The sequence below is a fragment of the Trachypithecus francoisi genome, unplaced genomic scaffold (genome assembly GCF_009764315.1).
Source record: "Trachypithecus francoisi isolate TF-2019V2 unplaced genomic scaffold, Tfra_2.0 Lachesis_group21, whole genome shotgun sequence".
In the NCBI taxonomy this organism is placed as follows: domain Eukaryota; kingdom Metazoa; phylum Chordata; class Mammalia; order Primates; family Cercopithecidae; genus Trachypithecus; species Trachypithecus francoisi.
The window spans coordinates 49480666-49552754 of NW_022681467.1; positions in this window are offsets into that span (position 1 = coordinate 49480666).

Consider the following 72089-nt stretch of genomic DNA (forward strand, 5'->3'; position numbering starts at 1 on the left):
CTTCATGCCCTGCCAGGATCTGAGGTCATAGAAACACAAGGAGACTATTAGCATATCAATGGAGGAGTCTCTTTGGAATCCAGAATTTGGAATGATATTTGCATCTTGAGCTCAGAAGCCTTGCAGGCGAGCCTGCTTATTGATTGCCTTTAATTTCCCCTTAAAACAGTGTCTTTTTCTGAATAAAAGATTAATAGAGGAGGGCTCAGTTTGTCGCGTGATTTATGCTCAAGTCCTGCCTCCCTTGCATTCAGAAGTGCATTGCAAGCTCGTCCCCACCCCTGAGATGTTTGGATTCAGTTTCTCAAGAAAAATAGCTGCTGGTCACCAAAGCCTACAGCTTAATTGAATTTGTCTTTGTCCACTTAATCTTCATGCTTACACAAAGTGGGGGTGGGAGGATTTATACAGAAGAGATGTACCTAAAATATACACGCGATCATTAGGAGGGTGGGCTGAAGAAAGAGATATAAAATGAAAACGAGGGTGCCACTTAGAATTTCTGTGCTGCACTTCTCTTTGCTTAAGACATTGATAAATACACTGGTATCTCCCCAGTATAAACGTGAGAACCTAAAAAGTAAATTGTATTGTACCTGCTCTGAGCTGTGCATCATTTTTGTTTTGGCTATAAATTTGTTGTTTTTCTTTGAGGGAAGGAAAAGACACAAGAGGAAAGTGAAGATTTCTGTTTTGTATAAAGTTTGGGACCTCTTTCTACAAATAAATAGCTGGCTATATGTTGTGTCACTAATTATCATTACATTCATAGTAGCAATCAATTTATCAAGCACTTTTTTTTTTCAGCCATTGTACTGAATGCTTTGTATTCTTTATCTTATTTAACCTTGACTCCAACTTTCTTTTTTGAGACAGAGTCTCACTCAGTCCCCCAGGCTGGAGTGCAGTGGTGCGATGTCAACTCATTACAACCTCTGCCTCCTGGGTTCAAGCAATTCTCTTGCCTCAGCCTCCTGAGTAGCTGAGATTACAGGCACCCACCACCACACCCAGTTAATTTCTGTATCTTTTTTTAGTAGAGACAGGGTCTCACCATGTTGGCTAGGCTGGTCTCGAACTCCTGACTTCAGGTGATCCCCCACCTCAGCCTCCCAAAGTGCTGGAATTACAGGCATTAGCCACCACACCTGGCTTTTTTTTTTTTTTGCTTTTTTTTTTTCTTGAGAGACAGGGTCTCATTCTGTCACCCAGGCTGGAGTGTAGTGGTGCAATCTTGGCTCACTGCATCCTCCACCTCCCGGCTTAAGTGATTCTCCCACATTAGCCTCCTGAGTAGCTGGGATTACAGGTTCTCACCACCACACCCAGCTAACTTTTGTATTTTTAGCAGAGACAGGTTTCACCATGTTGGCCGGGCTAGTCTCGAACTCTGACCTCAAGTGATCTGCCCGTATTGGCCTCCCAAAGTGCTGGGATTTCAGGTGTGAGCCACCGTGCCCAGTTGAGTCCAGCATTCTGAAAGAGGCCCTATTATGTTATTCCCACACACACAAGGCTCAGAGAAGTAAAGGAAGCTGCCAAAGTTTGTCACATGGCAGACCCGGATTTTGAAGCTGGGTGTATTTGACTTGAGAATTGAAGGCTGCAACCCTACTAAGAGAAGGACATTCATTCGGGTTTGCTTCTGTCTACATTTATTTCTCCAGCATGGTGGATAGAGGAGGCGTGAACTTTCCAGTTAGTTACTCAGCCTTGAGCTTCTTGTCTTTTTTTTTTTTTTTTTTTTTTTTAAATTTTTTTGAGACGGAGTCTCGCTCTGCCACCCAGGCTGGAGTGCAGTGGCCGGATCTCAGCTCACTGCAAGCTCCGCCTCCCGGGTTCACGCCATTCTCCCGCCTCAGCCTCCCGAGTAGCTGGGACTACAGGCGCCTGCCACCTTGCCCAGCTAGTTTTTTGTATTTTTTAGTAGAGACGGGGTTTCACCATGTTAGCCAGGATGGTCTCGATCTCCTGACCTTGTGATCCACCCGTCTCAGCCTCCCAAAGTGCTGGGATTACAGGCTTGAGCCACCGCGTCCAGCCGAGCTTCTTGTCTTAAGTCTCCAAGACTTAACCAAGACTTAACCAGCGAGCCGTATCATCTACCATGGCCAAGTAAGATTACTGTAGACAGTGTTCTTCAAATCTGTAGCCTTTCGTTATTCTACACGGTCACTTTTAGTCTGACTTAAGATGCTTGAGTGACACAAGGAGCAGAGAGGGAAGCTAGGTCGGTAAGAATCTAAGTGTGACCCCGATGCACCATAAGATCCCCCTCATGCCAGCCAACAAGATTAATATCCAAGGTACTAATAAAGGGAACGGCACCCCCCAAGGTGTCACTCCTTGAGAAGTTAACGATTATATTTTTATCCTAAATAAACCCAATGATGCCAGGCATGGTGGCTCACACCTGTAACCCCAGCACTTTGGGAGGCTGAGGTGGGCAGATCACGAGGTCAGGAGTTTGAGACCAGCCTGGCCAACATAGTGAAACCTCGTCTCTACTAAAAATAGAAAAAATTAGCCGGGTGTGGTGGTGGGCGCCTGTAATCCCAGCTACTCAGGAGGCTGAGGCAGGAGAATTGCTTGAACCCAGGAGGTGGAGGTTGCAGTGAGCCAAGATTGCGCCATTGCACTCTAGTCCAGGCGAGAGTGTGAAACGCTGTCTCAAAAAAATAAATAAATAAAATAAAATAAACCCAATGATGCTGAAGGTTGGAATCTGAGTGTGTGGGAAGTAGTCATTTGACTGTTTCCGAGTTTCCTTCTTTGATGGTGGGCATAGCGATGGACTGAATGTTTGTTTTGCCTCCAAATTCATCTGTTGAACTCCTAACCCCTCATGGGTTGGTATTTGAAGGTGGGAATCTTTGGGAGATGATGATGTCACGAGAGTGGAGCCCTCATGCATGGGATTAGTGCCTTTATAAAGACAATCCCAGGAACTTTCCCTTTCTGCCACATTGGCAGTCTACAGCCTGGAAGCCCGCTGTCACCAGAGCCTGATGGCAGTACCCAGAGGTCAGTGGAAGTCACAGATCAGGATACCAGATGCTGACATTCTGATCTCTGACTTCCAGCTTCTAGAACTGGGAGAAATCAATGTCTGTTGCTCTAAGCTACCCAGTCTATGGTATGTTGTCATGGCAGCCCAAAGGGACTAAGACAGACATGTAGAATGATTTCTGGCCTAGTGATCAAAATTGTGCTAGGATTACGTTTCTGGAAGAAAGAATGAGATCAAAAAAAATTTTTTTAAACTTTCTTTTCTTTTTTGGGGGTTGGCAGGGGGAATGGAGTCTCGATCTGTCGCCCAGGCTGGAGTGCAGTGGCCGGATCTCAGCTCACTGCAAGCTCCGCCTCCCAGGTTCATGCCATTCTCCTGCCTCAGCCCGCTGAGTAGCTGGGACTACAGGTGCCTGCTACCACACCCGGCTAATTTTTTGTATTTTTAGTAGAGACGGGGTTTCACCGTGGTAACCAGGATGGTCTCGATCTCCTGACCTCATGATCCACCCACCTCGGCCTCCCAAAGTCCTGGGATTACAGGCGTGAGCCACTGTGTTGCGCCTGGCTATTTATTTATTTATGTATTATTTTGAGATGGAGTCTCACTCTGTTGCCCAGGCTGTAGTACAATGGTACGCTCTCGGCTCACTGCACCCTCTGCGTCTCGGATTCAGGCAATTGTCCCAGCTCAGCCTCCCAAGTAGCTGGGCTCATAGGTGTATGCCACCACACCTAGTTAATTTTTTTTTTTTTTTTTTTTCAGATAGAGTCTTGCTTTGTCACCCAGGCTGGAGTGCAGTGGTGCCATCTCAGTTCATTGCAACCTCCGCCTCCTGGGTTCAAGCGATTCTCCTGCCTCAGCCTCCCGAGTAGCTGGGACTACCGGCACATGCCACCATGACTGGCTAATTTTTTGTATTTTTAGTAGAGATGGGGTTTCACCGTGTTAGCCAGGGTGGTCTCAATCTCCTGACCTCGTGATCCGCTCGCCTTGGCCTCCCAAAGTGCTGAGATTACAGGCGGGAGCCCCGGCGCCCGGCCGAGATCAAATTTTAGAAGAAAGAAGTGAAAGTGCTTGCTTCCTGGTTTGGAATAATGATTTCGGATTCCCTAGTCCTATGGCTCTTTGCACTTCTCCTACATCTTTCCAATGATTGCTTCATATACTCAAACCAAACCAAAACAAGCCCCAAGTCCCCCAAACCTGTTAAAACATACCAGTGGAGCATTGGCTATGTGCAGGCTCTGTGACAGGCACCGGGAGTGAGATACCAAGACAGATAATCAAATGGAAGCACACATCAAAGAAATAATTTCACAGGTAATACTTTAATTATCATTTTTTCCCCACAAAACATTTTATTACTATAATTGATATTTTACTTACAATTTTTGACAACATTAGTCAAATAATAAATTTCATCTGAAAGAACAAGTCAGCAAAATAGACAAGGAAATTCACAAAGGGTAATAACAAAATAGTAATCTTGACATATTCAATACATCTGTAAGCAAAACAAAGTGACATTGCGTTAAAATATATAGAGGTATCAATAGAAAAACAGAGAAAGCTCCTGAAAGGGTTCAACTCATTATATTAATTTTCATTTGGTTGCAGTTTCATTACCATTTTTAACTTGCTGTGAAAAGAAACATACACGGGATGCTATGAGACTATGTCTGAGTTGCACCCAAACTTCTAACCTACCCCGTCTACCTGTGATTCCTTTTCCATTCGCCTCACTGCAGTGTGTTGGCTAAACATGTAGACGGGTAGATCTGACTACAGGGTTTCAGATCTGGTTTTGGCCTTTCCTGGATGTGTAACCTTGGCTAAGTTACTGAACCTATCTGAGCCCTAGGTTCCTCAGCCGTCGAGTGAGAATAATAGAAGTACCTACTCCTAGGCTTATCATGAAAATCAAATGAGATGATCTGAGTGAAAGCACTTAGCCTTGGAATGGGGCACACAGCAGGCACTCAGTTAAGGCTAGTTGTTATTATTAGTCTCTGAAAGTGATCTCCACACTGTTCTCTGCCCCATGCCGAGAGGTACTGAATTAACTTACTCAAGATGCGACAAGGAACATGGTTTGGAGACTGACTTAGCACTGACCTGCCACGGTCAGAGCCTGGACATTGTTCAATAGCTGTGTATCTCGGGGCAAGTCACGCAACCCCCCAGGGGACCCCATTGCCCTCATCTACAAAAGGAAGATGAGATATCCCTTTGACAATTGGAATTAATAAGTAGAAAACACTTGGCTCAGGAAATGGCAGCTGCGGATATTATTATTATTATTTTTTTAAATTTGTATTTTTTGTAATTTTATTGGAGCCTCTTTTTTTATTATACAGCTGCTGTTATTATTACATTGACATTATTTTTAGGCTCTGTACAAAACATAATAATTCCTGACTATGCCTTTTAATCCCACAGTTTTAGTGGTGTTTACGCATCAATTTGAAAGTGGAATTTCAAAGTCCACTGAAAGTCTTTCTCTGAGGAGTGAATTGTCTTTATCCCTTAGCGTCTCTCCTGAAAGCTCTTATTTGGTGAGTAAATTTACAAGACGGGTGCTAGACAAGGGATTCATGTGGAGTTTGTCCTTAAAACACTTCTTTAATCTCGGCAGTTGCTGTGGAATTTGTGTCATTTTTGCTTGGGTGATCAGATTACATTTCATAAACAATATCTCCTATGTTTAAAAATCTTTAAACAGCCACTTGGAAGTAGCTTGATGTGGACTACAGTTAATGCCTTGTTTAATGTGACTCTTCCGTGGTAGGCAGGGCTGACAATCAACTGTGTATGCCCACATCAGACTCCTAAGTAGATTCCTATATTTCACAGAATTTTTTTTCTTATTTGAACTAGTTTTTTGGTTTTCTAACATCCTCATATAGGATAATTTTGGTACAACGATGGTCCTTGTAAACTTCCAAAAATTGGAATTATTTTTATTGCTCTTTTTGCCCTTGTTAAACCTTGGTTTTCTTCATCCAGAACTTTCTTTCGAGATAGGGTCTCATTCTGTTGCCCAGGCTAGACTGTAGTCTTTGCTCACTGCAGCCTCAACCTCCCAGGCTCAAGCCATCCTCCCACCTCAGCCTCCTGAGTAGTTGGGATTACAGGTGTGTGCCACCAAACCAGGATAATTTATATTATATATATATATATATTCTTTTGAGGCAGAGTCTCTCTCTGTCGCCCAGGCTGGAGTGCAGTGGTGCACTCTAGGCTTGCTGCAACTTCCGCCTTCCAGGTTCAAGCAATTCTCCTGCCTCAGCCTCCCGAGTAGCTGGGATTACAGGCGTGCGTCACCATGCCCGGCTAATTTTTCTTTTTTTTTTTCTTTTTTTTTTTTTTTTTTTGAGACGGAGTCTGGCTCTGTCGCCCAGGCTGGAGTGCAGTGGCCGGATCTCAGCTCACTGCAAGCTCCGCCTCCTGGGTTCACGCCATTCTCCTGCCTCAGCCTCCCACGTAGCTGGGACTACAGGCGCCCACCACATCGCCTGGCTAGTTTTTTTGTAGTTTTTAGTAGAGACGGGGTTTCACCGTGTTAGCCAGGATGGACTCGATCTCCTGACCTCGTGATCCGCCGGTCTCGGCCTCCCAAAGTGCTGGGATTACAGGCTTGAGCCACCACGCCCAGCCATTTTTCTATTTTTAATAGAGACAAGGTTTCACCATGTTGGCCAGGCTGGTCTCAAACTCCTGACCTCAAGTGATCCACACGCCTGGGCCTCTCAAAGTGATGGGATTACAGGTGTGAGCCACCGTGTCTAGCTGTATTTTTTTAGAGACAAGGTTTCACCATGTTGGCCAGACTGGTCTCAAACTCTTCAGCTCAAGTGGTCTGCCCGCCTTGGCCTCTTAAAGTGCTGGGTTTACAGGTGTGAGCCACTGCGCCCAGCCAGAACTTTCAAACATCAAAATTGGCAGTTCACCCTGACCCTTCCCCACCTTCATCACTCTGGGGTAACTGAGGAGAACTGGATATTTTATTTTCTTAACATGGTAAAACCCCATCTCTGCTAAAAATACAAAACTTAGCTGGACGTGGTGGCGCACATACGTCTGCCTCTGTTCACTGCAAGTTGGCCTGACCTCAGGGCTTTTTGCCCTTGCTCTTCCCTGGGCCTCTACAATTCTGCTCCCAGAGCTTTGCCTGGCTCTTTTTTTTTTCTTTTTTTTTTTTTTTTGAGACGGAATCTTGCTCTGTTGCCAGGCTGGAGTGCAGTGGCGGGATCTCAGCTCACTGCAACCTCTGTCTCCTGGGTTCAAGTGATTCTCATGCCTCAACCTCCCGAATAGCTGGGACTACAGGTGCCCGCCACTACACCCATCTGATTTTTGTATTTTTAGTAGAGACAAGTTTTCACCATGTTGGTCAGGATGGTGTTAATCTCCTGACCTTGTGATCCACCTGCCTTGGACTCCCAAAGTGTTGGGATTACAGACGCCTGGCCTGCCTGGCTCTTTTCTAACTGTTCCTGTTCAGCAAAAATGTTGCCTCCTCCAGAAGCCTTCCCTGACGTCCCTTGCCCCGCTTCAGTGGCTTCCTAGCACTGAGCAGTATCGTAGCAATAGCAGTATCTATTTAATTCTAACATTGTTTTCCCCCTCCCCTTCTAGAACAGAGTAGAATAGGAGCTCTCAATCTCAACACTCTTGACAGTTGGGCCCAGGTAACTTTTTGTTTCAGGAGCCGTTCTGTGCCTGACAGGGTCTGTAGCATGTCCTCGGCCTTCACACACTGGATGCCACCAGCAGCTTCTCCTTGCCCCCCACCAGCTGGACAAAAAAAAATGTCTTCAGATATTACCAAATGTCTTTTGGGGCAAGGGGGCAAAATCGCACTGATCTAGAATTTAAGGTTTTTTTTTTTTTTTTTTTTTAAGAGACAGAGTCTTGCTCTGTTGTCCAGGCTAGAGTGCAGTGGCACGATCTTGGTTCACTGCAACCTCTGCCTCCTGGGTTCAAGCAATTCTTCTGTCTCAGCCTCCTGAGTAACTGGGATTACAGGCATGCACCATCGCGTCCGGGTAATTTTTTGTATTTTTAAAAGAGACAGGATTTCACCATGTTGGCCAGGCTGGTCTCGAACTCCTGACCTCAGGTGATCCGCCCACCTCAGCCTCCCAAAGTGCTGAGATTACAGGCATGAGCCACTGCGCCTGGCAATATCTGTCTGATTTTAGCTCCTGTTTTCTTAACCACTCTGCCATAGCACTTCTGTTAAAGCTATCAGGCAACAAATAAATCTTGTTTTAGCATTAAAAATACAAAAAAATATACTAAAAGATGGCCAGGGCTTCTGTTATTATGACCTATGCTTCCTTCTTCTGCCTTTAAAAACATTCCATTGTTGCTGTTTATATTTTCTCTATTTTAAAATTTTAAACCATCCCCGCACAGCTTGCCTTAAAACTGTTAACATTGAAACATATAGGTTAAATTCATACAAGCTGGCCTATTATAGTCTTTCCTGCAAAATGCACAGTGAATTGCAAATGTTTGCATTTCCCATTAACAAGAAAATTAGTGCCTCTAGGTATAGTAGTCTTCTCTGGGCCAGCATTAAATGTCTGTTTTGTTTTTTTCAAGTTGCTCGAGTTCATAATGGGGCTCTGGTCCTCATATATATATATTTTTTTGGATACGGAGTCCCGCTCTGTTGCCCAGGCTGGAGTGTGCAATGGCGCATTCTCAGCACATTGCAACCTCCGATTCCAGGGTTCAAGTGATTCTCCTGCCTTAGCCTCCCAAGTAGCTGGGACTACAGGTGACTGCCACCACATCCTGCTAATTTTTTTGTATTTTTAGTAGACATGGGGTTTTGCCATGTTGACCAGGCTGGTCTCTAACTCCTGACCTCAGGTGATCTGCCTGCCTGAGCCTCCCAAAGTGCTGGGATGACAGGCATGAGCCACCGCGCCCGGCCTGGTCCTGATATCTTTTTTTTTTTTTTTTTTGAGACGGAGTCTCGCTCTGTCGCCCAGGCTGGAGTGCAGTGGCGCGATCTCGGCTCACTGCAAGCTCCGCCTCCCGGGTTCCCGCCATTCTCCCGCCTCAGCCTCCGAGTAGCTGGGACTACAGGCGCCCGCCACTGCGCCCGGCTAGTTTTTTGTATTTTTTAGTAGAGACGGGATGGTCCTGATATCTTTCACTTACTCTTCACAATTGTGTGTGACTTCTTTCCTGGTTGCAGGATTGGTTACAAACTCCTCTGTTAAGCCTGAATTAATCTTTACTCTCTGCTTCCCGGACCACATCCTTGAATGCTTGCATCCTAACATCCAGTAAGACACCTCCGTACCGCCTGTTTTATCCTGGCAAATCACAAACTGATACTTCTAGCACTTTGGGAACAAAATTCTTCTACAGGACACAAATGCATTGCTGCTAGGAAGCTCTTAATGCCTGAAAACGTGTGCCAGGACTCGGAGCTCAGGTGTGTGTGTGCATTTGCGTGTGTTGGATTGTTATAAATTTATTAATTTATTTTGGGCAGTTTTTGGAAAAGATAGCAAAACAGCCTCACAGGAAATCACTACTGTTCAGGGAAGTATTAAATATGAAATGAGTGGGCCGGGCGCAGTGGCTCACGCCTATCATCCCAGCACTTTGGGAGGCCAAGGTGGGTGGATCACCTGAGGTCAGGAGTTTGAGACCAGCCTGGCTAACATGGTAAAACACCTTCTCTACCCAAACTACAAAAATTAGCCAGGTATGGTGTTGTATGCCTGTAATCCCAGCTACCCAAGAGGCTGAGGCATGAGAATCGCTTGAACTTGGGAGGCGAAGGCTTCAGTGAGCTGAGATTGTGCCACTGCACTCCAGCCTGGGTGACAGAGTGAGACTTTGTCTGAAAAAAAAAAAAAGAAAAAAAGAGAATGAGTGAATCTTTATGTATTTTGAAAGGTGTTGGCCAGGCGCAGTGGGTCATGCCTGTAATCCCAGCACTTTGGGAGGGCAAGGCGAGTGAATCACGAGGTCAAGAGATTGAGACCATCCTGGCCAACATGGTGAAACTCCGTATCCACTAAAAATAAAAAAATTAGCTGGGCGTGGTGGCGCACACCTGTAATCCCAGGTACTTGCGAGGCTGAGGCAGGAAAATTGCTTGAACCCGGGATGCGGAGGTTGCAGTGAGCCGAGATCGCAGCACTGCACTCTAGCCTGACAACAGAGCGAGACTCCGTCTCAAAAAAAAAAAAAAAGGTGTCTTTTGCTTGCTGACTCTGATTCGGATTTCCATTTAGCCTCACAGTTCTACAGTAAGATCCAAAGGAGGCATGCTGGGGTAGGGCAGAGGTCAGCCCACAGGTGAATCCAGGTTGCTGCCTAGTTTTGTAACTTAAAGATCATGTTTGAGCTGCATATTTGAGTAGGATTTTGCCATGCAGGTGGGGAAGCAAGAACATTCTAAGATGGCCTAGCAAACTCCAGTCTGGGGGCCAAACCTGTCATACTGCCTGTTTTTATAAATAAGAGTTTTTATTTGAACACAGCTACACTCATTATGTATTATCTCTGGTTGCTTTTACTCTACAATGGCAGAGACTGGATTGGCTCCAATGACTAAAAATATTTACTGTCTGGTCCTTTGGAGAAAAAAAAAGAAAAAAATTCCACCCCTGGTGTAAGGCTTAAACATTTAGGCTATGAATCAACAGCCTGTGTTCAAATTCCAGCTCCACCAATCGACTTCTGTGTAATAGTGTGTAACCTTGGTTACACACTTATAAAATGGAAATATGAATTCCTCTGGGTTGATGTGAGAAGTAAAATCAGTAATCCTAGTAAGTGCTTATTCAGTGATAGTTGTTATGATTTATCTAAATTAAAGAAGATTTTCAGAGGTTTCCCGTACTCCTAATGCCCTAGATTATGATCACACTAGATGTTTTCTGTCCTTGTAAAAATTAAACATCTAAGATATTTGAGGAATTTGGGCAGCCACCTTTCCTGTTCCAGGAATGAAAGGTTCATAAAATACTGGCAGTACATTTTCAGTATATTTGATGTTGATTAACAGAGTCATGGAAACGTAGAAGTTCTCCAGGGGTGTGCCCTGGGACCCTGTCTTTGATCTATCCTGGATATAATTTTGATTCAGGACTAAAGAATTAAGGTTTTCAGATGAAATTTCTAGGAGACAAAATATTGGTATTATAGGATCAAGATTCACAATGGTCTCCATAGCTTCACATGAAGGATTGGAAGAAATAAGAGAGCATTTACCAGGGATTGATGTGGATTCTGGCATCAATTACTCACGTCTGGGAATGGGGAGACTTGGCCAGACAGCAGCTCCTGGGAAGTAGTTCTGGGGCTTCTAGTTGGCCACAAGTTCAATTTGAGCCAGATGCATACAGCTGCCGACAAGCAAAGAATCTTAGGCTGCATTAATGGAGTCAGGATATGCCTTGTAGGCTCCAAAGACAATAAAGAAAGAAAACAATTTGAATGAGCTAGGCAACCCATGTTTGCAGAATGGAGGTTCGCTATGGAGACAAAGTACAATTTTTAATGAGGATCCTGCCAAAGTTTCAGAGGTTGAGGGGGCGGTGGGGGAGGAGGCCAGTTGATGAGTCATCTGCGAACTATGTCATTATGAGGAATGGCTGAAGGATTTAGGGATGTTTCCCAGGAAAAGACATGACCACAAGGGAAGAAAGCTTTGGGAAACCGCTGAAGGTCTTCCTTGTGGAAGAAGGTGCCTTATTATCTCTATTGCTTTTCGGCAAAACTCGGAGAAAATAAATGTGAGGTACTTATCTTTTGGGATATCAGCTCAGCTCACAATGGTTCTTGTATCCCTGCCCTAAGTTCACTGTCTCAGCTGAGGGGGGTCCCTGGAAGCCATATTTGTTCTTCATAACTCTGTTGATAGCTGATCCAACAAGAGGCAAATGCCTGCTGGAAATAAGAACAATCGAGTTCTCTCCCCGAAGGAACATGGCAGTTGCCTTGAGGACTGTCAGTCGGCCTCTTTGTATAGTTGGATCTGTAAAGTATAAATCTGAGCACAAAGGTAGACATTTTCCACCGTGACAATGCACCGGCAGAGAAAGTCAGTCTACAGTGAAAAGAATGAGGCCAAGATGCGGAGAGGCAGGAATGAAAAACAGAAGGCCAGGCTGGGCGAGGTGGCTCCCGCCTGTAATCCCAGCACTTTGGGAGGACGAGGCAGGTGAATCACAAGGTCAGGAGTTTGAGACCAGCCTGGCCAATATGGTGAAACCCTGTTTCTACTAAAAATACAAAAATTAGCCGGGCGTGGTGGCAGGCTGAGGCAGGAGAATCACTTGCACCCAGGAGGCAGAGGTTACAGTGAGCCGAGATGGAGCCACTACTGTGCTCCAGCCTGGGTGACAGAGCAAGACTCTGTCTCAAACAAACAAACAAACAAACAAACAAACAAAAAAGAAGTAAGGCTATTTCTGTTCCTGGGAGCACACAAGTAGAAATTGAATAACCCTAGATAACTGGGAGGCATAATGAAAAAGCTTGGGCTTGAACTTCAGAAAAACTTGGGATTAATTTTAAGCTCTACCACTTTCTGGCTGGCAATGGTCTTAACTTTTACTGAGCCTATTTCTCGTGCAAGATGGGGAGAATACGGCATACCTCATAGAATGGTTGTGAGGATGAAATAAGCTACTCTATTAGTTTCCTATTGCTACTGTAAGAGATTGCCATAAACTTAGTGGCTTAAATTCAGAGGCCAACGTGGTGGCTCACGCCTGTAATTTCCACACTTTGGGAGGCTGGGGTGGGCAGATTGTTTGAGCCCAGGAGTTCAAGACCAGCCTGGCAACATGGTGATACCCCGTTTCCACTTTTTTTTTTGAGACGGAGTCTCGCTCTGTCGCCCAGGCTGGAGTGCAGTGGCCGGATCTCAGCTCACTGCAAGCTCCGCTTCCCGGGTTTACGCCATTCTCCTGCCTCAGCCTCCCAAGTAGCTGGGACTACAGGCACCCGCCACCTCGCCCGGCTAGTTTTCTGTATTTTTTAGTAGAGACAGGGTTTCACCATGTTAGCCAGGATGGTCTCGATCTCCTGACCTCGTGATCCGCCCGACTTGGCCTCCCAAAGTGCTGGGATTACAGGCTTGAGCCACCGAGACCGGCCTTGTATTTTTTGTAATGCAAAAGATTAGCCATTTGTGGTGGCGCAACCTGTGGTCCTGTCTACTTGGGAGCCTGTGGTGGGAGGATCTCTTGAGCCTGGGAAGCAGAGGTTGCAGTGAGCTGAGACTGGCACCACTGCACTCCAGCCTGGATGACAGAGCGAGACTCTGTCTCAAACAAAACAAAAGGAAACAAAACAAAAATTTAGGCCAGGTGCGGTGGCTCACTCCTGTAATCTCAGCACTTTGGGAGGCTGAGACAGAAGGATCCTAGGCCAGGAGTTTGAGACCAGCCTGGGCAACACAGCCAGACTCCATCTCTATAAAAACTAAAATTAAAATAGCCAGGGATGGTGGTGCACACCTGTATTCCCAGCTACTCCGGAGACTGAGGTGGGAGGACTGCTTAAGCCTAGGAGTTAAAGGCTGCAATGAGCTATGATCATCACTGCACTCCAGCCTGGGTGACACAGTGCACAGTGAGATTTTGTCTCAAAAAGAAAGTATTTAATTCTTAAATTAGGAGGTTATTATTTATTTGTTTATTTATTTGAGACTGAGTCTCACTCTGTTACTCAGGCTGGAGTACAGTGGTGTGATCTCAGCTCACTGCAACCTCCACCTCCCGGGTTCAAGTGATTCTTGTGCTTCAGTCACCTGAATAGCTGGGATTACAGGCGTTTGCCACCGCGTCCAGCTAAGTTTTGTATTTTTAGTAGAGATGGGATTTCACCCTGTTGGCCAGGCTGGTTTTGAACTCCTGACCTCAGGTGGTCCACCCTCCTCGGCCTCCCAATGTGTTGGGATTACAGGCATGAGCCATCGAGCCTGGCCATTATTTTAAACAGGATTCTGTCTGGTGCATGGTGAGATTTCCATGAAGGGTCTTAAAGGACAAAGATTCAGTCAATCTTGGTTTCCAAACCTCACTTCATCATTTAACTGTGTGATAGTGGGTCAGGTTAATGCACCTTTCTGAAGCTATATCCGCGTCTGTAAAGTGTGTTCATAGTTTTTCTGGTAGGGTTTCTATGACAATATGATTGTAGGCAGAAGCACTTTCTACAGCACCATACAAGTATTACTTACAATTCATAGAAAATTCACCAAAAGATTAATCAACAGGTAAACAGCATAGAGACTGTGACCCTGTTGTGGACCAAAAGTTGAGATTAGATACAAAGTTTCCAACTCAGCTCACAATGGCACTTCTACCTCTGCCCTGAGTCCACTGTCTCAGCTGAGGGGAGTCCCTGGAAGAGATATTTGTTCTTCATAACCCTGTTGATAGCTGATCCAACAAGAGATGAATGCCTGCTGGAAGCTAGAACAATCGAGTTCTCTCCCCCAGGGAACATGAAAGTTGCCTTGAGGACTGTCAGTCGTCCTCAGCAGAGGCAAAGTTTCTAGCTAAAACTAGGCACCTGCCAGGTCTCTAGGCTGGAGCGAAGCCGCCATCGCACAATTTCAAATGTCCCAGAACAAAGATAGACATTGGCTGGCTGGGAAGCAGCTGTTGTTCTGCCTCGGGGTGACAGGCATCATTTTGTTGAGTTGCTAGCTCTTGGTAAAGGTCTGCTTTCTATAGAGGAGACCTAGATGTGCAAGTCACAGCAAGCCTGGGGCTTGGGGGATCGGAGTGCTAGCTGTGGTTTGATCACCCATCATCGATGGCCTTAGGACTTTTTTTTTTTTGAGATGGAGTCTCACTGTCACCAAGGCTGGCGCGTAGTGGCGTGATCTTGACTCACTGCAACCTCCGCCTCCTGGGTTCAAGCAATTCTCCTGCCTCAGCCTCCCTAGTGGCTGGGATTAGAGGCACTCACCACCACGCCCTGCTAGGTTTTTTATTTTTGGTAGAGATGTTCTCAAACTCCTGGCCTCAAGTGATCTGCCCACCTCGACCTCCCAAAGTGCTGGGATTACAAGAATGAGCTACCACGCCCAGCTGGGACATTTTCCTTTTCTGGAATCAGTTTTCCAACTTGGCAAAGGGGCAAATTGGATGAGATCATGTAATCTATGGTTTATGTAGTTATTTTAATAAATAGACCAAAAGGAGACAAGGGAATTCCTTGCTAACATGTAGAATTTTTTATATTTTCTTAAGTGATCCTGGAGGTATCTGAACACCAGAGTAAAATGTAAATGAAACTGTTTTATAATATTCAGATTTTAAAAGTTAAAATTTCAGGCTGGGCTACCATGGCTCACGCCTATAATTCCAGCACTTTGGGAGGCCGAGGTGGGTGATCATCTGAGGTCGGGAGTTTGAGACCAGTCTGACCAACATGGAGAAACCCCATCTCTACTAAAAATACAAAATTAGCCGGGCGTGGTGGCACATGCCTGTAATCCCAGCTACTCGGGACGTTGAGGCAGAAGAAGAACTTGAACCCGGGAGGCAGAGGTTGTGGTGAGCCAAGATTGTGCCATTGCACTCCTGCCTGGGGGATAAGAGCAAAACTCTGTCTCAAAAAAAAAAAAAAAGTTAAAATTTCAGACAAGTGAAAATAGTTTCCCTCTCTTTTTTTTGGTTGTGATCTCTTAGTTTTAATCTCCACAGACAAGCAGTTGCAGGATATCTTGCACAGGACAACTGCCCGTAGCAAAAAATTATCTGTTGCAAAATATCAACAGTGCTAAGGTTGAGAAACCTTGTTTTACACATATATTAGCAAATATAAGTGTGCATGCACAAACATAGGCACACACACCCTTTCATACACAAATCGTAGCTATCCTGCACGTATTTCTACATCCCGTCGTTTTTACCTAACCATGGAGATAGTTCTGTATCTGCACAGATAGACTCTTTCAGGCTGCAGAATACTGTATTCTCCTGTATAGATAGATCACTTATTTACTCAGCCCCCTATTGATGGGCATTCAGATTGTTGCCAGCGTCTACAAATAATATTGCTATAATTATTCTTGTTCATAGCTTTGTGTGCAAATCCCATATGCTATTGTATCTCTCTGATCATGCCTCTAAACAGAATAACCAGATCAGAAAGTATGCCGCTTTAAAATGTTGACAGACCTCACAAAAGTCCTCCAAAGATGACTGATTTATGTTCTTACCAACTATGTAGAGATAGATCTTGCTGACACCTTTATTAACAAAATAGAGCCTTCTGTCTCTAAGTTGACTTAGTTTCAACTAATTAGGTATTTGAAACCAACTGTAGTTTCCAACCACTCATTTTTCAACAAACATTTATCCTTTGTGTCAGGAGCTGGGATGAGAGGAATGAGGGGATACCCTCTAAAGTATCTCCGTTAGACTAGAGGCACGGAGACAGGCCAACACACAGTTTGTACTGCAGTGTGACAAAGGCTATGAATTAGGTAACATAACATAAAGGATATTTCATGTAGCTTTTTTTTTTTTTTTTTTTTGAGACGGAGTCTCGCTCTGTCGCCCAGGCTAGAGTGCAGTGGCCGGATCTCAGCTCACTGCAAGCTCCGCCTCCCGGGTTCAGGCCATTCTCCTGCCTCAGCCTCCCGAGTAGCTGGGACTACAGGCACCCGCCACCTCGCCCGGCTAGTTTTTTGTATTTTTTAGTAGAGACGGGGTTTCACCGTGTTAGCCAGGATGGTCTCGATCTCCTGACCTCGTGATCCGCCCGCCTCGGCTGGGATTTCGGGCATGCTCCACCATGCCTGGCTAACTTTTTATTTGTAGTAGAGATGGTGTTTCTCCATGTTGGTCAGGCTGGTCTTGACCTCTCGACCACAGGTGATCCACCCACTTCTGCCTCCCAGGCTTGAGCCACTGTGCCCGACGCTTGAGCCACTGTGCCTGGCAGAGTCCCAGTTTTCAATTCTTTTAGATATATGTATCTTGGAGTGGAATTGATGAATTATGTTCTAATTCTGTATTTACTTTTAAGATTTTTTAACTTTAAAAAATTTAATCTGTATTTACTGGAAAAACATAAAAAAAGAAAAATATCCCAGAGGAAAAATATGCAAATAAATTCTACCGATGGTTGATATACAGTTATTAATAATAAAACTAGTGTGAGTTTAGAGAGAATGTTTAGCAAACACAGATAAATGAAAATAAAAAAACTGGCCGGGCGTGGTGGCTCAAGCCTGTAATCCCAGCACTTTGGGAGGCCGAGACGGGTGGATCACGAGGTCAGGAGATCGAGACCATCCTGGTCTACACGGTGAAACCCCGTCTCTACTAAAAAATACAAAAAACTAGCCGGGCGAGGTGGCTGGTGCCTGTAGTCCCAGCTACTCGGGAGGCTGAGGCAGGAGAATGGCGTGAACCCGGGAGGCGGAGCTTGCAGTGAGCGGAGATCACGCCACTGCACTCCAGCCTGGGCGACAGAGCTAGACTCCGTCTCAAAAAAAAAAAAAAAAAAAACAAAAAACTACCAAAAACCCTGTTTCTGCAAAACAACCACTGTTAATAGTGATCTTTGTTTCAAAAAAAAAAAAAAAAAAGATTAATAGTGAAAATAAGGCCAACATTTAGAATGGTATATGTAGGCCGAGTGCGGTGGCTCAAGCCTGTAATCCCAGCACTTTGGGAGGCCGAGGCGGGAGGATCACGAGGTCAGGAGATCAAGACCATCCTGGCTAACACAGTGAAACCCCGTATCTACTAAAAAATACAAAAAATTAGCCAGGCGAGGTGGCGGGCGCCTGTAGTCCCAGCTACTCGGGAGGCTGAGGCAGGAGAGTGGCGTGAACCCGGGAGGTGGAGCTTGCAGTGAGCCGAGAGAGATCCGGCCACTGCACTCCAGCCTGGGCGACAGAGCGAGACTCTGTCTCAAAAAAAAAAAAAAAAAAAAAAAAGGTATATGTAAAATCATTACTTAAAAACAAACGAGGCTGGGCGTGGTGGCTCACGCCTGTAATCCCAGCACTTTGGGAGACTGAGGCGGGCGAATCACCTGAAGTCAGGAGTTTAAGACCAGCCTGGCCAACATGGTGAAACCCCGTCTCTACTAAAAATACAAAAAAATTAGTGGAGCATGGTGGTAGGCGCCTGTAATCCCAGCTACTCAGGAGGCTGAGGCAGGAGAATCACTTGAACCCGGGAGGCGGAGGTTGCGGTGAACTGAGATTGCACCATTGCACTCCAGCCTGGCCAACAAAAGTGAAACACCGTCTCAAAAAAGAAGAAAGAAAGAAAAAGAGTGTGAAGGGACTGGAACTCTCATACACCACTGGTAGGTAAGAAACATGTTGTACCCATTTTGGAAAATAGTTTGACAGTTTCTTTAAAAGTTCATTGTCTATCTACCCCGTGATCTAGCCATTTCATGCCTTGGTATTTATCCAAGAGAAAAGGAAATAGATGTCCAAACAAAGAGTCGTACACAAATGTTTATAGTGATTTTAATTGTGATAACTTCAAACTGAAAATAAGGCATATGTCCATCAACAACTTAATAGATAAACAAATTGTGGTACATTGATACAATGGAATACCACTCAGCAATAAAAAGAAATGGACTATTGATACATGCAATGACATGAATTGTTCTCAAAATTATTATGCTGAGTGAAAGATGTCAGACAAAAAAGAGTACATACGATTTGATTCCATTTGTATAAAACACTAAAAAGTATACACTAATCTGCATTTAGTGACACTAATCTATAATGACACTAATGTATAGTAACAAAAAGTAGACCAGTGGTTGCCTGGTAATGGAGGGAGGAGCAAAATAAAGCAATTACAAAGAAAATTTTGGACTAATGGATATGGTCACTGTATTGATTTGTGGTGATGATTTCATGGTCATATACATAGAACAGAACAAATTGCACCTTTTCAATATGTGTAGTTATTGTATGTTAATTACATGTCAATAAAGATGCTTTTAAAAATCCCCCCAAATAGGCCAGGTGTAGTGACTCATGCCTATAAGCCTAGCACTTTGAGAGGACAAGGTGGGAGGATTGCTTGAGCTCAGGAGTTTGAGACCAGCTTGGGTAACATGGTAAAACTCTGTCTCTACCCAAAATACAAAAATTAACTTGGCATGGTGGTGCAGGCCTGTGGTCCCAGCTAGTCGGGAGGCTGAGATGGGAGGACTGCTGGACCCTAGAAAGTTGAGGCTGCAGTGAGCCATGATCATGCCATTGCACTCCAGCTTGGGTGAGAGAGTGAGACCCTGTCTTAAAAAAAAAAAAAATTTCCCTCAGTACGGTTGGCCCTATGTTTGTGTGGATTCTGTATCCACGGATTAACTCAACTCAACTGAAAATAGTTAGGAAAAAAAAAATGCTTGCCCGGGGGGTGGCTCACGCCTGTAATCCCAGCACTTTGGGAGGCTGAGGTGGGCGGATCACCTGAGGTTAGGAGTTCGAGACCAGTTTGACCAACATGGAGAAACCCCGTGTCTACTAAAAATACAAAACAATTAGCCAGGCTTGGTGGCACATGCCTGTAATCCCAGCTACTCAGGAGGCTGAGGGAGGAGAATCATCTGAACCCAGGAGGCGGAGGCTGTGTTGAGCCGAGATTGCGCCATTGCATTCCAGCCTGGGCAACAAGTGTGGAACTCTGTGTTTAAAAAAAAAAAAAAAAAATTGCATCTGTACTGAACATGTACCAACTTTATTTCTTGTCATTTCCTAAATAATACTGTAAAACAACTATCTATATAGGCTTAGGTGTTGTAAGTAATCTACAAGTAATTTACTGTGTACAGGAGGATGTGTATGGGCCATATGCAAATATACCTTTTTCTTTTGTTTTTCGAGACAAGGTGTGACTCTGTGGCCCAGGCTGGAGTGCAGTGGCAAGATCTTGACTCACTGCAATCTCCGCCTACTGGGCTTAAGCCATCCTCCCACCTCAGCCTCCCAAGTAGCAGGGACAACAGGGGGATACCACCAGGCTGAGCTAATGTTTATACTTTTTGTAGAGATGGGGTTTCACCATGTTGTCCAGGCTTGGCTGGAACTCCTGAGCTGAAGTGATCCGCCTACGTTGGCCTCCCAAATACACCTTTTTCTGTCAGGAACTTGAGCATCTATGGATTTTGGTATCCGTGGGAGACCCTGGGAAAAAATCCCCCAGGGATATGGAGGGACTACCGTATTACAATATTCTCATTGTTTTACTTAGTGTTGTTGTTTACTAAGCAGGGGCACCGAATATGGTCAGGCAGGCTGCCAGTTTCACAGTTCTCCATTTGGAGTGTCTATGTGGACACTCCGAATAGACATCCAAATAGACTAGGATGTGAACCACACCCCCTGAAGCTGTGGGATTCAGCAGCCTCGCCAATGAGCTGAACATCATGGCATCTGTTGATCAGCCTTTTATATTTCTTTTATGGCTGCTGCCTTTATTTTGAGGATTTTATATCTGTAAGCTCTCTTTATATAGGATATTAGGTGTCTGTCATACATGTTGCAAAGATGTTTTCCGGCCTTGCAATTTGGAGCTGACTTTTGACACCAACGAACCAGTGACAATTACTTCTGATCCGATAACTTACTTGTTGGCAAAGCGCAGTCCTGTGAATTCCTTTCTTGGCACCTGGGATCATTGCTTCAGCATCTGTTCTTTTAGAAAACAGGTTTGTCCAGCAACTTGTGTTTGTCATCTTCCTTGTGATTTGTTTGATCAGGTACATTGTCTGTTAAGTTGAGTTGCTGCCGGCTTTCAGGTCAAACGCATTAGGCTTTAATAGGCATTCTGAAGTGCTTACCAAACCCAACTCTGTAGTAAAGGAACTGTTAGGAGTGCGTCTTTTCTCTTTTCCTTCTACTACTTTTATTTCAGTTTGTTGAGTTCCTCCCATAATCTGCCTCTGGATTAAAGGCTTTACATTATCTTTTCACACCTAATTCTCATAACCTTGTGATCCTAGGTGTGGTTAGTTCCGTTTTTTATTTAAGAAAACTAACTTGTGGAGAAGTAAAAAAAGAAAAAAAAAATTCTACCACGATCACATGGGTAGCAGGTGAGGAAAGTGACTTTTGAACTTCTGTTGGTCAGACTCCAAAAGTCAAGCTCTTAACCTTCACCCTACTACCACCAACTTACTTACCCCAGCTTTCAATGAGTTGCTTGTGTGTTTCTTCATCTTTTAACCCTGATAAAGAGATCTAGTGCACAATAGGACCTGAGGTCTACTGGGTTGAGGAAGAGAAAGAATATTCTATGTGGCTTGGGCTGAGGAGGTGTTTCCAAAATGTTTCCACTTCAGTTTCATACACAAACATACAATGGATGAAAAAGCAGGAAGGCAATAAGCTCACTTTGTTACACATTCCTTCTGCAATCAGGTTGCACATCATGCCGCTACCAGCAGTTTCTCAGCCTCAGCACTGTGGACATTTCGGGTGGATAATTCTTTGTTTCATGTTGCTATCGTGTGCCTGGGGTGTTCAGCAGCATCCCTGGCCTCTACCCACTAGATGCCAGTAGCACCTCCACCCCTGCTGTGACAACGGAACATGTTTCCAGACATTGCCAGATGTCCTCTGGGAGGAAGAACCGCCCCTGGTAAACAACCACTGGTCTATGATTAATAAAGGCTTAACAAGGCCTTTCACAGCTCCACAGAAATATCCATAGATTACAAGGCTAATAAAGATACACTGGGTCATATACTTCTCTCCTCTCTCTCTCTCTTTTTTTCCCCACTAGCAGAACTTCCTAGTGGAAGCTAAATGTTTGATTAGCACACTTAGAAACTGGAGAAATGTTTATTTAAATATATGGTTAATGCACAGAAAACATTTTTATCATTCTTTTCTCATTACAGATAATTTTTTTTTTTTTTTTTGTGATGGAGTTTCGCTCTTGTTGCCCAGGCTGGAGTGCAATGGCATGGTCTCAGCTCACTGCAACCTCCGCCTCCCGGGTTCAAGCGATTCTCCTGCCTCAGCCTCCCGAGTAGCTGGGACTTCAGGCATGTGCCACCACACCCAGCTAATTTTGTGTTTTTAGTAGAGACGGGATTTCTTCATGTTGATCAGGCTAGTCTCGAACTCCTGACCTCAGGTGATCCGCCCGCCTCGGCCTCCCAAAGTGCTGGGATTACAGGCGTGAGCCACTGCACCCAGACATTACAGATCATTTTTATTGAAATCATACTGTTTGCCAGTCCCAATGCTAAACCCCTTACTATGTATTATCTCATTTATGACTCACAGCTTTTAAAAATAGACATGAATGTTATGCCCATTTTACTGATGAGGAAATTGAGATTTACAGAGATTAAATAACCTCTTTAAGATCACTGGAAAGATTAATGAAGCTGAAAACCCAAGTTTGTTTTACACTAGGGTTTATTTACACTACTGACTTCCAAAATTAATATTCATTCACAGTAGGACAATTAAATACAACCATTAAAAACAAAATGAAGACTGTAAAATCAATGCTATCTTACCACTCAGCAATAATCTGTGTTGACATTTTGCTATGAATTCATTCAGTCTTCATTCTCTGCATTTAAAAACATACATGCAGGCCAGGTGCAGTGGCTCATGACTGTAATCCCAGCACTTTGGGAGGCTGAGGAGAGCGGATCACAAGGTCAGGAGATTGAGACCATCCTGCCTAACACGGTGAAACGCCGTCTCTAACTAAAAATAAAAAAAATAAAAAAACTAGCCGGGCGTGGTGGCAGGCACCTGTAGTCCCAGCTACTTGGGAGGCTGAGGCAGAAGAATGGCATGAACCCAGGAGGCGGAGCTTGCAGTGAGCCGAGATCCAGCCACTGCACTCCAGCCTGGGCAACAGAGTGAGACTCTGTCTAAAAAAAAAAAAAAAAGGTTCAGAAAAAATGAAACGTGTTTAGTATCCTATGTTTTCTCTTTATATTTGGGACTACTTTTCCATCATGATGTTAAACGTTCTTTACTAAGTACCATTTAAAAGGGTTATATAAAAACTAAAAAAATAGGCCGGGCGCAGTGGCTCAAGCCTGTAATCCCAGCACTTTGGGAGGCCGAGATGGGCGGGTCACGAGGTCAGGAGATCGAGACCATCCTGGCTAACACGGTGAAACCCCGTCTCTACTAAAAAATACAAAAAACTAGCCGGGCGAGGTGGTGGACGCCTGTAGTCCCAGCTACTCAGGAGGCTGAGGCAGGAGAATGGCGTAAACCTGGGGGGCGGAGGTTGCAGTGAGCCGAGATCCGGCCACTGCACTCCAGCCTGGACGACAGAGCGAGACTCCGTCTCAAAAAAAAAAAAAAAAAAAAAATTTAAAAAAATTAACCAGGCATAGTGGCATATACCTGTAGTCCCTGCTACTTGGGAGGCTGAAGTGGGAGGTTTGTTTGAGCTAAGGAGTTAGTGATCAGCCTAGACAACATAGTGAGACCCCCATTTTTTTTTTTTTTTTTTTTTTTTTTTTTTTTTTTGAGACGGAGTCTCGCTCTGCCACCCAGGCTGGAGTGCAGTGGCCGGATCTCAGCTCACTGCAAGCTCCGCCACCCAGGTTTACGCCATTCTCCTGCCTCAGCCTCCCGAGTAGCTGGGACTACAGGCGCCCGCCTCGTCGCCCGGCTAGTTTTTTGTATTTTTAAGTAGAGACAGGGTTTCACCGTATTAGCCAGGATGGTCTCGATCTCCTGACCTCGTGATCCGCCCGTCTCGGCCTCCCAAAGTGCTGGGATTACAGGCTTGAGGCACCGCGCCCGGCCTATTTCTAAAAAATTAAAAATAATCAGCCAGTTGTGATTGAGCCTGTTGTCCCAACTACTTGGGAGGCTGAGGCAGGAGGGTTGTTTGGGACCAAGAGTTTGAGGCTGCAGTGAGCTATGATCATGCCACTGCACTCCAGCCTGGGTGACATAATAAGACCCTGTCTCAAAATGAATGAATGAATGAATGAATGAATGAATATATGAAAAGGCTATTTCATATTCTACCAGGGAACATTTAAACAGTCTCCCATTGCCAGACATTCTGGTTGTATTTTTTTCCTCTCTCCCTCTCTCCTTCTCCCACCCGCTCTTTCTTTCTTTTTCATGTTAGTTACACAAGATAAATTCCTAACAGCGAAATACTGGAGTAAAAGCAATCATATGTATTTTGAAAAGTGCCGATGTCATCAAAAAGTGATATATTTTTAAGGCTCATGATGCATGCTGTCAAATGCATCCCCGCAAAGGTTGTACTGATTTACATTTTACCTGCATTGGATGGATGGATTTACTTTTTTCCTCCAAAAAACAAAGGACTTCTAACCAATTAAAAACAAAAAAAATGGCCACGCATGGTGGCTCACGCCTGCAATCCCAGCGCTTTGAGAGGCTGAGGTGGGTGGATCACCTGAGGTCAGGAGTTTGAGAATAGCCTGGCCAACATGGCAAAATTCTGTCTCTACTAAAAATACAAAAATTACCCAGGTGTGGTGGCACATGCCTGTAGTCTCAGCTACTCATGGCTGAGGCAGGAGAATCACTTGAACCCGGGGGGCAGAGGTTGCAGTGAGCCAAGATCACACCACTGTACTTCAGCCTGGGCGACAGAGCGAGACTCCACCTCAAAAACAAACAAAAAAAATACACACACATATGCATATTCACACACACACACATGCTTGTAGATATCACAGAGAAAAGCATACTGGCTTTTATTTGCATGTCTTTGACTGCTAGTAATATTTCTTTATGAAACATGAGAAATTTATGCACTTAACAAGAAGTAGTGGGTGAGTAGTAGTTAAAGATAGACTGGAATACGAGGAATAGTGAGACCCATTTCATAGATGAAAAAGCGTGTAGACCTAAAATGTTATGTGTATGTTTAATTATACAACATAACTGCAAATCAATGTAAGAGAATAGGTTTAGACTCCTTACAAACATAGTTCTTATATATCTCATAAATCTGAACCCTATGACAAAAGCGAATTGGCAAATTAATACAAACAAAATTATGAGGACTTTGAAACCCAAATTAGCAGCAATAATTTCTTTTTTTTTTTTTTTTTGAGACGGAGTCTCGCTCTGTCCCCCGAGCTGGAGTGCAGTGGCCGGATCTCAGCTCACTGCAAGCTCCGCCTCCCGGGTTCACGCCATTCTCGTGCCTCAGCCTCCCGAGTAGCTGGGACTACAGGCGCCCGCCACCTCGCCCGGCTAGTTTTTTGTACTTTTTAGTAGAGACGGGGTTTCACTGTGTTAGCCAGGATGGTCTCGAACTCCTGACCTTGTGATCTGCCCGCCTCGGCCTCCCAAAGTGCTGGGATTACAGGCTTGAGCCACCGCGCCCGGCCAGCAGCAATAATTTCATACATGGATGAAACAACTGCTCAGAAGTGCAATCTCTGTAAGCTTTGTGGACGCCTTGCCATGGCGCTTTCTCAGTCTGCAATGACTCAGCCCATCCTCCACTTTTCTCCTGAATCACGAAAAACAAAGCCTTCCTGCTGGCACAAATGCATCCTTTGCTTGCCCATCCTGCCTCTTTCTTCTTCCCATGCACTCCACAAGTAAAGTAATATAACTTGGGGTCATTTATTGTAAACCCAAGTACACAATTAAGTGGGATGTTTAGTTAGCACACGGAAATATTTTTAGATCATTTTCGAAAGAGATTTGAAATGTAAACTACTTTCTTATAGGAAACTAAAACCCACCTAGTTAAACATTGAAAGCATAGACCAAGGATGAGACAGACTGAGCAAGTCAGAGCCACAGTGTTCTTATCTGTGAAATGGAGCAAACAATAGCTATCCCATAGGTTGTAGTAGATTGAGTCAGAATAATGCAGGTAGGCTGCTTACGACATGCAAACTATTATTACAACATGTTTTCCATTCATCAGTTGGTTTCTTAGAGACAACCCAGACTTTCGTCTTCTTTTTTTTTTTCAGACAGAGTCTTGCTCTGTAGCCCAGGCAGGAGTGCAGTGGTGCAATCTTGGCTTACTGCAACCTCTGCCTCCTGGGTTTAAACGATTCTTGTGCCTCAGCCTCACGAGTAGCTGGAATTACAGGCGCACGCTACCGCACCTGGTTAATTTTTTTTGTATTTTTAGTAGAGACGGCGTTTAGCCATGTTGGCTAGGCTGGTCTCGAACTCCTGAGCTCAAGTGATTCTCCTGCCTCGGCCTTCCGAAGTGTTGGGATTACAGGCGTGAGCCACCATGTCGGTATCTCTTTTTGGTTGTGTCTCTTTTTTCCTCCCTGTATCCATACCCTTTGCACATATTACCTTTGTGATCCCTTCCATGAAGAAGTGAGATCTATTTCCCACGCCTTGAATAGCAGCTGGATTTTTGTCTTGCTTTAGCCAACGGAATCCTGTTGTATTTAAGGAGGAATGTTTCATTCCAAAACAAGATTATTTTAAAAGCCCCCAAAGCAGGAGATCTGTGTTCCATGATCCCCCCGCCCCTGCATTTGCTCCACTCAGCCAAGGGCTAGCTGGAGTGTTTTTTACGCAAAGACTTCTGTTCATTTTCATTGATACAATTCAGTTGCACAGAGCACTTCTTAATCTCTCTGCTCAAATAATTGGATGTGTTTCGAGTGATTTTCTAAGTGAGGGAATCGGTGGTTTCTATGCAGCATAAGCACTGGGAACCTGATTCACAACTTTCTGAGTGGAGTCTGATTTCTACAGAAGGCTCCCTACGGATCTTGACTCTCCTTCCTGGCATCTGACTCTAGGAAGGTGGTGTCTGAGCCACCTCCTGCCAACAAAATCCTGGGAAAATAAAGCTGGACCCATTCAAGGCAAAATTCCCCATAGCCACAGCAAGCTGGAATGAATTTACATGCACATTTAGTTGATATTTCCTGCTTGTCTCTTGAACATGTAAATGGATGCTACTCCCTTCTGTAGAAGCAGGGTCAGGTAAGGACACACTTAATGCCTACAGGTTTCCCCAAGGGCCTCCAGGCCCCCAATCTCCCAATCTCACACTTCCCTAATACCGTGACTCATGGAGCCTCACGCTCACGGTGAAACCCTGAAACCCTGCCAGTTCCTTCAGATTTTTTTTTTTTTTTTTGAGACAGAATCTTGCACTGTCGACCTGGCTGGAGTACAATGGCACAATCTTGGCTCACTGTACCCTCTGCCTCCCGGGTTCAAGTGATTCTCCTGCCTCAGCATCCCGAGTAGTTGGGATTATAGGCACCCACCACCACGCCTGGCTAATTTTTTTGTATTTTTAGTAGAGACAGGGTTTTACTGTGTTGGCCAGACTGGTCTCAAACTCCTGACCTTGTGATCTGCCTGCCTTGGCCTCTCAAAGTGCTGGGATTATAGGCATGAGCCACAGCACCTGGCCTCCTCCAAATCTTTCTAAGAAAGCATTTTGAAGCCCAGCTTCATTTTCATTATTATTATTAATTGGGGTCCAATTTTTCATACAATAAATTGAAAAGTTTTTTTTTTTTTTTTCAAATTTTTTATTTGAGATGGAGTTTCGCTCTTGTTGCCTGAGCTGGAAGGCAATGGCGTGATCTTGGCTCACTGCAACCCATGCCTCCCTGGTTCAAGTGATTCTCCTACCTCAGCGTCTCAAGTAGCTGGGATTACAGGTGCACGCCACCACTCCTGGCCAATTTTTTGTCTTTTTAGTAGAAACAGGGTTTCACCATGTTAGCCAGGCTGGTCTCGAACTCCTGACCTCAGGTGATCCGCCTGCCTTGGGTTCCCAAAGTACTGAGATTACAGGTGTGAGCTACCACGCCTGGCAAAATTGCAAAGATTTTAAATGTAGTTTTATGTGTTTCAACAAAGCTCTACACCTTTGTAACCACTGCTCCAATTGACATAAGAACTCTTTTATCACCGTACATTCCCTTATGTCATTTTCCAGTAACAATCCATCCTCTTCTGAGGTTTTGATTTCTAACACCATAGCTCAGTCTGGCCAGTTTTCGAACTTCATATAAATGGAACCAGACAAAATGATCACTTTTGTGTCTGGCTTCTTTTTATTGAAATGTTTTTGAGATGCTTCTGCGTTGTTATGTATGTCCTCAGTTCATTTTAAAATTACTTTTGAGCCATGGTCCACTTTAACAATTCATCCATTGATGGACATTTTATTTATTTTTTCCAATTTTTGACTATTACGAATAAAGCTGCAATGAACCTTTCTGTATGCATGTATATATTTATTTTTGGAAACGTGTGTTTATTTCTCCTGGGTAAATACTTAGAAATGGAATTGCTAGGTCAGGGGTTAAAGTATGGTTAATGTATGTATAAGAAACTGTCAAACTGTTCTCCAAAGTGGAGAACTTACTTGATTTCGAGACTTGGGATTAAATTATGTGCTGCATTTCCTGCCCTTTATGAACACAATAGCTTTTTTTTTCCTTCTTTTTCTGGGTAAGAGAGATTGTAAAAAGTGGCTGTATCTCTTTTTCCTCCCTGTATCCATACTCTTTGCACATATTTTTTGTGATCCCTTCTATGAAGAAGTAGGATCTATTTCCCAATCCTTGAATAGCAGCTGGATTTTTGACTTGCTTTGGCCAACAGAATGCAGTAGAAATAGCAGTGTATCGGCACCAAGCTCCAGCCTCAGGACACCTCATGAAAGTCTGTTTGTGGCCGGGCGCGGTGGCTCAAGCCTGTAACCCCCGCACTTTGGGAGGCCGAGACAGGTGGATCACGAGGTCAGGAGATCGAGACCATCCTGGCTAACATGATGAAACCCCGTCTCTACTAAAAAAACAAAAAACTAGCCGGGCGAGGTGGCGGGCGCCTGTAATCCCAGCCACTTGGGAGGCTGAGGCAGGAGAATGGTGTGAACCCGGGAGGCGGAGCTTGCAGTGAGCTGAGATCCGGCCACTGCACTCTAGCCCGGGCAACAGAGCGAGACTACGTCTCAAAAAAAAAAAAGAAAGTCTGTTTGTATTTTGGAACACTGCTACTGCCATAGGCACAAGCCTGGCCTGGCTAGACGGATGGGAGACCACATGGAGGAAGGCCCAGTTGTCTCAACTAAAGCTATCATAGACCAGCCTACTTCCTAACACGTGAAAGAGCCCTGTCTGGATTAGCAGAAACACCTACTCAACATAAAGCTGATTACAGAAGCATAAGCGATCTCAACTTTGAAGCGAAGAACCCATTGGCAGAACCCATAAACTCATAAACAATAGGAAATGCTTATTGTTTTAAGTTGTGGAGTTTTGGGATGACATGTTATGCAGCCATATGTGACTGATACAGGCTAGATCTTTCCCTCTTCCCCAATCATTTACTATTTGTGTAAACATAGTCAATGTAGTTAATATCTCTGAACTTGAAGATGTCTCATCTGTATGATAGGATCGCGATGCTTACTTTAAAAAACAATTTGAAGGCTGGGCACGGTGGCTCACACCTATAATCCCAACACTTTGGGAGGCCAAGGTGGGCAGATCACGAGGTCAGGGGTTCAAGATCAGCCTGGCCAACATGGTGAAACCCCGTCTCTATTAAAGATACACAAAATTAGCCAGGTGTGGTGGTGCGCTCCTGTAATCCCAGCTACTCGGGAGGCTGAGGCAGGAGAATTGCTTGAACCCAGGAGGTGGAGGTTGCAGTGAACCGAGATTGCACTACTGCACTCCAGCCTGGGAGACAAGACTGTAATTCCAGCACTTTGGGAGGTCAAGGCGAGTGGATCACTTGAGGACAGGAGTTCGAGACCAGCCTGGTCAACACAGTGAAATCCCATCTCTATTAAAAATACAAAAATTAGCCAGATGTGGGGGCGGGCGCCTGTAATCCCAGCTATTCAGGATTCTGTCTCAGAAAAAAAAAAAATAGCTTGGAGGATTAGATGAAAAGCTGAAAGAACGTGAACACAGCTGATAATAAGGCTCAATACATTGTTTCTCTAAAAATAATAATGATAAAACCACCACCTGTTCTTTTTACCTTAACACATTTTCTTATAGTAAAATCTTCTATGACTTTGAGACTAGAAAGGCCCAGACATGCTCAAGACTTGTCCTTCCAGTTTGGAGTATGAGTGTATTTTCCTTTGACAGATATTTCGTCATCACATGGTCTAGCTATTTATTTTCTTTTTTTTTTATTTTGAGACAGAGTCTCGCTCTGTCGCCCAGGCTGGAGTGCAGTGGCCAGATCTCAGCTCACTGCAAGCTCCGCCTCCCGGGTTTACGCCATTCTCCTGCCTCAGCCTCCCAAGTAGCTGGGACTACAGGAGCCGCCACCTCACCCGGCTAGTTTTTTTTTATATTTTTAGTAGAGATGGGGTTTCACCGTGTGAGCCAGGATGGTCTCGATCTCCTGACCTCGTGATCCACCTGTCTTGGCCTCCCAAAGTGCTGGGATTACAGGCTTGAGCCACCGCGCCCGGCCATAGCTATTTATTTTCATTGATTGAGAAAAACCTGTGACAAATGCATAGTTGTAAAATCTCCATTGTTTTGCCATGGATTTGTAGTTTATGAAATGACAATAGCCTTGCCAATGCCTTTAAAAGCTAGTGGTGCACGAAAACCAAGATGCATTCGTTTGGTTTACAGATACTGTTCTGTGTGTACAAGAAGTCACAGGATCCTTTCCTACGATTTCCTAGCTTCTCAAATCCATCGCTTTCACTGCTGCAGGGGACTGTGGCCAACGGGCTGGAAATTACTGATTAAGGCCGAAAGCAGTATGAGACGAGGGCCTTCGTGGACCAAACTTTCCTTAAGCTTGCTTAATTCTGACCTTGTCATGCCTCTAAATTCACCTACTACCACCGTTTCGCTTGTTCATTTTGTTCTCTCTTTTTAAACAGAGTCTTGCTCTGTTGCCCAGGCTGGAGTGCAATGGTGCGATCTCGGCTCACTGCAACCTCCGGTTGAAGTGATTCTCCTGCCTCAGCCTCCTGAGCAGCTGCGATTACAGGTGCCCACCCCCAAACCTGGCTAATTTTTGTATTTTTAGTAGAGATGGGATTTCACCATGTTGGACAAGTTGGTCTCGAACTCCTGGCCTCAAGTGATCCACTCGCCTCGACCTCCCAAAGTGCTGGGATTACAGGAGTGAGCCACTGAGCCCTGCCTTGCTCATTTTTTTCTATCCACATTGGCCTTCTGGCTGCTCTTCAACCAGGCAAAATGAGGTTTTTTGCTACTTCCTCTGCCTGGGAAGCTTGCTCCTGCCTCTTCGCACAGCCAGCTCATTTTTCCCTTCAGATATGTGCCCAAATATCACCACAGCCGCTGAACACGGAGGTGGGAGGAGATGAGCAATAAGACCATTCCTTACACGGTGTTCCCATGACACAGGAAAATCACTGCAGGAGCACAGACGATAGCAGCAAAGTGTGGGAAAATCGTTAGGAAGGGATGAGTTTCCACTCTTCATTTCCTTTGTTATTTCTATTTTTAAATTTTATTTAAATTTTTTTATTTTTAATTTTTGTGGGTACATAGTAGGTGTGTATGTTTACGGGGTACATGAGATGTTTGGAGACAAGCGCACAATGCATAATAACCACATCATGGAGAATAGGGTATCCATCTTCTCAAGCATTTATCCTTTGAGTTAGAAGCAATCCAATTATAGTCTTTGAGTTATTTTAAAATGTACAATTAAGTTTTTTTTACTATAGTCACCCTGTCGTGCTGTCCAATAGCAAGTCTTATTCATTCTATTTTTTCTTTTTCTTTGAGACAGAGTCTTGCTCTGCACTCCTAATTGGAGTGCAGTGGCGTGATCTTGGCTCACTGCAACCTCTGCCTCCCTGGTTCAAGCGATTCCCCTGCCTCAGCCTCCCAAGCAGCTGGGACTACAGGCACCTGCCACCATGCCCGGCTAATTTTGTTGTATTTTAGTAGAGATGGAGTTTCACTATGTTGGCCAGGATGGTCTCGATCTCCTGACCTTGTGATCCACCTGCCTTGGCCTCCCAAAGTGTTGGGATTACAGGTGTGAGTCACTGCACTTGGCCACTCTATTTTTTCTTTTTTGTACCATTTCTTTTTTTTTTTAGAAACAAGGTCTTACTCTCTCACCCAGGCTGGAGTGCAGTAGCAAGATCATAGCTCACTGCAACCTGGAACTCTTGGGCTCAAATGATCCTCTCCCCTAATCCTCCTGTGAGGTTGAGACTATAGGTGTGCACCACTGTGTCTGGATACTTTTTTAAAAAAAATTTATTTTGTAGAGACAGGTCTTGCTACATTGCCCAGGCTGGTTTCAAACTCCTGGCCTCAAGCAATCCTCCCACCTCAGCTTCCCAGAGTGCTGGGATTACATGCATGAATCACTTTGCTTGCCTTAAAAAAAATTTTTTTTTTTGACACAGAATCTTGCTCTGTCGCCCAGGTTGGAGTGCAGTGGCGTGATCTCAGCTCACGGCAAGCTCCGCTTCCTGGGTTCCCGCCATTCTCCTGCCTCAGCTTCCCGAGTAGCTGGGATTACAGGCGCCCGCCATCACGCCCGGCTAATTTTTTGTGTTTTTAGTAGAGATGGGTTTTCACCATGTTAGCCAGGATGATCTTGAGCATTAAGTATAGTCACAACGTTGCATCGACATCACCACTGTTTTCAGAACTTTTCTTTTAAATCACCCCAAACACCAACTCGTTATACACTTAACTCCCTGTTCCCTTTCCCTTCCTTCCAGCCTCTAGGAATCTCTCTTCTATCTTCTGTCTCTATGAATTGGCCTATTTTAGACTATTAAGACTTCACTTAGATATATCCACCTCATGTAAGTGGAGTAGTACAGTATTTGTCCTTTTGTGTCTAGATTATGTCACTTGGAATATCCTTTGGTTTTATTTTTAATTTTATTTATTTATTTTTTTGAGATGGAGTTTTGCTCTTGTTGTCCAGGCTGGAGTGTAATGGCGAGATCTCGGCTCACTGCAACTTCTGCCTCCCGGGTTCAAGCCATTCTCCTGACTATACTTAATGACTATACTTAATGCCAGTGAATTACACACTGGTTAAAACGGTAAATGTCATGCTTTGTACATTTTATCTCTCTCTCACACACACACACACACACACACACACACACACACACACACAAATTTAGGCCGGGCGTGGTGGCTCATGCCTGTAATCCCAGCACTTTGGGAGGCTGAGGCGGGTGGATCACGAGCTCATCACTTCAAGAAAGCCCAAACCCTTCCGTTATTACCCTCGTCCTTCACTGTCCTCCCATCCCTAAACAACCACTGACCTAATGATTTACCCATTCTGAACATGTCATATAAATGGAATTACATAATACGTGGTCTTTGTGACTGGCTTCTTTCATTTACTGTAATGGTCAAGGTTCATCCATATTACAACATGTGTCAGAACCTCATTTCTTTCTGTGGATGAGCAATTGTCTGCATATGCTACATTTTGTTGATCCATTCATCCTGTAATGGACATTTGGGTTGTTTCCACCTTCCGTCTATGCAACTATTGCTGCTATAAACATTCATGTGCACGTCCTTGTGTGAACATGTGTTTTCATTTCTCTTGGGTAAAATACCTAGGAGTGGAATTGCTGCACTTGGCCACTCTATTTTTTCTTTTTTGTACCATTTCTTTGGTAACTCTATATATGGTAACTCTATATTTAACCAAACAGGGAACTGCCAGAATGTTCTCCAAAGTGGCCATACCATTTTACGTGACCACAAGTGGTACAGGAGGAGTCCAATTGCTTCACATCCTCAACAACCAGAGTACACGCATTTGCCTATCTATCACCTCCACCTGGGAATATAAGTGGCCTGAAGGTTGGAGCTGCTCACCCCTGTACACGTCTCCCACCCTGGAACATAGCGGACCATGCATAGCAGATGAATGAGTAACATCCCTCTTCTTCTCCTAGAACCTAGCCTAGCACTTGGCAGAAGAAAAGCTTGTAGGCTGGGCGCAGTGGCTCACGCCTGTAATCCTAGCACTAGGAGGCCAAGGCGGACAGATCATGAGGTCAGGAGATCGAGACCATCCTGGCCAACATAGTGAAACCCCGTCTCTACTAAAAATACAAAAATTAGCTGGGCGTGGTAGCGCGTGCCTGTAATCCCAGCTACTCAGGAGGCTAAGGCAGGAGAATTGCTTGAACCTGGGAGGCAGAGTTTGCAGTGAGCCGAGATCGCACCACTGCACTCCAGCCTGGTGACAGAGTGAGACTCTGTCTCAAAAAAAACCAAAAACCAAAAACCAAAGACAAAGAAAGAAGGACTTGGAAACTGTTGAAACTTGAAGTCTGGTGGTTGTGGAGTCCATTTGGCATGCATCCGATGCGCATTTAATTTTAGGCTGAATTTAAAAATCACTCGTTCTCCTCCCTCCCTCAACACAAACACACACTCCATGCACACAAACAATGAAATCTCTCTCTCTCGTTTAATTTTCACAACTGCAAACAAATCTATGAGCTCACATCAAGGTCATGGAGCCAAACCCCATGGCAAGCAAGGTGGCTTAGGCGGGCTCCACCGTCTGTCATGGAACGCTGGGATGCAGCAGCTGTATTAAAGACAGGGTTGAGAATGTCACACCTGCAGGCACAGGGAGGTTTTCTGTGCTCATTTCTTTGGTCGAGCTCAGAGGATCTGCAAATCAGGGCAGTTGGTCAGGTGATCTGGAATCAAGTCCAGACTCCATTGTTTACCAGTTGTGCGGCCCTGGACAGGTTATTTTTTCTCTCTGGGCCTTACTTTTCTCATGCATCAATGTCAATAACAATGTTTACCCCCAGAGTGTTATTGTTAAGTATGATAATATTTTTATTTTTATTTTGAGACAGGTTCTCACTCGGTCGCCCAGGCTGGAGTATAGTGGCAGTGCTGTGATTATGGCTCATTGCGCCTCAAACTCCCGGACACAAATGATTCTCCCACCTCAGCCTCCTGCGTAGCTGGGACTACATGTGTGTGCCCCCACACCTGGCTAAATTACTTACATTTTTGGTAGACATGGGGATCTTATTATGTTGTCCAGGCTGGTCTCAATCTCCTGAGCTCGGGGATCCTTCTGCCTCAGCCTCCCAAAGTCCTGGGGTTAGAGGTGAGAGCCACCAAGCCTGGCCTATTAATATATAAATATAAGGATTAAGTGAACAGATATATAATCACCCCTTCAATAACTCCCCTCCCACTTAAAATAAAATCCAAAGTCAAAGAAACCAGGATGTCTGGTCATTCTAATTCTAGGTTACTTGGACTTCAAAGCTCATATGCAATAATGATGCCTGAAACCTGGAAGAAAAGGACCGGAATTCCAGGGGGTCCAAACTTACTTTCTGAATTCTGCTAAGGAGAAACAATATCCTATAAAGAGCTTGGCAGCTAAGGGAGAAGGCAGCCGTGGTCCTTATCAACAGTGGCCATCTATAGGATCATCCAAAGTGGGACGCTCGTATGGATAAAACAGATACTATTAATAATCATATGGGAACCGCAAGCATTAACCAGGACAGTCCTGGGCAAATTGGGCTGCAGGCTCACCCCAGTGTATCTATTTGCAGAATCTGGAGGGCGGGCCTCCTCAGCAAGCCTCTGGCGCATGTTTGAGTTGCTCTTAGGCTGTTAAGCTCTAAACTCTCTCATCAAAGTGTTTTTCTGATAAGAAGCTCGAAGTCCACTGAGAAGAATCCAGTTGAGATAAATGGACTCTACTCTGTCCGTGTTACAGCTTTCAAGGTTCAATAGTTACCTGCCTAGGGTCTCCTCTGTAAGTCATCAATAACCCAGTTTGATTGTATTAAAAGCGCTGGAGTTTCTTAGGTCAAAAAGAACTGGCATAACTGACATAGAAATAGTGGTTATTATTTTCCCAGCAGCTCTTCCATGCCAGGCACTGTTCTGAGTCATTTCAGCATCGTGATCTTCCTTGGAGGCGGTCATTTTTAGACCCATTTTACGGGCGAGGACACTCAGGCTCAGAGTAAATAAGGAACTTGTCCGAGGTCACCCAGCTTATGAGGGGCAAGCATAAGAATATGAATCTGGGGAGGTCTGACAGCAGGTCCTGGACTCTTTATCTGTGTGGCCTCTTTCTTGTGTGGAGGTCTTTGATCTGCATCTCCTGGAACCCTTGGGTTAATTGATCTCTCCACCGGAATCCTTAACCTGGTGTCCACAGACTCCCAAGCAATCCTGGGATAGAATTTATGATACATTGATTAACCAACAGACAAACAAAAACACACATACACTCTAATCTGTATTTTCTCATTTTTCCATTTTCTTTCTTTTTCTTTTTTTTTTTTGTTTAAGACAGAGTCTCGCTCTGTCACCCATGCGGGAGTTTAGTGAGTTTAGTGGCGCCATCCTGATTCACTGCAACCTCTGCCTGCCAGGCTCAAGCAATTCTTGTACCTCAGCCTCCTGAGTAGCTGGGACTACAGGCGTGTGCTGCCACGCGCAGCTGATTTTTGTATTTTAAGTAGAAACAGGGTCATGCCATGTTGGCCTGGCTGGTTTCGAACTCCTGACCTTGTGATCTGCTCACCTCGGTCTCCCAAAGTGCTGGGATTACAGGCGTGAGCCACCACGCCTGACCTATTTTCCACCTTTTGAATATAGGCAAATCACAGCAGAATTAGCAGTCCTTGAGACTTTGTTGCCAGTGGAAACCAGATATTTTCATATTACACCAGAGTTACAAATAATAGGAAGTATCCTTTATAGCTATTGCTATTTCAAAATTACAGTTGTTAGAGTCCCCACTGCATCTTGTCACTTAATGTGTTAATAAAAATGCACACATATTACCATATTATACATTTGTTTTAACATTTTTAGGGGAACTGCATTTTAATGTGATTGGATTTCTTTGCAAGCCTGTGCATTTTTTGTCCTGAGAATGGGATCACAGGCTTCCTCACACAGCCAACAGGGTCCACGGTACAAAAAGATGGAACTACTGCAAAGAGTTGAGGAATGGGCCAGTTAGTAAACAAATCATTCACTCTTTATGTGCAAAATTTTATATAATTTGTCCCTAACATCACCAAAACTTGCACATGTAGGTAGGAGTCTCTGTTGCACAGGCTGGGGTGCAGTGGCATGATCTCAGCTCACTGTAACCTCCGCCTTCTGGACTCAAGTGATTCTCCTGCCTCAGCCTCCTGAGTAGCTAGGGCCACAGGCACACGCCACCATGTGTGGCTAATTTTTATATTTTTAGCAGAGACAGGGTTTTGCCATGTTGGCCAGGCTGGTCTCGAACTCCTAACCTCAGGTGATCCGCCCTCCTTGGCCCCCCAAAGTGCTGGGATTACAGGCGTAAGCCACCACGCCCAGAACATTTATTTCTTAAATGGACATTAATTGGGCACCTCGTGTGTATCAGGCCCTGTGAGTGGCATGGGAGATACAGGAGGGGACAGGACAAACATAGATGAAAGCCCCAGCTTTCGTGGAGCTGACATTGTAAGTGGTCAAGGCGACAATCAAACGATAATCACACATAGAGTTAACTAACCCAAGTGTGACGAGCTGTGGTAGAATGCACTGAGAATTCTTTAACCAAGTACTGCTTGGCCAAGATCTGAAAGATGATCGAGTGCCAACAGGCAGAGAGGGTTAGGCAGAGCAGCCCAGGCCCAGCAGCAGGGAGCTGGAGCCGGTTCTCTCAGGCTCACCAGAGCCAACTGTTAAATTTTCAGGAATTTTGTGATCTGATTGTTAAACATAGCCATTATTAAAATTGTTATATAAACTTACAATTAAACAAATTATATTGAAAATAAATATCTCTAACACAGCTCCAGAGGTCTTAACAGGTGGAGACTGCTGTATTCTTATACCATGCAAGGATAATGGAACCCTCCCTTCCTCCCTCCCTCCCTTCTTTCCTTCCTTCCTTCCTTCCTTCCTTCCTTCTTTCCTTTTTTTTTTTTTCTGAGGCAGGGTCTTACTCTGTTGCCCAGGCTGGAGTGCAGTGGCTCGATCTTAGCTCACTGCAGCCTTGGACTGCTGGAATCAAGCAATTCTCTCACGTCAGTCTCCTGAGTAGTTGGGACTACAGGTGCATGTCACCATGTCCAGTTAATTTTTAAACTTTTGTAGAGATGTGATCTCACTGTGTTGCCAGGGCTGGTCTCAAACTCCTGGCCTCAAACAATCCTCCTGCATTGACTTCCCAAATTACTGGCATTACAGGTGTGAGCCACCACACCCAATCTCCCGTACATTCTACCCAATTGTATCTTGAACACCACTCCTTTCAGCAGTGAAAATTATTTCTAGTATCCTTTCCAGCAAACCCTCTGGTGCAGGGTCCTATAATATCTAAAATGCTTAAGCAGCTACCACTACCGGGTGGGTTCCTGATTAGCATACTTTAAATACTGACTCTGGGTTGCAAATTCAAGTTCATTAATACACACTTCCTCCTGCTTCACATTATTTACTCTGGAGACTGGGTCTCACCCTGTCACCCAAGCTGAAGTGGAGTGGTGGGATCATGGCTCACAGCAGCCTTGAACTCCAGGGCTCAAGTGGTCCTCCCACCTCAGCCTCCCAAGGAAGCGGAGCTACAGGTGCATGCCACCCATGCTGGGCTAATTTTTTTTTTTTTTTTGAGGCAGAGTCTCTCTCTGTTGCCCAGGCTGGAGTGTAGTGGTGCAATCTTGGCTCGCTGCAACCTCCACCTCCTGGGTTCAAGCGATTCTCTTGCCTCAGCCTCCTGAGTAGATGGGATTACAGGTGTGTGCCACCACGCCTGGCTAATTTTTGTATTTTTAATTGAAATGGGGTTTCACCATGTTGGTCAGGTTGGTCTCGAACTCCTGACCTCGTGATCTGCCCGCCTCGGACTCCCAAAGTGTTGGGATTACAGGCGTGAGCCACCAAGCCTGGCCTTATCAGGCTAATTTTTAAAGTTGTTTTTGGAGAAACACAGTCTCCCTGTGTTTCCCAGGCTGGTCTTGAACTTCTGGGCTCAAGTGAATTGCTTGCCTCAGCCTCCCAAAGTGCTGGAATTATAGGCATGAGCCACTGCTCCTGGTCACGTTATTTACTCTGAAGTACTCTTATAGTAAAACAACAACACATATGAGATCACAATGTCTAACATCACCAGTTTATCCTGAGTTTTGTTACATTTCACTATTTCTTCTGTTCAGCATCAAATGTCGAAGGTGGGTTGTGTTTTGGGGTCCTATCATTCAAAATTTCTGTACCTTTAAACCCTACAATGACACAGAGCGGAGTGAGAAGTTGTCACCGTGAGAGATAAAAAGGAGCCAGGACCCCACTGAGGAAACCAGGGATTCGTGCCTCTGACCTCTAGCTCACCCCAGGACACACACTCAGTGATGAACTAATCCTAACCCTAAGCTGCATGCATTACATTGTTCTCCCTCCCCATCCCTTTTCTTTGCTCCATCGCTTTTGCAAAACTCATGCAATTTGAGTGTGTTTCATGGTGCAACTGTAATGTATACAGTTTTCCCATTTGTGTTTTCATTTGCAAACTGACAGCCGCTTAACCCTGGCACTCATGGAGAATATTGCATTGGAAAACGACCTCATCTGACTATGGCATCCATGAGGAGCAGCAAATGAAACTGATAGTGGTTAAAACTTGCTTGCTCCTCTGCTTTTGCACAAGTGGTGCCTCTGCCTGGAATACCTTGACCTGCCTCCTGAACTGTGTATCCAAATCTCAGTTCTGCCATCCCTCCCTCTGCGATGCCATTCCGGGGATCTCCAGCAGAGTCGTCATGGCCTCCTGTGTGCCTGCCTCTTACATCCACTGTGATACTTTTCCCGGAGGTCAAAACACAAATGCTTAGAATGCTCAATATCCACAGAAGGCTAAGAAATGAACCAAGTGGATTGGGGGTGAGGAACGGGGAACGATGGCACCAGAGTGGACTGGGAAGACAGACTGTGCTGGGTCCAAGGGTGCAGCGCTGCTCAGGCCTGGCCTGGTTTCTATGGGGAATGTGGGCTCAGGGTAGACAGAGCTCCTGATTTTTCAAGAGAACTGGAAATCGGGACTTCCTTTTTTGACATATGTCTATCTTTAAAGGCTGCAGTTGTTCCAGATTTTAAAATGACTCCATTCAGAAGTGATAAATCCCACACATTCACAGAATAAATCCACTCCATGGGCCACTAGTGACAGCCCAAGCTCTAGGCAAAACTCTCCTGAGTCTGAAGCTCTGTCCTTTCTTCCTCCAATTCCCAGTGCCTGGGGCACGGAACCTGGCATGAAGAGGCACTTAAGAAATGTTTGCGAAGTGAATAAATGAGGCAGCGAATCAATCAGGATATTAAAATTCTTTCCACTTTGCATGAGCCACACATATAGTGTAATTTGTATACTTATATATGCTTTCCTTCGGGCCCACGAACAAAACCAGGCACTTGCCAAAGTGCGAAGAAAGTTTGATATTTGATATAATAAACCCAGGGCTAGCGCAGTGGCTCACATTTACAATTCCAGCACTTCGGGAGGCTGAGGCAGGCAGGCAGACTGCCTGAGCTCAGAAGTTCGAGACAAGCCTGGGCAACATAGTGAAATCCTGTATCTACAAAAATTAAAAAAAAATTAGCTAGGTGTGCATGCCTGTAGTCCCAGCTACTTGGAAGGCTGAAGTGGGAGGATGGCTCGAGCCCAGAAGGTGAAGCTTGCAGTGAGCCGAGATTGCACCACTGCACTCCAGCCTGGGCGACACAGTAAAACCCTCTCGAAAATAATTAAATAAATAACAGTAAGTTAAATTAAATAAAAATAGGACAGGCATGGTGGCTCATGCCTGTAATCCCAGCACTTTAGGAGACCGAGGGAGGCAGATCACTTGAGCCCAGGAGCTGGAGACCAGCCTAGATGACATGGTGAAACTTTGTCTCTACAATAAATAAATAAATAAATAAATAAATAAATAAATAAATAAATGAATGAATAAATGAGCTGGACATGGTGGTGCACGCCTGTAGTCCCAGCTACTCAGGAGGAGGGTCGCTTGAGCTCGGAAGGTTGAGGCTTCCGTAAGCTGTGACTGTGTCACTGCATTCATTCCAGGCTGGGTGACAGAGTGAGACCCTGTCTCAGAAACAAACAAAAAACCAGTAAAAATAAAAATAAAAAGAATAAACCCAGCAGCCAGGCGTGTGTCGTCCTCTCATACTGGTCATTATAATTCTCAGTTAATTCATAAAACTGTTCCACAAGGTAGGTCATATTATCAGCTCCATTTTACAGAAGAGGAAAAATCTGTAAAGCTCAGATCAATTCACCTGCCCAAGACCACACAGTTGGCAAGTTTCCTGTTATCCTCAGGGTAAAAGCCAAAGTCTGTAAAATGGCGCTATGGGGTCCCCCTTTGCTCCCCATAGCTCATCTGACTTCATCTCTCCCTCTCTTTCATTCAACACCTGTCTCCTTGACTTCCTCAGATATCCCACATGTGCTCTGGCCTCAGGGCCTTGTAACTGATGGTCTGTGGGAATGCTGTCGCCTAAGATCTTTGCATGACTCCTCTTACCTCCTTCCAGTCTTTGTTCAAATGTTACCTTTTCACTGAGAACTATACTGGACTCCCCTGCCCACTCAACATCACAGCTCCCATCACCTTCTGTTTCCCTCCCTTGTTTGCTTCATTTTTCTCCATAGTTTTTTTTTTTTTTTTAATCACCTTCGAACACACTATGTAATGTAATTATTCATTTTCTGCCTTCAACACTATCAGGTTAAACTCCATTAGGGCAATATATATATATATATTTTTTCCCCTATTTTGTTCTCTGCTATATCTCTAGTTCTAGAACTGTGCCTGGCACATAGGAGGCCTCAATAAATATTTGCTGGATGGATGAATGTTGGGATTTGAATGCAGGCTTGATTATTTTATTTTATTTATTTTTTGAGATGGAGTTTTTGCTCTTGTTGCCCAGGCTAGAGTGCAATGGTATGGTCTCGGCTCACTGCAGCCTCTGCCTCCCAGGTTCAAGCTATTGTCCTGCCTTGACCTCCCAAGTAGCTAGGATTACAGGCACGCGCCACCATGCTCGGTTAAGTTTTGTAATTTTAGTAGAGATGGGGTTTCACTGTGTTGGCCAGGCTGGCCTCGAACTCCTGACCTCAGGTGATCTGCCCACCTTGCCCTCTCAAAGTGCTGGGATTACAGGCATGAGCCACCATGCCCGGCCCAGACTTGATAATTTTAAAGTCTTCTTTTTTTTTTTTTTTGGAGATGGAGTCTTGCTGTGTCGCCCAGGCTGGGGTGCAGTGACCGGATCTCGGCTCACTGCAAGCTCCGCCTCCCAGGTTTACGCCATTCTCCTGCCTCAGCCTCCCAAGTAGCTGGGACTACAGGCGCCCACCACCTCGCCTGGCTAGTTTTTTGTATTTTTTAGTAGAGACGGGGTTTCACCATGTTAGCCAGGATGGTCTCGATCTCCTGACCTCGTGATCCGCCCGTCTCGGCCTCCCAAAGTGCTGGGATTACAGGCTTGAGCCACCGCGCCCAGCCAGGGTAAGTATATTCTATTTAAAATGTACTACTTGGGGCACATATATACTAAAAAGTTATTCATCATTCATCTTAATTTCAAATGTAATTAGAGTCCTGTATTTTGTTTGCTAACTTTGGCAAACCTAGTTAAAAGATAAAAAAAAATATGTTCTAGACCCAGTGAAATGGTAGTGTGTGTCTCAGTAAGAAGTGTAGGTTGGGGCCGGGCGCGGTGGCTCAAGCCTGTAATCCCAGCACTTTGGGAGGCCGAGGCGGGTGGATCACGAGGTCAGGAGATCGAGACCATCCTGGCTAACATGGTGAAACCCCGTCTCTACTAAAAAATACAAAAAACTAGCTGGGCGAGGTGGCGGGCGCCTGTAGTCCCAGCTACTCGGGAGGCTGAGGCAGGAGAATGACGTGAACCTGGGAGGCGGAGCTTGCTGTGAGCTGAGATCCAGCCACTGCACTCCAGCCCGGGCCACAGAGCGAGACTCCGTCTCAAAAAAAAAAAAAAAAAAAAAAAAGAAGTGTAGGTTGAATGAATGAATGAATGTAAGAAAAGTCTGGGCCGGGCACAGTGACTCATGTCTGTAATCCCAGCACTTTGGGAGGCTGAGGTGGGCGGATCATCTGAGGTCAGGAGTTCGAGGCCAGCCTGGCCAATATGGCAAAAACCCATCTCTACTAAAAGTAGGAAAATTAGCTGGGTGTAGTGGTGTGTACCTGTAATCCCAGCTACTTGGGAGGCTGAGGTAGGAGAATTGCTTGAACCCGGGAGGCAGAGGTTGCAGTGAGCCAAGATTGCACCACTGTACTCCAGCCTGGGAGACAGAGTGAGACTCCATCTCAATAGTAAATAAATAAATAAATAAATAAATAAATGTCCCGGCACATAGTAGGTGCTCAGTAAATGTTAGATGTTATTATAAAGTAGCCAGGACCAGGCACATAGTAGGTTCAGTGCTTGGCACATATTGGGTACTCAGTAGATGTTAGATGTTACTATAAAATAGCTAGGACCAGGTCCATAATTCAACAGACTAATGTGAAGGTGCTCCCTTTGATCCCCAAGGCTTGTCAAAGAGCTTCCCACACTGAAAGGACCCAGTAATATTTATTCAATGAATAGAGGCCCCTTTTTTGCTCAATGAATGGAGAAACCCCCTTTTATAAAAATTTAGTGATTGCAGAGCCCCCACTTTGTTTTTTACCCCTTTTCTGCACTGATTCATTCATGGTTGCAGTCCTTTGAATGCACAGTGGGGCCACTTTGCTGGGAATAGTCTCTGAAGTCTGGAAAGAGACTCCTTTTAGATAAAGCCCCCACAATGAGCTCCTCTCCTCGTCTGCCTCCTCCACCTCCTCCAGAGGCTGCTGCCTTCTAGGGTCTACCTTTGAGAGCTCAGGTGCCTGCTGCCAATTACATTTCCACCCTACTTGTGAAACTCCTGTGTAATTAGCCTAATTACAGGATTGCAGGCAATGGCAGCAGGCTGCCTGGGAAGGGGTATTAACCCTGCATGTCCCATGCACGTTGCAAGCACTCAGTGTCCCAGGACTGGGGAGGTAGGCTGCAGGCCATCCACCCAGGCTCTGGGAGGCCACTCTTGCCAAGTTATTCCTTTTCAATGGCCAGAATATTCGACAGTCTTTTCAGAGTCTGTCCACTACAAAGCAACAACAGCAACGTAGTAATACTAGCAGCACATACTCAGGGCCAAACATTTCAACAGGACAGAGGCATAAAGTGAGACATAAAAGTTGTCTGAACTTGCACAGTACTCCCTGATTCTAAAGTGAAAGTTGAAAACAGAAAAAAAAAAACTGTCTGAACATTCATCACCTGCATTCCAGCTCCACGCCTCAGAAGTAACAATATCTAAAGCAACAATGCCTATCAAAGGTAGACAGAAATGTCTTCCACATGCGCAAGCTGTATGTATAGATGTAGTCTTTGTTCTGCTAACGTTTAGTCTTTCTAAATAATAATAAAAAACTACGTACAGTTGTGTTTTACATAGATATATTCACCCATAAATGTGCTCAATTTACTTCACACAATGAGATTATACAATACATACGCTTTTGTGACTTGCTTTTGTTGCTAAATAATATATCCTATGTCTTTAATGCCTATATATTAGTGCTAACTCATTCTTCTTTTTTTTTTTTTTTTTTTTTTGAGACGGAGTCTTGCTCTGCCGCCCAGGCTGGAGTGCAGTGGCCGGGTCTCAGCTCACGGCAAGCTCTGCCTCCTGGGTTTACGCCATTCTCCTGCCTCAGCCTCCCAAGCAGCTGGGACTACAGGCGCCCGCCATATCGCCCGGCTAGTTTTTGTATTTTTAGTAGAGACGGGGTTTCACCATGTTAGCCAGGATGGTCTCGATCTCCTGACCTCGTGATCCGCCCGTCTCGGCCTCCCAAAGTGCTGGGATTACAGGCTTGAGCCACCGCGCCCGGCCTAACTCATTCTTCTTTATAAGTCCCTGTAATATTCAACAGGAGGAACATGTCGTAAATTATTTAACTTGTCTTCCATTATGAAGCATTTAGATTGCAAACAGATTTATGTCATAAAAAGAATACATAATCCCAGCACTTTGGGAGGCTGAGGTTAGTGGATTGCTTGAGCCCAGGAGTTTGAAACCAGCCTGGGCACCATGGTGAAACCCTGTCTCTACAAAAATACACATACAAAAAAAAAATTAGTTGGGCAGGGTGGGGTGTACCTATAGTCTTAGCTACTACGGAGGCTGAGGTGGGAAGATTCCTTGACCTTACGAAGTTAAGGTTGCAGTGAGCTCAGATCGTGCCACTGCACTTCAGTCTGGGAAATAGTGAGACCTTGTCTCAAAAAAAAATAAAAATAAAAAAAATAAAGGGCATGAAACCACACAAATAAATTCCTGGTGCTTGTGAAGAAGATGAGGGTGGGAGGCGGCTTCCAAATAGTTAGGAGTGGTTCAAGAAGCAGGGGTAGAGAGGTCCACTGTAAAGCTGCGTGTTAACCCTTTAGTTAGTTGTTGGATCCTAGGAAGCCCTAGATGGTTCCAGGGAGAGGTATTGAAGGGCAGCTGTTGACTAAGCAGTATGGAAACTGTCCTATATTTTAACTACCAGTGTGGTCTTCCTGGTAATAGTTTTCTTTTTTTTAATTTTTTTAAATTTTTATTTTTTGAGACGGAGTCTCGCTCTGTCACCCAGGTTGGACTACAGTGGTGCAATCTCCACTCACTGCAACCTCTGCCTCCCAGGTTCACTCCATTCTCCTGCCTCAGTCTCCCGAGTAGCTGGCACCACAGGCGCCCGCCACCACACCCAGCTAATTTTTTGTATTTTTGGTAGAGATGGGGTTTCACCATGTTAGCCAGGATGGTCTCGAGCTCTTGACTTCGTGATGCGCCCTCCTCAGCCTCCCAAAGTGCTGGGATTATAGGCATGAGCCACCGCGCCCAGCAGTCATAGCTCTTGATGTTGGCTCTATTTGAGTATATTCACAGGTTTCTAACCCTAGAATTCTTGCTTCAAATGGTGTAACTCTTTTAGTCTCAATGAGTCTGTTATCAAACTTTCCCTTGGAGTCTTTTTTTCTTTTCGTAAAAATAAAACAGTAATAGTAATAGATTGCATTTATGAAAGCAAAGCAACACACTAAAGACTTTTTTTTTTTTTGAGACGGAGTCTTGCTCTGTCACCCAGGCTGGAGTACAGTGGCCGGATCTCAGCTCACTGCAAGCTCCACCTCCCGGGTTTACGCCATTCTCCTGCCTCAGCCTCCTGAGTAGCTGTGACTACAGGCGCCCGCCACCTTGCCCGGCTAATTTTTTTTGTATTTTCTAGTAGAGACGGGGTTTCACCGTCTTAGCCAGGATGGTCTCGATCTCTTGACCTCGTGATCTGCCCGTCTCGGCCTCCCAAAGTGCTGGGATTACAGGCTTGAGCCACCGTGCCCGGCCTACCTAAAGGCTTTTTATACTTGATGTCCTGCAATTTTCCCAAGAGGGCTATGCCACAGGCACTTTTATCACCCTCATTTTACAGATGGGGAGTCTGAGACTCAGAGGCGAAATGACCTGTCAAGTTTTACACAGCAAATCAGAGGAGGTGCTGCGATTCCAATTAATTTCCATAAGGCCCTGAAACCACCATCCTACTGGCTTTCTAAATCTTACTGAGCTGGAGACAGTGGCTCACGCCTGTAATCCCAGCACTTTGGGAAGCTGAGGAGGGTGGATCACCTGAGGGCAGGAGTTCGAGACCAGCCTGGCCAACATGGCGAAACTCCGTCTCTATTAAAAACACAAAAAATTAGCCGGGCATGGTGGCAGACGCCTGTAATCCCAGCTTTTTGGGAGGCTGAGGCAGGAGAATTGCTTGAACCTGGGAGGCAGAGGTTGCAGTGAGCCAAGATCACACTATTGTCTCCAGCCTGGGTGACAGAGTGAGACTCTGTCTCAAAAAAAAAAAAAAAAATCGTATTGGAACGTGCAGATCAGGAAGGAGGCTCACAGTCTTTCCACCACAGGGTCCGTGAGCACCTGCATACATGTACAAGGACACGCTTGGATGGAGATGGAGAGAAGAAGCTGGGATGAAAACTAAAGATGGCAAAAAGAGAAATTGATATCAGGTCACTGTCAACAGAAATTTGTGTCACAGTGAATGGCACTTCTAACAATTGGCTACACAACCTAGGCCTTTTTAGGCCTCAGATTTCTCATCAGTAAAATGGGAATGATTATCCAATCCAGTAGAACTGTTGAACAGAATTGAGTTAATCCATATGAAATGCCTGAGGCCTGGTAGGGCAATTCGTAGTTACTATGAATGTCTCTGTGTAATGATAAGAACATCTTAAACTCTTGACAGCGTAGTCCCATAATATGTAACCAAGGAGGAGGATTGCCCTTTACGGGTCTGTCATTCCCCTCAACAATCCAGCAACGGTCCTGCTCCAACCACATTAAAACTAGTCCAAAAAATTTCCCCAATCCTATGAAAACTTATTTACTATTAAAAAAATCAGAGATCCTGGCTGGGCACAGTGGCTCATGCCTGTAATCCCAGCACTTTGGGAGGCTGAGGCAGGTGGATCACGAAGTCAAGAATTCAAGACCAGCCTGGCCAAGATGGTGAAACACCGTCTCTACTAAAAACACAAAAAATTAGCCAGGTGTGGTAGCACGCACCTATAATCCCAGCTACTTGAGAAGTTGAGGCAGAGAATTGCTTGAACCTGGGAGGCAGAGGTTGTAGTGAGCTGAGATCATGCTACTGCACTCCAGCCTGGGAAACAGAGAAATATTCTGTTTAAAAAAAAAAAAAAAATCAGAGGTTGGGAGCAGTGGCTCACAACTGTAATCCCAGCACTTTGGGAGGCTGAGGTGGGTAAATCACCTGAGGCCAGAAATTTGAGACCAGTCTGGCCAACACGGTGAAACCTCCATCTCTACCAAAAAATACAAAAAATTAGCCAGGTATGGTGGCGCACACGTGTAGTCCCAGCTATTTGGGAGGCTGAGGCAGGAGAATTGCTTAATCCCAGGAAGCAGAGGTTGCAGTGAGCTGAGATCATGTTACTGCACTGCAGCCTGGGTGACAGAGTGAGACTTCCTCTCAAAAAAAAAAAAAAAAAAAAGAAAAAGAAAAACAAATCAGAAACATATGATTAAATTTAAAAAGATAAAGGTGAAAATTAACTGTAATGCAATCTACAGTATTGTTAACATTTTGACATTTATGTTGATATACTGTCATGTCCTTTAGTTTACTTTTTGATGTAAAGAGCCAAGTTCCACCTGATTTAGTGCTAAAACATAGGATGTATGTTACATACATCTGATGTCTGATTGCTCTAGCTAGGACTTCCAGTACTATGTTGAGTAACAGTGGTGAAAGTGGACATGCTGGCCCTGATCCAGATCTTTGAGGAAAGGCTTTCCATTTTTCCCCATTCCATAAAATACTAACTGTCATATGTGGCTTTTATTATGTTGACATATGTTCCTTCTATCCCCCTTTTTTTGAGGCTTTTTTTTTTTATCATTAAGGGATATTGAATTTTGTCAAATACCTTCTCAGCATCAATTAAAATGATCATATAATGTTTGTCCTTCATTCTGTTGATGTGATTTGTCACATTGATTTGTGTATGTTGAGCCATCCTTGCATTCCAGGGGTGAATTCCACTTGGTCATGATGAATGATCTTTTGAACATTTTGTTGAATTTGGTTCACTAGTATTTTGTTGAGAATTTTGGCATCAATATTCATCAGAGATAGTGGCCTGTAGTTACATTTTTTGGGGTATGTCTTTGGTTTTGGTTTCAGGTTAATACTGGCCTCATAGAACGAGATTGGAAGGATTCCTTTTTTATTTTTTGGAATAGCTTGAGTAGGATTGGCATTGGTGTGTTGTGTTTTCATTATCATTTGGTTCAAGAAATATTTCAATTTCCTTCTTCATTTCTTCATTGACCCACCGGTCATTCAGGAGCTTATTGTTTAATTTCCATGTATTTGCATAATTTCCCAAACTCCTCTTGTTATTGGTTTCTAGTTTTATTCCACTGTGGTCAGAGAAGACGACTGATATTATTTCAATGTTTTTTGGATGTTTTAAGACTTGTTTTGTTATTTTATTATTATTATTATTATTTTTTTTTTTTTTTGAGACAGAGTCTTGCTCTGTCGCCCAGGCTGGAGTGCAGTGGCCGGATCGGCCAAGATGGGAAGACTTGTTTTGTGATTTAACATACGGTTTATCCTTGAGAATGATCTATGTGCTGAGGAAAAGAATGTGTATTCTGCAGCTGTTGAATAAACTGTTCTGTAAATACCTATTAGGTCCATTTGGACTACAGTGCAGATTAAGTTTGATGTTTCTTTGTTTACTTTCTGTCAACAAAGAACTGTACAGTGCTGAAAATAGAGTGCTGAAGTCTCCAGCTATTATTGTATTGGGGCTTAGCTCTCTCTTTAGCTCTAATAATATTTGCTTTATATATTTGGGTGCTCCAGTGTTAGGTGCATATATATTTACAATTGTTATATCTTCTTGCTGGGATTGATCCCTTTATCCTTATATAGTGACTTTCTTTGTCTCTTATACTTTTTGACTTGAAATCTATTTTATCTGATACATGTATAACTACTCCTATACTTTGTTTGGTTTCAATTAGCATGGAATATCTTTCTCCCCACTTCTTTATTTTTATTCTGTGTGTGTCTTTTTATTTATTTATTTAGTTCTTATTTTTTTTAGATGAAATCTCACTCTGTGGCCCAGGCTGGAGTGCAGTGGTATGATCTCGGCTCACTGCAGCCTCAGTCTCCTGGGTTCAAGCAATTCTCCTTCCTCAGCCTCCCGAGTAACTAGGATTACAGGCGCCACCACTACACCTGGCAAATTTTTTGTGTTTTTAGTAGAGATGGGGTTTCACCAATTTGACCAGGCTGGTCTTGAACTGCTGACCTCAGCAGTTCAAGGCGGATCCACCTGCCTCTGGCCTGCCTCTGGCTCCCAAAATGCTGGGATTACAAGTGTGAGCCACCACACCCAGCTCTATGTGTGTCTTTAGAGGTTAAGTGGGTCTCTTATAGGCAACAGATCAATTAGGTTTTTTTTTTAATTGATAAGTAAGGACTTACTCCTGGCATTTTGTTCTTTGTTTTCTGGTTGTTCTGTGGTTTTCCTTCTTTCTTTCCTTCCTGTCTTTTTTTTTTTAAATGAAGATGATTTTCTTTGGTGATATGATTTAGTGTCTTGCTTTTTATATTTTTGTGTATTCATTGTATGTTTTTTGGTTTGAACTTACCATGAGGCTTGCTAATACTATCTTATAACCCGTTATTTTAAGCTAATAACAATTTATCACTGTTTGCATAAACAAACAAACAAAAAGAAAACTAATAAAGACTCTACACCTTAACTTTTTCCACTCTTCTTTTTAACTTTCTATTGTTTCTATTTATATCTTATTGTAGAGTCTGTGTCTTGAAAAGTTGTTGCAGTTATTATTTTTGATTGGTTCATTGTTTAGTTTTTCTACTTGGGATAAGAGTAGTTTACATACCACAATTACATTGTTATAATAGTCTATGTTTTTTGTGTACTTACCAGTGAGTTTTATACCTTCAGATGCTTTCTTATTGCACATTAATCTCTTTTCTTTCTGATTGAAGTATGCCCATTAGCATTTCTTGCAGGGCAGGTCTAGTGTTGAGGAAATCCTTCAGCTTTTATTTGTCTGGGAAAGTTTTTATTTCTCCTTCATGTTTGAAGGATATTTTTGCTGGATATACTATTCTAGAGTAAAAGGTGTTTCCTTTAGCACTTTAATATATCATGCCGCTGTCTCCTGACCTGTAAGGTTTCCACTAAAAAGTCTGCTGCCAAAGGTATTGGAACTCAATTGACTATTTGCTTCTTTTCTTTTGCTGCTTTTAATATTTTTTACTTACCCTTGACATTTGGGAGTTTAATGATTAAATGCCTTGAGTTAGTCTTCTTTGGGTTAAGTTGGCTTGGTGGTCTGTAACCTTCTTGTGGTAGGATACTGGTATCTTTTTTTTTTTTTTTTTGGAGACGGAGTCTCGCTCTGTCGCCCAGGATGGAGTGCAGTGGCCAGATCTCAGCTCACTGCAAGCTCCGCCTCCCGGGTTTACTCCATTCTCCTGCCTCAGCCTCCCAAGTAGCTGGGACTACAGGCGCCCACCACCTCGCCCGGCTAGTTTTTTGTATTTTTTTTTTAATAGAGACGGGGTTTCACCGTGTTAGCCAGGATGGTCTCGATCTCCTGACCTTGTGATCCACCCGTCTCAGCCTCCCAAAGTGCTGGGATTACAGGCTTGAGCCACCGCGCCCGGCCAGGATATTGATATCTTTCTCTAGGTTTGATGAGCTCTCTCTGTTATTATCCCTTTGAATAACTTTTTACCCCTGTCTCTTTCTCTACCTCCTCTTTAAGGCCAATAACTCTTAGATTTGCCCTTTGGGGCTATTTTCTAGATCCTGTAGTCATGCTTTGTTGTTTTTATTCTTTTTTTTTTTTTTTTTTTTGTCTCCTCAGACTGTGTATTTTCTTTTCTTTTTTTTTTTCTTTGAAACAGAGTTTTGCTCTTGTTTCCCAGGCTGGAGTGCAATGGCGCGATCTCCACTCACTGCAACCTCTGCCTCCCGGGTTCAAGTGATTCTCCTGCCTCAGCCTCCCGAGTAGCTGGGATTACAGGCATGCGCCACCACGCCCAGCTAATTTTGTATTTTTAGTAGAGATGGGGTTTCTCCATGTTGGTCAGGCTGATCTCGAACTCCCGACCTCAGGTGATCTGCCCACCTCAGCCTCCCAAAGTGCTGGGATTACCGGTGTGAGCCACCGTGCCCAGCCTCTGACTGTGTATTTTCAAATAGCCTGTCTTCAAGATCACTAATTTTTTCTCTTAATCAATTCTGCTGTTAAAAGATTCTGATGCATTCTTCAGTATGTCAGTTGCATTCTTCAGATCCAGAATTCCTGCGTGATTCTTTCTAATTATTTCAATTAACTTTGTTAAATTTACCCAATGTAATTTTGAATTCTTTCTTTTTTGTTTTTTTTTTTTTTTTTGAGACAGTGTCTTACTCTGTTGTCCAGGCTAAAGTGCAGTGGTGCAGTCACGGCTCACTGTAGCCTTGACATCCCAGGCTCAAACGATCCTTCCACCTCAGCCTCCTAAGGTGCTGGGACTAGAGTTGTAAACCACCATGCCTGCCTAATTTTTAAACGTTTTGTAGAAACAGCATTTCCCTATTTTGCCCAAGCTGGTCTCAAAGCCCTGGGTTCAAGCGATCCTCCTGCCTCGGCCTCCCAAAGTGCTGGGATTACAGGCATGAGCTACTATGCCTGGCATCCTTCCCTTTCCTATCTTGAATTTCTTTGAGTTTTCTCAAAACAGTTATTTTGAATTATCTGTCTGAAAGGTCACATATCTCTGTTTCTTCAGAATTGGACCCGGGTGCCTTATTTAGTTCATTTGGTGAGGCCATGTTTGTCTGGATGGTGTTGATGCTTGTAGATGTTCTTAGGTGTCTGAGCATTGAAGAGTTAGATATTTATTATAGTCTTTACAGACTGGGCTTGTTTATGCCTGTCCTTGGGAAGGCTTTCTAGATATTCAAAAGGACTTGGGTCTTGTGATGTAGGTTGTGTCTGCTTTAGGGGGCCCAAAGCTCAGTAACGCTGTGGTTCTTGCAGATTTGTAGAGGTATTGCCTTGATGGTCTCAGACAAGAGGCCGTAGAATTCTCTGGATTACCAGGCAGAGACTCTAATTCTCTTCTCTTACCTCCTCCCAAACAAATGGAAACTTTCTCTCTGTTCTGAGCCACTTGGAGCTGTGGATAGGGTGATACAAGCACCCCTGTGACCACCACCACTAGGACTGCACTGAGCCAGGCCTGAAGCCAGCATAGCACTGGCTCTTGCCCAAGACCTGCTATAACAACTCCCTGGCTAAGGCTTATGTTCACTCAAGGCCCTGGGGCTGGATAATCAGCAGATGGCAAAGCTAGCCAGGCTTTTGTCCTTCCCTTCAGTGTGGCAAGTTGCCCCAGGCCCTGGGCATGTCCACAGGTGCTGTTTGGGAGCCAGGGACTAGAACTGAAAACCTTAGAAGTCTACCTGTTGTTCCGTCGTACTGTAGCTGAGCTGGTACTTCACCACAAGATGCAATCCTTCCCACTTTTCCCTCTGCTTTCCAAAGGCAGAAGAGCCTTACCACATGGCCACCAGCTCCACAGGCCCATGGGGAGTACTGCCGGATTACCACTGATATTCCCTTAGAGCCCAAGGGCTCTTCGGTCAGCTTGTGGTAAACGTTGCCTGGCCCAGAGACTCGCCCTTCAGGTCAGTGGGCTCCCCTCTCACCCAGGGCAGGTACAGAAATGTTGCCCAAGAGCCAGGCGTGCGCCACCACACCTGGGTAATTTTTATACTTTTAGTAGAGACGGGGTTTCACCATGTTGGCCAGGCTGGTCTCAAACTCCTGATCTCAGGCGATCCGCCCACCTCGGCCTCCCAAAGTGCTGAGATTACAGGTGTGAACCACCGCGCCTGGCCCTAGTCTATGTTCTTTTCAAATTAAAAGTATTTATGAAAACATTTTATATTATTTTACATTTTTTTTTTTTTTAAAGACAGAGTCTCCCTCTGTCACCCAGGCTGGAGTGCAGTGGTGCCATCTTGGCTCACTGCAACCTGCACCTCCCACTTCAAGTGATTCTCCTGCCTCAGCCTCCCAAGTAGCTGGGACTACCACACCACCTGGCTGTGCACCACCACACCTGGCTAATTTTTTCTTGTAGTTTTAGTAGAGACCAGGTTTCACCATGTTGGTCAGGCTGGTCTTGAACTCCTGACTTCAAATGATCCACCTGCCTCAGCCTCCCAAAAGTGCTGGGATCACAGGTGTGAGCCACCGTGCCCGGCTGATTTTACCTTTTAATTATGCATCATACTTATTCAGAAATATGTACATATCATAAATATACAGCCCAATAAATTATCACACGGAGCATGCCTGGGTAACTGGCAGCTGGATCAAAACAATATTTCAGCATCCCAGAAAATCCTCTCATATCCCTTTGTAGTCCACACTTAAGTTCTTGGTTTTGTTTGATTTTGTTTTGTTTTTGTGGTCATTGTAGGTGCTTTGGTTTTTAGTATTGGTTTTGGTTTTTGTATTGTTCATTTTCTTCATTTTTAAGATTCAGCCTTAGCAAATGGAATCGTGCTTACAGCAAGATTGTCAGTTGCTAGTAAAAGGAGCTCTGGGGCCCAGCGCGGTGGCTTATGCCTATGATCCCAGCACTTTGGGAGGCAAAGGTGAATCACTTGAACCCCTACTCTACAAAAAATTACAAGAAATTGGCTGGGCATGGTGGTGCGCACCTGTAGTCCCAGCTATTTGGGAGGCTGAGGTGGGAGGATGGCTCAAGGTGGGAGGTCGAGGCTGCAGTGAGCCGCGATTGCACCCACTGCACTCTAGTCTGAGGGACAGAGCAAGACCCTGTTCCCCGACAAAAAGACAGCCGGATAGACACTGGAGGGAAGAGCATCCCCCAAAGTGGCTCCAAGCAGGGACAAAAGCTCTGAAGTCAGAGCCAGGCTTTGGGGCATATTGAGGGAATGAGAATGAGACCCAAGTGGCTGGAGCCCAAAGGGCCATGGGGAGGAGCCTGGCAATGAGGTGAAATAGATGGTTCAGGTGGGCAGGTGAAGAGACAGATCTTGGAGGGGCTCAGGTTGTAGGAATGTTTATATTTACTCTGAGGGACATAGGGAGCCATGGGAGGGGTGGGAGCACAGGATTTATATGACCTGGCTTAGATCATTAAAAAGATCACCCTGGCCGCTATTAAGGAGTTTATTGGGGATAAGAATGGAATCAGGAAAACTAGTTTGGAGCCTATTACAACAATCTGAGTGGGAAAAAATGGTTCTTTTTCTGATATTATTGTTGTTTAACAAACTACTTCAAAACCTGTGGCTTAAAACATCAGTGGTTTTTATTTTTCCTGATTCTGGAGGTTTCTGGCAATTCTGTGCTTTGTGAGTATTGGCTCAGTCATATTGTCTCCCTTCTTTGCTTGCCTAGTAATTTTTATTTTTTTATTTTTATTTATTATTTATTTTGAGACTGCGCCTGGCCAATTGCCTAGTAATTTTTAAAAAACTGTTTGCCAGTCAGGCACGGTGGCTCATGCATGTAATCCCAGCACTTAGGGAGGCTGAGGCAGGAGGACAGCTTCAGCCTAGGAGTTTGAGAACAGCCTGAACAACATAGCTAGACCCTGTGTCTATTAGAAAATTATAATTTTTTTTAAAAAAATTGTTTACCAGGAATGTATTTTACTTTGTTGGGTGCAGGATATTATGTTTCTATGAATTATCTCAAGCTGTATTCTGGGATGCAGTTAAGTTCCTTGGAAATAGTTTGATCTTTTTAGGGTCCAAGATGTGTTAAGTAGTATCAGAGCAGTGTTTAGTCCAGAGCTAATTATTCTCCACTACTGAGGCAAGACCTTTCTGAGGGCTCTGCCCAGTGCCTTGTGAATTGTGAGACTGTCCAGGCTGCCTGTGTGAGCTCCAATACTCTTTCCTCTAATCCAATGCTCTAATCTAAGAAAATATGACTGAGTTGATTGTTGTGAAGCAGAGTTGCCCAGGAAGCCCACAGACTCATGAGAAATAATAAAAATTTATTAAACAATAAATAACTGAAAAAAAAAAAAAAGAGCTGGATCCAGGTCTTTGCACAACCTCAGGTAGGTGTTGCTAGTGTGTGCCGATCAGAGCTCAGCTGAAGACCTCTGGTGGGTCCTTTACCGATCTCTGGAGCTCTCTCTGCAGTATTTTGCTCTCTGGTACGCTGTCCACCTGAATTCCCTCACTGCCTCAGTCTCCCCTGCCTCTCAGCTTCATCTCATCTCAGAGAGAGCCTGTCCTGACCCTCCTGGACATTTTGAGTTTAAGGTGCCTCTTATCATACTAATGAAGATTCCTTGAAGTGCTGTCTGGAAGAGGTCCCTTATAAACAAACCCCTAGACTTCATAACTCAGAAAGGGGAAGCCAAACATCGTGTGTCCTCAGTTATAAGTGAGAGCTAAGCTTTGAGGATGCAAAGGCGTAAGAATGATGCGATGGACGCTGGGGACTCTGGGGGAAGGGTGGGAGGGGGATGAGGGATGAATGACGCATTGGGTATAGCGTACACTACTCGGGTGATGGGTCCACCAAAATCTCAGAAATTACCACTAAAGAACTTATACATGTAACCAAATACCACCTGTGCCCCAAAAACTATTGAAACAAACAAAACTCCTGTACTTCAATTGTCCAAGGTGAGTCAAAGACTCAGGCAAACCTCCTATGGAATGGCAAGTTGTCTATCAATTGATTGCCTTGTCATTTGGGATCTGATATTGGGATCAAATTGGCATCTGTCACTCCTCAAATTATTTCAAGTACTGGGTCTTTGATTTGGTCTATGAGTCACAAAACCTTGTCTGTCTCCTTCCTGTTAGCTAAAACAAACAAATAAATAAATAGGTGATTCTGATAATGCCTTATTTAAAAAGTACATGTAACATGTAAGAGGTTTTACATGTGACCTATGAGCTGCATTGTTATTTGTTACTAATAGTAGCCGAAATACTGACATTGATGAATGATAGTCTTTTCAAAATATTAGTTAGATGTAGTTAGTGTGTTCTTATAATAGCACTCACTCACCAGCTTCTGTGTTAGCCAGGACTCTTGCTTGAAAATCATGGAAGTCAACTGAGAGTAGTTTAAGAAAAACTTCTACAACAAATCCCCCTGCAGAAATGAAATTTAGAGGCCCATTTAGCTCAAAAGCCTAAGAGGCAGGGCCTGATTCAGTCTTCAGATGTCTCTCCTTCCCTGTCAATTGTTTCCTTCTCCCTGTCTTCATTTTCAGCCTGGGGGGACCAGATGTATGTCAGCCTTTAGGTTTTGATCTCTAAATAAATAAATAAATAAAAGAATACTTTCTCTGATATCTCTGGCAATGTCCTGGTGAGGGGAATCTCGGGTGGCTAGGTTTGGGTCCCATGCCCCTCCTTGGTGTGCGGTTGGAAGTGGGTAGGCCCACAGGGTCATGTGGATTCAGTAGGATTCCTGTGATGTGGGCTTTTTTCATCCTTGGCAACATTGATACTTTGGGCTGGATGATTGTCTGTTGGGAGGCTGTCTTGTGCTTTACAGGATGTTTAGCAACCTCCCTGGGCTCTCCCCATTAAGATACCAGTAGTACCTCTCTCCTTTCCCTATAGTTGTGACAATCAAAAATGTCTTTAGATGTTGCCAAATGTCTTCTGGTGGGCAAAATTGCCCCCATTAAGAAGTACTTCTATGAAGCCAGAGTACTTTCCCTTGGGTAGAGATGCTGGGCAAGAAAGGGCAGGGTGCTGGCCGGGCGCGGTGGCTCAAGCCTGTAATCCCAGCACTTTGGGAGGCCGAGACGGGCGGATCACGAGGTCAGGAGATCGAGACCATCCTGGCGAACACTGTGAAACCCCGTCTCTACTAAAAAATACAAAAAACTAGCCGGGCGAGGTGGCGGGCGTCTGTAGTCCCAGCTACTCGGGAGGCTGAGGCAGGAGAATGGCGTGAACCCGGGAGGCGGAGCTTGCAGTGAGCTGAGATCCGGCCACTGCACTCCAGCCCCGGCGACAGAGCAAGACTCCGTCTCAAAAAAAAAAAAAAAAAAAAAAAAAAAAAAAAAAAAAAAAAAAAAAAAAAAGAAAGGGCAGGGTGGCTCACATCTAGAGTCCCAACACTTTGGGAGGCTGAGGCAGGAGAATCACTTGAGTTCAAGAGTTGGAGACCAGCCTGGGGCAACATAGTGAGACCTTGTGCCTATCAAAAACAAAATTTAAAAAAATAGCCAGTTGGGGTGGTGCATGCCTGTAGACCAGCTACTTGGAAGGCTGAGGCAGGAGGATTGCTTAAGCCCAAGAAATAGAGCCTGCAGTGTGCTATTATTATACCACTGCACTCCAGCCTGGGCAACAGAGTGAGACCCTGTCTCAAGAAAAAAAGAAAAGAAAAAAAGAGAAATTGGGTAGGAAGACAGGCCCACCACCCAAGTCAATATGTTTTCTGAGCGAAACAGAAGGAGGTGGCGCTACAGATGTGATCTGTTACTGTACCATGAACAATTTCAGTGGCTGCAACGTTGTGCAGTGCTTTAATTTCTCACAAAATAATTTTGAGAGAGGGTTCATAAAAACTGGGAAATACCTATGAAAATGTGAGATTAATATAAGTATCATAGCAGAACCAGAATAAATGAAAACTTCCTGGTGTCATGATGAAAACTGTTAACTATTACTATTAACTATTAACTAAGACTGTGTCTGATTCGTTGCTTATAACACAATCCTTGAAACTGGGTGATTTATAAGAAACAAAGTGTACTCCTTACAGTTCTGGAAGGTGGTTGAGAACAGTCATCTGTTGAGAGCCTTCTTGCTGACGGAGCCTCTCTGCAGAGCCGCAAGGCTGCACAGGGCATCACATGATCACATGGCTAAGAGGCTGAGCATTCTAGCTGAGGTCTCTCTTCCTCTTCTTATAAAGACACCAGTTCCACTCCCATAATAACCCAATAACCCACTAATCCATGAAAGAATTAATTCATTCATGAGGACAGAGCACTTGTGACCCCAATCACCTCTTACAGGTCCAACCCTCAATACTGCCACATTGGCAATTAAGTTTCAACAAGAGTTTTGGAGGTGACAGACATTCAAACCATAGCAGACTGAAATATCAAGTTTTATTTTGGCTCAATATTGTACTAGGTGCATGATCATTCTTAAATTATTTGATCTTTTAAATCATTGGTTTCCTCCAACATAAAAGATGATTAATGATATCAGGCAACCAACAGCTGATGTATGTGAAACTGTGAAGTGCTAGGCAAATGGAGTATTATTTGAACATACTCTTCAATTAGTTGAATATGAAAGCTACTTTGGTGACTTCTGATTTTAAAATCAGATTTTTAGAATCAGAAAATTTCCTCCCTCCTTCTCTCTGTCCCTCCCTCCCTCCTTCTTTTTTTCTCCCCATCCTCCTCCCTCTTTGTCTCTTCTTATTTTTTCTTTCCTTTTCTTTTTGGCTTGTTGGTTAATGTAGATATATCAGTGTTGTAACAAATAAGTTACTTTTATTTTCTAGTATGTTCCAAGAAGCAAAAAAAAAAAAAAGAAAAAAATTGCTTGCTTGATTTATTATCAGTTTATTCTGTTCCTGCTGTTAAAAAATTAGAAAAAGAAAAAAAAAAGGGAAAGGAAAGAAAAACATTTCCAGTTCGTTGAGCTAACTGGTGGGTGAGAGGCCGAGAAATGATACCATCCTTGCGAAGGCAGATATTATGTCCCAAGAGCACACGTATGTTCTCAACCTTCTGGCTGTGTTCCACCTTGGTAATAATCCAACCAGTTAATTCAGTGGGATTTAAGCTTCTGGTCTTTGTCTGAACAAATCAGAAATTGCCAGAAAATGTTAGAACAAATTGTAGATCCCAGTTGTAGTGAAGGGTAGAATATATCCCAGAAACAAAACAAATGACCTAATCCACTGTCAGATGTGGGGGCTTTATGATTCATTTTTTAAAAGAGAGTTATGCTAGGGCTTACTTCCCAAGTGAAAGAAAGAATATGTACTCTTCCATCTAATCCAATTGTAGGAAAATTTCGGAATGTCAACTTATAGAGTAAACATTGCTTGACTCTTAGATTAGGTCTGTGATTTATTATGCAGGATCTCCTTTAGAGTTTTCAGTAAAGAATGCTGTATTTGTTCCTTTTCTGTTTGTAAAAATAGGCGTTTGGGTGTGACATCCCTTGGGGTGATCATTATCAGTGGATCATTTTACATATGCTTGTGCCAATTCTAAAAATTGCTGAAATAAACACATGTATTTCTCAACCAGTTGAGTATCTCCTAAACGATGCTTTCTTCTCAGTGGGAAGCTTTGGATAGTTATGAAAAAAAAAAAAAAATCAGCGTTCTTTAAGTTGGAGAGTCCACGCTGATAGTCATCACAATTTACATTTGAATGGTACAAACTACAGGAAACCATGGTGTGGGGGGAGGTGAAATTTTTATTATGTGCTTGGCGAGGAGTCTCTGAGTGTTTATAGTTCGGGAACGGATACTAGCAGAAGACTTTCTGTTGTTGTTAGGGACGGCTCGCATTCCCTTCCCACCCACTCACTGCCATCTACGGCTCAGCTTTGGAGTCAAAATAGCACTTTTCCTACATTTAGTAGGACTATGAGAGATTTTTTTTTTCTCCCCTTGGCGTATTCCGACAGCTGGATCTTAGGGAAGCAAGGAAGCTGTTGAATAGCTTTCTAGCTAACCACATTCATAGTATTCTTTCTCATCTTCCTTCAGAGTTTCTGTTTTGTTTTGTTTTGTTGTAAGCACCTATTTCCTGTCTAATGAAAGTTTCGTAGGACCCTGTTGTTTGAATGTTTGTTTCTGGACCTTTTGAGTTTTCTTTACTGGCATTATTATTTTGATTGGAGAGCCAATCTTGTATCTGTGAATTTTTGCAGATGCGTGAACAGTGAGTGAGATAGAGAGGTGAGATATACTTGAGTGTGTGGTACAGGGGAGAGAGAGAGTCACTTTTTGTGCTCTTCCAGGCACGTCATCAAGCATACCGTGCTGTCCACACACAGCGAGTAGAATTATCCTAACTGTTTTTAAGTTTTAAAGTACCAACAAACAGAAAAAACCACCCAAATAATTTTTTCTTCAAGGATCTCTGAGAACTCTGGCCACACCTCATTTTTGAAAGCATAACATGTGAGTGACTAGGACAGAATTCTTTCTGTGGATTCCCTTAGAGAATGTCTCACGAAATAACATCTCATGGCCATGAATCATCGGCTCAGGATCCGACCAGTAAGCCACTGGCCACATTTCTATTTTTAAGAGTCACTAGGAAAAATTGGAATTAATTTTAGGAAATAAAGAAAATACTCTTTGGCCTTTCTTTCATTTTCTTTTCATTTGGGAAGTAAGTGGAGAATGGGGGAAGAGATCTCATGCTTTTGATTCATGTAAAGCCAAGTTCTGGAAATACAGCAAACACAGGAGAACATTTTCTTAAGTGGTAGGAAGAGTCCTAATTCCCACAGTTTAGGTTATCTGGTCTATTTCAAGGTTTTGGTGTGTGAGGTTTGGTGTCAACAGCGTGATATGATCTGTGATATATTGAGGGTTTCCAAATATGAATGTAGAAACATTGAAATAATTTATTTTATTGGATTTGAATTCACTAAATATAGCCCTTGAGTTATGTATAAAATCTCATTGTTCTAATATGAAACTAACGCTGAGTTTATTGTCAAGCCTAATTAACATGTCACGAACATGGGGCACCTGTCTATGATAGAATCTGAGTTAACAACAGCTCTCTGACTGTGTGCACACGCTGTTTGAAGAGCTTCTTCATGCTCAAAGTTCAACGGCATTTAGAGTTTCAACAGTTCGCTGCTTCAATTTTTGTTTACTTTCGTTTCCCCTGGGCAGAACTCTCTAATCTGGGCTTAAGTTTTTATACTATACTTGTGAGAGGTGCTCAAATTACCCTACTCCAATAATAGCATACTCTTCATACGGGAAATTTGAAAAGTGCCTCTGCCCACTCTATACAGAATTTCCTCTGCTGTACATGTATCCTGCTGAGACAGGAAACACAATTATTGTTTGGAATTAAGCTAGACCCTTGAGGAACATGAAGTTCTGCTTATGGTTTCCCCACCCCCCTCCATCAGCAGACATGGGTGTTGTTTTATCAGAATTAAATAAAAATGGATAATCTAGCTACAAATAGCTACAGGGAAGGAAAAATCTATTTGCAAGATTTTTATTACTTGTGCCTAAATAAGATAGTTCTCTGAACATTTGCTGACAGTTTACAAGAGAAAGTAATTATTCCTGGCTTGTAAGCCTGGCAGGCCATCACAGAAGAAGGTACAAACTATTTCCACTTTTTTTACTCCCTCAGTTTCTCTATCATTATTCATTGACTATTTTAGCTGGAGATACAATGAAGAAACAGAATCTAAGCAATTTCTCTAGGAATCAAGATTTATCTGCATCTTTTTTTTTTTTTTGACCCAGAATGGCACGATCTCGGTTCACTGCAACCTCCGCCTCCCAGGTTCAAGCAACTCTCCTGCCTCAGCCTCCCAAGTAGCTGGGATTACAGGCACGTGCCACCAGGCTTGGCTAGTTTTTGTATTTTTAGTAGAGATGGGGTATCGCTATATTGGTCAGGCTGGTCTTGAACTCCTGATCTCAGGTGATCTGCCTACCTTGGCCTTCCAAAGTGCTGGGATTATAGGCGTGAGCCACTGTGCCTGGCCTTGCATCTTTGGATAATCAAATATTACCTCTTCAGAAAAAATTGCCACAGAAGCCCCCTGTGAAGCACTGCCAGAGCCCTCACCTCCCATATAGCTCCATTTTCTTGTCCTATTCACTTTTTTCAAAGCATTCATCACTCTGAAGTATTATATTAATATATGTATTATTTACTAGCTTATACACCTCTAGGACAGTGCTACCCAATAGAAATATAATGCAAGCCACATAGGAATTTAAAATTTTCTGGGAGTCATATTAAGAAGGTAAAAAGAGGCCAGGCATGGTGGCCCACCCCTATCATCCCAGCATTTTGGGAGGCCAAGGCAGGCAGAGAGCTTGAGCTCAGAAGTTCGAGACCAGCCTGGGGAACATGGCAAAACTCCATCTCTACTAAAAATACAAAAATTATACTAGCTGATCATGATGGTACACACCTGTAGTCCCAGCTACTCAGGAGGCTCATGTGGGAGGATCACTTGATCTCAAGGAGGTCAAGGCTGCAGTGAGCTGTGATCACACCACTGCACTCCGGCCTGGATGACAGTGAGACCTCATCTCAAAAAAAAAAAAGAAGGTAAAAAGAAAATGAATACTATTATATTTATTATAATAGTAGGTTTCATTAACGCAGTGTGTCCATAATATTATCATTTTAACATGTAATCAACATAAAATAATTATTGAGATATTTTACATACATTTTTCGAACTAAGTCTTTGAAATCCAGTGTGTGTTTTAGTCTCACAGCACATCTCAGTCCCGACCAGCCCCATTCAAGTGCTCAGTGGCCACTTGAGGCCCGTGGCTACCGCGTCAGCCTGCGTGGCTCATCTATAAACTCCAGGTGGTCAGCAACTTGGTTTTGTTCCCTAGAGCACTGACACACACATACTAAAGACACAGTAGATAGTCAGTGAAGTAGCAAATCATTGTTAAAATTATAAAGACCACAATTAGCCAAAGGTCTGTGTATTTGATGCCTTCCAGCATGTTGCAATGACTCTAGTTTTTCTCTTTTTCCTAATGTTTCCCTCTTGTCCACCACTCTAAGAATATCAAAATGCAAGGAATGTCACTATAATCATTTATTTTGTCATTGAACTAGTTTTTCTGGGAAAAGCCAGATATCATATCCTGTGGTGATTCTCTGCCCACACACCCCTCTGAATGGTTTCATTAAAGTTCCATTCTTGTGCATTTTTTTCCTCTTGGCTCTATGCTCCATCCCTTTAATCAATTCTTGAGCTGCTTAATTAGCAATGGTTCAAAACATTTTTTAAAAGATCACGCATCCCTTGATATTTTGCCAGCACCTCCTTCCTTTCATCAAGTCCAATAAACAAAAATGCATTTGGCACCTTCTTTGTGCCAGATCCCATTGAAGTAGGAACTGCAGATATACATTAGGGTAGCATAGACCCCAGCCCTCTCCCTCAGTCCAGTGGGGAGAAAGTTTGTCATTACGATGAGGATCAGGAGAGGCTGGTGGTACAGACTCTGGTGATGGACTATGGAGGTTCAAATCCTGGTGCTGCCACTTACAGCTATATGGGCTTGAGCCTGTCACAAGATATCTCTAGCCCTTAGTTTTTCCATCTGTAAAATGGGGATAATAATAGTATGTACATGTGTTAGTCCATTTTTATACTGCTATGATGAAATAACAGACTAGGTAATGTATAAAGAAAAAGAGGTTGAATGGATTCACAATCATGGTGGAAGGCAAAGGAAGAGAAAGGCACATCTTACATGGTGGCAGACAAGAGAGTGTGTGCAGGGGAACTACCCTTTATAAAACCATCAGATCGGCCGGGCGCGGTGGCTCAAGCCTGTAATCCCAGCACTTTGGGAGGCCGAGACGGGCGGATCACGAGGTCAGGAGATCGAGACCATCCTGGCTAATACGCTGAAACCCCGTCTCTACTAAAAATACAAAAACTAGCCGGGCGAGGTGGCTGGCGCCTGTAGTCCCAGCTACTCGGGAGGCTGAGGCAGGAGAATGGCGTAAACCCAGGAGGCAGAGCTTGCAGTGAGCTGAGATCTGGCCACTGCACTCCAGTCCGGGCGACAGAGCGAGACTCCGTCTCAAAAAAAAAAAAATAAAAAAAAAAAAAAAAAAAAAAAATAAAACCATCAGATCTTGTAAGACTTATTCACTATCATGACAGCAGCATGGGATAAACCCGCCCCCATGATTTGATTTAATTATCTCCCACCAGGTCCCTCCCATGACACATGGGGATTATGGGAGCTACAATGCAAGATGAGATTTGGGTGGGGACACAGCCAAACCATATCAGGTACCTCATAGTGTTATTGTGAGGATTACATTTTACATGTGTTCTGTGGTGAGCAGGTCTATGCAGACCTACCCCCAAAATCCTAAGAAGCTAAAAGGCCAAAGAAAGTGGCTGACACAACGATTTTCTTGGAAAGAAACATCTCATAGGGACTTACAAGCAGAAAACATGTCTGTGTCTTGGGTGGTGGTGAGACAAGAGGGTGGATCCTTGTGTCATTATCCCCCAGATCCAGAACTTCTTTGCCACAGGGAAAGGTGACTCCAAAGAGATGTTTAGGACAACTGAAGTGCAATAACATCTAGATTGTTTGACCTCAGAGAAGAATTTACAGTAACTACCTGCTTTTACACAAGAACAATGGATAAACTGGAAATCTTAGAGGCCTTCTGGGGAACTAGGGTTAATCAGAAGCAAACATGGTGGATTAGCTTCCAAGATGGCTTCCACAATACCTGTCTTTGTTACTCATTGTCTTTATTACACATCATAAACCCTGTTAAGGGGTGGCCTTGGCTCACTGCTAACAGTGGTTAAGAGACATACATATCTAATACATAAAAGTAATGGCAAAAACCACAATTACTTTTGCACCAACCTAATATTAATATTAAAACATGGCCCTTTAGAGAAATTCACAAGGCACACCAGCCCCGACACTGACGGGTCAGGTGACATTTCTTAGGGAAAGCACCGTCTCAACTGAAAGTGAGTGGCGAGTCCGAGTTGGCTGGATAAAATGTTTAAGCGGGAGCGAAGAGCATGTGCAAAGACCCGGGATGAGGAACTATTCTGGCAGTTTGAGGAACTGGGATAAGTCAAGCCTGGCTGAGACACAAGCCCCAAAGCCTCTGGGGACTAGGTAGAATATACTAGGGTGAATCATACAGTATTCAACCATTTTCAGACTGTAACAACAGCGATTACCTATGGTTTAGCCTAAGAGTATGGCTAAAGTGTGCCGTGTGTTAAAAACAAAAATATAAACCAGAACAACAGCAAGTTCCTTGATAAATTGTGGGGCAAGAAACACTGGGTCTCACTGAGCAGCTGTGGCCACTTGGGCAGGCAGAACACGTGGAGTAGAGCACCTGTGCAAAGGGTGGCCCCAGTGCATTGCCACCATAGGCGCCCTGTGTGACTACGTACTCGGCTATGTGCATTTTTAAAGAGAAATCCAAAAAGTATGCTTTATAGGTTGTCTTTTGATTTGAAAATGTTAGCGCTCTCTGTCTCTCTCTCTCTTTCTCTTTTGGCTAGGGGGAGCAGAGTAGGGATTAGAGTATTTGCAGGCTGAATGTGGCCCCTAAACTACTCAAAGCCAATCTTTGGCCCAGAGTTTAGACTAAGGTGGGCAGGAATGAGGCACCTTCTTTTTTTTTTTTTTTTTTTTTGAGACGGAGTCTGGCTCTGTCGCCCAGGCTGGAGTGCGGTGGCCCGATCTCAGCTCACTGCAAGCTCCGCGTCCCAGGTTCACGCCATTCTCCTGCCTCCGCCTCCCAAGTAGCTGGGACTACAGGAGCCCGCCTCGTCGCCCGGCTAGTTTTTTGTATTCTTTAGTAGAGACGGGGTTTCACCGTATTAGCCAGGATGGTCTCGATCTCCTGACCTTGTGATCCGCCCGTCTCGGCCTCCCAAAGTGCTGGGATTACAGGCTTGAGCCACCGTGCCCGGCCGCACCTTCTTATTTTTCTTGCTCTGCTTGAAATCTTTTCCTTTTATTTGTTGAGACAGAGTCTTGCTTTGTCACCCAGGCTGGAGTGCAGTAGTATGATCTCTGTTCACTACAACCTCCACTTCCTAGGTTCAAGCAATTCTTCTGCCTCAGCCTCCGAAGAGTTGGGATTACAGACATGCATCACTATGCCTGGCAAGGTTTTTTTTTTTCCTTTCATATTTTTAGTAAGAGACGGGGTTTCGCCATGTTGGCCAGGCTGGTCTCAAACTCTTGACCTCAGGTGATACACCTGCCTTGGCCTCCCAAAGTGCTGGGATTACAGGTGTGAGCCACTGCACCTGGCCAGAAAATCTTTTCCTTCTAAAGCCCTCCAGTGGCTACCACGGCACTTAGAATCAAGTTCAAATTCTTTGCCACGGTTTATAAGACTCTCTCCCGCCCTGACCTGTTGTGCCCTGTAGTCTCTCAACTGTTGAGGGGAACCTCTTCTACGACGTTCCTCCCTAACAGTGCTCCCTAACAGTGCTCCAACTGCACTTAACTTTAAAACAATTTTTTTTTTTTTTTTTTTTTTTTGAGACCGAGTCTTGCTCTGTCACCAGGCTGGAGTGCACTGGTGCGATCTCAGCTCACTGCCGCCTCTGCCTCCTGGGTTCAAGCGATTCTCCTGCCTCAGCCTCCTGAGTAGCTGGGACTACAGGCACATGCACTACCATGCCCAGCTAGTGTTTGTACTTTTAGTAGATACGGGGTTTCACCATGTTGACCAGGATAGTCTCGATCTCTTGACCTCGTGATCCGCCTGCCTCGGCCTCCCAAAGTGCTGGGATTATAGGTGTGAGCCACCGTGCCTGGCCCAAAACAATTTTTAAAACTCACCAAGCTCATATTTTGCCCCAGGACCTTTGCACAGGCTGTTCTGTCTGATATGTGTCTCTCTTAGATGATCACAAGGCTGGCACCTCCTCATTCAGAGCTCCGGTCCAATGTTATCTCCTGGGGGAGGCTGTGTCAAGGATCACCAAGGTTACTCCCAGACTTGAGGACTTGCCAGGAGAACTCACAGGACCCAGCATCCAGTAGTGCACATGACTCAGATGTACTGCAGTAAAAGGACGCCAAGCCAAATCAGCGAAGGGAAAAGGCACTTGGGGTGATGTCTAGGGGAGACCAGGTGCAAGCTTCCAAGAACCCTCTTGCAGAGGAGACACACGGGACGTGCGTACTTCCCCAGCAACAGTGGTGGCAACAGGTGTGACATGTTATCTACCAAGGAAGCTTGTTAGAGACCCAGTGCCCAGGGTTTTACTAGGGGCTGGTGAAATGCGTACCCAAATCTGGATTCCCAGAAGGAAAGCAGATATTCTGCACAGACTGTGTCATCTATACAGTTTAGGCACAGTGAGCCATTCTTCCTTTTTCCGTTGGTTTGTATCTTTTTATTTCATAAATTGTTTTTACAACTTTCTTTTTTTTTTTTTTCTTTTTTGAGGCGGATTCTCGCTCTGTCACCCAGACTGGAGTGCAGTGGCCAGATCTCAGCTCACTGCAAGCTCCGCCTCCTGGGTTTATGCCATTCTCCTGCCTCAGCCTCCCGAGTAGCTGGGACTACAGGCGCCCGCCACCTCGCCCCGCTAGTTTTTTTTGTATTTTTAGTAGAGACGGGGTTTCACCGTGTTCGCCAGGATGGTCTCGATCTCCTGACCTCGTGATCCACCCGTCTCGGCCTCCCAAAGTGCTGGGATTACAGGCTTGAGCCACCGCGCCCGGCCTGTTTTTACAACTTTCTGTGGTTATGACTACCTAATGCCAAAGTAAAAATTTTGAATTGCCAGATTTTTATGAACTGGCAGAACAGTATATAAAACTATAAAATAAAAAAAATTAAAAATATTTTAGGCCGGGCGCGGTGGCTCAAGCCTGTAATCCCAGCACTTTGGGAGGCCGAGACGGGCGGATCACGAGGTCAGGAGATCGAGACCATCCTGGCTAACACTGTGAAACCCCGTCTCTACTGAAAAATACAAAAAACTAGCCGGGCGAGGTGGCGGGCGCCTGTAGTCCCAGCTACTTGGGAGGCTGAGGCAGGAGAATGGCGTGAACCCGGGAGGCGGAGCTTGCAGTGAGCTGAGATCCGGCCACTGCACTCCAGCCCCCCCGGCGACAGAGTGAGACTCCGTCTCAAAAAAAAAAAAAAAAAAAAAATATTTTAAAAATTAAAAATAACTATACGAGGTTGTGGGGCACCAGAATAGATACAAATAAAAAGGGAAGCATATTGTTTTTTCTTTTTTCTTTTTTTTTTTTTTTTTGAGATGGAGTCTGTTCTGTAGCCCAGGCTGGAGTGCAGTGGCGCCATCTCCGCTCACTGCAAGCTCCGCCTCCCGGGTTCACGCCATTCTCCTGCCTTAGCCTCCCGAGTAGCTGGGACTACAGGCACCCGCCACCTCGCCCGGCTAATTTTTTGTGTGTTTTTAGTAGCGACGGGGTTTCACCGTGTTCGCCAGGATGGTCTCGATCTCCTGACCTCGTGATCCGCCCTCCTTGGCCTCCCAAGGTGCTGGGATTACAGGCGTGAGCCACCGCACCCGGCCGCATATTGTCGTTTATTTAATATAATCATAAAAGTTCTGTAACACTGTCATTCAGGTAGAATTTGTGTCATTAGAACAGCCGCGGTGGCTCACGCCTGTAATCCCAGCACCTTGGAAGGCCGAGGAGGGCAGATTACAAGGTCAGGAGATCGAGACCATCCTGGCTAACACAGTGAAACCCAGTCTCTACTAAAAATACAAAAGAAATTAGCCGGGCGTGGTGGCGGGCACCTGTAGTCCCAGCTGCATGGCGCAGGAGGCTGAGACAGGAGAATAGATTGAACCCGTGAGGTTGCAGTGAGCCGAGATCGCGCCATTGCACTATAGCCTGGGCAACAGAGCAAAACTCTGCCTCAAAAAGAAAAAAGAAATTATTTTATGTTTTGTCAAGTCACTCTTACAGTTAATGGTGGGTGGGAATTCTCCTGAGATCCAAACTTTCAGACAGTGGTCAAGGGCCCATAGCAAGCAGGCCTTTCTGAGGGCAGTCTCAGACTGCTATTTAAACTCTTTTCTACACGGAGGGCTTCCCTGAGCACATCCGCAAAGTTACTCTCCACTCAGTCAGTTTCTGATCTATAATCTGATTTTCTTTTCTTCTTGGTCCTTACTGCAGTCTGACATGATCTCATTTATTTCTTTGATTACTGGTGGGCTGCCTGTCATGTAAAGATGTGAACTTCTTGTGAGAGGAAACCACGCCTGACGATTTGCTGTTTGAACTCTAGTGTCTATAACATTGCCTGGCTCAGGTAATCGGCGAATATTTATTAAAGGAATTAACGAATGATTCACCTGTCCATTGCTCAGGGATAATGCTTGCTCCCTGATGGGACAAGAATGACTTCCTTTTACTTGTCCTAAGTGCTCCTCTTTCATGGTTTGCACTTTGGCCTGTGGGTGCCCTGCTCAAGGTGTTGGCTGACTTGCTCAGCTGAAAGGTAGCTCCCCTGGGTGGGAACAGTCTAGTTTATCCTTTCCCTGGCCAAGCAGACTGACTCCCTTCCCTCCCCTCCCCTCCCCTCCCCTCCCCTCCCCTCCCCTCCCCTTCCCTTCTACCTTCCTGCTTGCTTGGTTGCTTTCTCCTTTCCTTCCTTCCTTCCTTCCTTCCTTCCTTCCTCCTTCCTTCCTTCCTTCCTTCCTTCCTTCCTTCCTTCCTTCCTTCCTTCCTTCCTTTTCTTTTCTTTCTTTATCTTTCTTTTCTCTCCTTCTTTTTCTCTCTCTCTCTCTCTTCCTTCCTTTCTTCCTTCTTTTTCCTTTCTTCTTTCTTGGTTTTCTTTCTCTGTCTTTCTTGGTTTTTCTTTCTTTCTGGGTTTTCTTTCTTTTCTTTAATTTTTAATTTTTATACATTTAGGCAGTACAAGTGCAGTTTTGGTCCATGGTTATATTGTGTCATGGCTGAGTCCGGGCTTTTAGTGCAGCCATCATGCAAATAATGTGTGTTGTACCCACAGACATCATCTTTCCAGACTGAAATGTTTTCAGTTTGTTTCTTTTTTTTTCTTTTGAGACGGAGTCTCGCTCTGTCGCCAGGCTGGAGTGCAGTGGCACCATCTGGGCTCACTGCAACCTCTGACTCCCTAGTTCAAGCAATTCACCTGCCTCAGCCTCTCGAGTAGCTGGGATTACAGGCACCCGCCACCACACCCGGCTAATTTTTGTATTTTTAGTAGAGACAGGGTTTCACCATGTTGGCCAGGATGGTCTCAATCTTCTGACCTTGTGATCCGCCCACCTAGGCTTCCCAAAGTGCTGGGATTACAGGCATGAGCCACTGCACCCGGCCCAATTTGTTTCTTTTTAAATTTAATTTTAAATTTAAATTGTATTTATTTATTTGTTTTTGAGACAGAGTCTCTCTCTGTCACCCAGGCTGGAGTGCAGTGGCGCGATCTCGGCTCTCTGCAGCCACCTCCTCCCAGGTTCAAGTGATTCTCCTGTTATTCCCATTTTATGGATGAGGAAACAGGTTTCTGGAAGGAATTTGCTTTGGGTTAGAACATAAAGCCAGCGAGTAGGGGAACTGGGATTCGAATTGAAGTCCGTTTGACTTAAGAGGCTCCACCTTTGACAATTAACATGCTGCCTACACAACACACACACACACACACACACACACACGCACACGCACACATTTTATAAGCGCTGAGGTTGTAAAAGGGTAACCTTTGATCCTTACGCTACCTTATACTTCACAGCAAACTTTTCCAGAGAGTTTCATCTCAACTTCTAAGAAACTCTTTTCCCAGCATTTTGGGAGGCTGAGGCCGGTGGATCACCTGAGATCAGGAGTTCGAGACCAGCCTGGCCAACATGGTGAAACTCTACTAAAAAAAAAAAATTACAAAAATTAGCCAGGCATGGTGGTGGGCACCTGTAATCCCAGCTACTCGGGGGGCCGAGGCAGGAGAATCACTTGAACCCGGGAGGCAAAAGTTGCAGTGAGCTGAGATTGCACCACTGCATTCCAGTCTGGGCGACAGATGGAGACTGCGTCTTAAAAAAGAAAAATAAAAAGGGGCCGGGTGCAGTGGCTCACGCCTGTAATTCCAGCACTTTGGGAGGCTGAGGCGGGAGGATCACCTGAGGTTGGGAGTTCGAGACCAGCCTGACCGAAATGGAGAAACTCCGTCTCTACTAAAAATACAAAAATTAGCCGGGAGTGGTGGCGCATGACTGTAATCCCAGCCACTCGGGAGGCTGGGGCAGGAGAATCCCTTGAACCCGGGAGGCAGAGGTTGCAGTGAGCCGAGATCGTGTCATTGCATTCCAGCTTGGGCAAAAACAGCAAAACTCCGTCTTAAAAATAAATAAATACATAAATAAAAAGGAAACTTCCTTTTTTTCTTTTTTCGCTTTTTCTTTCCTTCACGCTTTCCTTCTCTTTCATCCTTCATTCACTTTCCCTTCATCTTTCATGAAACACAGCCAGGCACTGTGCTGGTCACCAGGGAGACAGGTGCGACCAAGACACACACCTGTAGTTTACTTCTTTACAATCTGGCTTTAAGGTGCTGCAGGCATCAAAGCCACCAGGTTTGTAAATGGCAAGCCACAG